This window comes from Balaenoptera acutorostrata, chromosome 6, assembly GCF_949987535.1.
Source record: "Balaenoptera acutorostrata chromosome 6, mBalAcu1.1, whole genome shotgun sequence".
Taxonomy (NCBI): domain Eukaryota; kingdom Metazoa; phylum Chordata; class Mammalia; order Artiodactyla; family Balaenopteridae; genus Balaenoptera; species Balaenoptera acutorostrata.
Window position 1 is genome coordinate 17,129,826 of NC_080069.1, and position 72,089 is coordinate 17,201,914.

At 42.7% G+C, this 72,089-nt stretch overlaps 1 long non-coding RNA gene across 1 annotated transcript; it reads left to right on the forward strand.

The window, feature by feature from the left end:
* The first annotated feature begins 25,699 nt into the window (after positions 1 to 25,699).
* On the forward strand, positions 25,700 to 53,112 carry LOC130708452 (uncharacterized). The gene is made up of 4 exons (XR_009008673.1): positions 25,700 to 25,787; positions 27,928 to 28,001; positions 31,124 to 31,370; positions 52,994 to 53,112. It is a non-coding gene; the product is annotated as an uncharacterized LOC130708452 (long non-coding RNA).
* The last annotated feature ends 18,977 nt before the right edge of the window (positions 53,113 to 72,089 follow it).

Genomic DNA, 72,089 nt, shown 5'->3' on the forward strand with positions numbered 1-72,089 from the left:
TTGGATGGAATGTCCTATAAATATCAATTAAGTCCATCTTGTTTAATGTATCATTTAAAGTTTGTGTTTCCTTATTTATTTTCATTTTGGATGATCTGTCCATTGGTGAAATTGGGGTGTTAAAGTCCCCTACTATGATTGTGTTACTGTTGATTTCCCCTTTTATGGCTGTTAGCATTTGCCTTATGTATTGAAGTGCTCCTATGTTGGGTGCATAAATATTTACAGTTGTTATATCTGCTTCGATTGATCCCTTGATCATTATGTAGTGTACTTCTTTGTCTCTTGTAATAGTCTTTATTTTAAAGTCTATTTTGTCTGATATAAGAATTGCTACACCAGCTTTCTTTTGATTTCCATTTGCCTGAAATATCTTTTTCCACACCCTCAATTTCTACCTGTATGTGTCCCTAGGTCTGAAGTGGGTCTCTTGTAGACAGCATATATATGGGTCTTGTTTTTGTATCCATTCAGCCAGTCTGTGTCTTTTGGTGGGAGCATTTAATCCATTTACATTTAAGGTAGTTATTGATATGTATGTTCCTACTACCATTTTCTTAATTGTTTTGTGTTTGTTATTGTAGATCTTTTCCTTCTCTTGTGTTTCCTGCCTAGAGAAGTTCCTCTAGCATTTGTTGTAAAGCTGTTTTGGTGTTGCTGAATTCTCTTAACTTTTGCTTGTCTGTAAAGGTTTTAATTTCTCCGTTGAATCTGAATGAGATTCTTGCTGGGTAGAGTAATCTTGGTTGTATTTTTTTCCCTTTCATCTCTTTAAATATGTCCTGTCACTCTCTTCTGGCTTGCAGAGTTTCTGCTGAAAGATCAGATATTAACCATATGTGGATTCCCTTGTATGTTATTTGTTGTTTTTCCCTTGCTGCTTTTAATATTTTTTCTTTGTATTTAATTTTTGATAGATTGATTATTATGCGTCTTGGTGTGTTTGTCATTGGATTTATCCTGTATGGGACTCTCTGTGCTTCCTGGACTTGATTGACTATCTCCTTTCCTGTATTAGGGAAGTTTTCAACTATAATCTCTGGTGGGTTTTTGCCTTGCTCCTTCATCTGCTGTGTGTTTCTCTGTCTTCTCATTTTGCTTAACTTACTGTGTTTGGGGTCTCCTTTTCACAGGCTGCAGGTTCATAGTTCCCGTTTTTTTTTGGTGACTGCCCCCAGTGGCTAAGATTGGTTCATTGGGTTGTGTAGGCTTCCTGGTGGAGGGGACTAGTGCCTGTGTTCTGGTAGATGAGGCTGGATCTTGTCTTTCTAGTGTGCAGGTCCGTATCTGGTCGTGTGTTTTGTGCTGTCTGTGACTGTATTATGATTTTAGGCACCCTCTCTGCTAATGGATGGGGTTGTGTTCCTATCTTGCTAGTTGTTTGGCATAGGGTGTCCAGAAGTGTAGCTTGCTGGTCGTTGAGTGCACCTGGGTCTTAGTGTTGAGATGGAGATCTCTCGGAGAGCTCTCGCCAGTTGATATTACATGGTGCTGTGAGGTCTCTGGTGGAGCAATGTCCTGAACTCGGCTCTCCGACCTCAGAGGCACAGGCCTGACACCTGGCCAGAGCACCAAGATCCTGTCCACCACATGGCTCAGAAGAAAAGTTAGAAAAATAGAAAGAAAGAAAGAAAAAAATAATAAAATTATTAAAATAAAAAATTAAAAAGTAATATAAAAGAAAGAAGGAAAGAAGAGAGCAACCAAACCAAAAAAGAAATCCACAAATGATAACAAGCACTAAAAATCTATACTAAAAAAAAAAATCAAATATAAAAATGGACAGACAGTACACTAGGCCAAATGGTAAAAGCAAAGCTACACAGACAAAATCACACAAAGAAGCATACATATACACACTCACAAAAAGAGAAAAAGAAAAAAAAATCTATATATAAAAAAAGAAAGAGGAAGAGAGCCACCAAATAAATAAACAAATCTACCAATGATAATAAACTGTAAATACTATACTAAGATAAACATAAAACCATAAATAAATTAGATGCAGAAAGCAAACCCCCAGTCTACAATTGCTCTCAAAATCCACCACCTCAATTTTGGGATGATTCGTTTTCTATTCAGGTATTCCACAGATGCAGGGTACATCTAGTTGACTGTGGAGATTTAATCTGCTGCTCCTGAGGCTGCTGGGAGAAATATCCCTTTCTCTTCTTTGTTCACACAGCTTCAGGGGTTCAGCTTTGGGTTTGGCCCTATCTCTGCATGTAGGTTGCCTGAGGGCGTCTGTTCTTTGCTCGGACAGGACGGGGTTAAAGGAGCAGCTGATTAGGAGGCTCTGGCTCACTCAGGCCGGGAGAATGGAGGAGTAAGGAACGCGGGGTGAGCCTGTGGTGGTAGAGGCTGGCGTTACATTGCAACAGCCTGAGGCGCGCCGTGTGTTCTCCTGGGGAAGTTGGCCCTGGATCATGGGACCCTGGCAGCAGTGTGCTGCACAGGCTCCCAGGAGGTGAGGTGTGGATAGTGCCCTGTGCTTGCACACAGGCTTCTTGGTGGCTGCAACAGCAACCTTAGGGTTTCATGCCTGTTACTGTTGTCCATGTTGATAGCTGCGGCTCGTGCCCATCTCTGGAGCTCGTTTAGGTGGTGCTCTGAATCTCCTCTCCTCACGCACCCCGAAACAATGGTCTCTTGCCTCTTAGGCAGTTCCAGACTTTTTCCTGGACACCCTCCCAGTTAGCTGTGGTGCACTAGCCCCCTTCAGGCTGTGTTCACTCAGCCAACCCCAGTCCTCTCCCTGGAATCTGACCTCTGAAGCTGGAGCCTCAGCTCCCAGCCCCCACCCGTCCTCGATGGTTGAGCAGACAGGCCTCTCAGGCTGGTGAGTGCTGGTCAGCACCAATCCTCTGTGCGGGAGTCTCTCCGCTTTGCCCTCTGCACCCCTATTGTTGTGCTCTCCTCCGTGGCTCCGAAAGTTCCCCCCTGCCGCCCCCATCTCCGCCAGTGAAGGGGCTTCCTAGTGTGTGGAAACTTTTCCTCCTTCACAGCTCCCTCCCAGAGGTGCAGGTCCTGTCTCTATTCTTTTGTCTCTGTTTTTTCTTTTTCTTTTGCCCTACCCAGGTACATGGGGAGTTTCTTGCCTTTTGGGAGGTCTGAGGTCTTCTGCCAGCATTCAGTAGGTGTTCTGTAGGAGTTGTTCCACATGTAGATGTATTTCTGATGTATTTGTGAGGAGGAAGGTGATCTCCACGTCTTACTCCTCCATCATCTTGAAGGTCTCTTCCCTCTAAGAGTATTATAGAGTCTGGCCTACATTTAGGTCTTTAATCCATTTTGAGTTTATTTTTGTGTATGGTGTTAGGTAGCATTCTAATTTCATTCTTTTACATGTAGCTGTCCAGTTTTCCCAGCACCACTTATTGAAGAGGCTCTCTCTGCTCCGTTGTATATTCTGGCCCCCTTTGTCATAGATTAGGTGACTATAGGTGTGTGGGTTTATCTCTGGGCTTTCTATTCTGTTCCATTGATCTATATTTCTGTTTTTGTGCCAGTACCATACAGTCTTGATTACTGTAGCTTTGTAGTATATTCTGAAGTCAGGAAGCTTGATTCCTCCAGCTCCATTTTTGTTTCTCAAGATTGCTTTTTCTATTCGGGTTCTTTTGTGTTTCCATACAAATTGTAAAAATTTTTTCTAGTTCTGTGAAAAATGCCATTGGTAATTTGATAGAGATTGCATTGAATCTGTAGATTACATTGGGTATTGCAGTCATTTTCAGAATATTGATTCCTCCAATCCAAGAACATGGTATATCTCTCCATCTGTTTGTGTCGTCTTTGATTTCTTCCATCAGTATCTTATAGTTTTCTGTGTACAGGTCTTTTGCCTCCTTAGGTAGGTTTATTCCTATGTATTTTATTCTTTTTGTTACGGTGGTAAATGGGATTGTTTCCTTAATTTCTCTTTCTGATCTTTTGGTGTTAGTGTATTGGAATGCAGGAGATTTCTGTGTAATAATTCTGTTTCCTGCAACTTTACTAAGTTCACTGATTAGCTCTAGTAGTTTTCTGGTTGAATCTTTAGGATTTTCTATGTATAGTATCATGTCATCTGCAAACAGTGACAGTTTTACTTCTTCCTTGCCAATTTGGATTCCTTTTATTTCTTTTTTCTTCTCTGATTGCCATGGCTAGGACCTGCACGACTACGTTAAATAATAATGGCAAAAGTGGGCACCCTTGTCTTCTTCCTGATTTTAGAGAAAATGCTTTCAGTTTTTCACCATTGAGAATAATGTTTGCTGTGGGTTTGTCGTATGTGGCCTTTATTATGTTGAGGTAGATTCCCTCTATGCCTACTTTCTGGAGAGTTTTTATCATAAATGGGTTTTGAATTTTGTCAAAAGCTTTTTCTCTATCTATTGAGATGATCATATGGTTTTTATTATTCAATTTGTTAATATGGTGTATCACATTGATTGATTTGCATATATTAAAGTATACTTGCATCACTGGAATAAATCCCACTTGATCATGGTGTATGATCTTTTTAATGTGTTGTTGTATTCTTTTTGCTAGTTTTTTGTTGTGGATTTTTGCGTCTATATTCATCAGTGATATTGGCCTGTAATTTTCTTTTTTTGTGATATCTTTGTCTGGTTTTGGTATCTGTGTAATGGTGACTTCATAGAATGAGTTTCGCAGTGTTTCTCCCTCTTTAATTTTTTGGAAGAGTTTGAGAAGTATAGGTGTTAACTCTTCTCTAAATGTTTGATAGATTTCACCTGTGAAGCCATCTGGTTCTGGACTTTTGTTTGTTGGAAGATTTTTAATCACAGTTTCATTTTCATTACTTGTGATTGGTCTGTTAATATTTTCTATTTCTTCCTTGTTCAGTCTTGGAAGCTTGTACTTTTCTAAGAATTTGTCCATTTCTTCCAGGTTGTCTGTTTTATTGGTGTATAGTTGCTTGTAGTAGTCTCTTATTATCCTTTGTATTTCTGTGGTTTCAGTTGTATCTTCTTTTTCATTTCTAATTTTATTGGTTCGAGTCCTATCCCTTTTTTTTTTGATGAGTATGGCTAAAAGGTTTATCAATTTTGTTTATCTTCTCAAAGAACCAGCTTCTAGTTTTATTGATCTTTGCTCTTGTTTTTCTTTTCGTTTTTATTTCATTTATTTCTGCTCTGATATATATGACTTCTTTCCTTCTACTAACTTTGGGGTTTGTTTGTTCTTCTTCCTCTAGTTGCTTTAGGTGTAAGGTTAGGTTGTTTATTTGAGATTTTTCTTATTTCTTGAGGTAGGATTGTATTGTTATAAACTTCCCTCTTAGAACCGCTTTTGCTGCGTCCCATAGGTTTTGGGTCATTGTGCTTTTGTTGTCATTTTTTTCTAGGTATTTTTTGATTTCTTCTTTGATTTCTTCAGTGATCTGTTGGTTATTTAGTGGCATATTGTTTACCCTCTGTGTGTTTGTATTTTTTGCAGTTTTTTTCCTGTAATTGATTTCTAATCTCATAGCGTTGTGGTCAGAAAAGATGCTTGATACAATTTCAATTTTCTTAAAATACCAAGGCTTGATTTGTGATCCAAGATGTGATCTATTCCGGAGAATATTCTGTGTGCACTTTGGAAGAAAGTGTATTCTGCTGCTTTTGGATGGAATGTCCTATAACTATCAATTAAATATATCTGCTCTAATGTGTTATTTAAGACTTGTTTTTCCTTATTAATTTTCTGTCTGTATGATCTATCCATTGGTGTAAGTGGAGTGTTACAGTCCCCCACTATTATTGTGTTACCGTTGATTTCCTCTTTAATGGCTGTTAGCATTTGCCTTATGTATTGAGGTACTCCTATGTTGTGTGCATAAATATTTACAATTGTTATATCTTCTTCTTGGATTGATCCCTTGATCATTATGTAGTGTCTTTCCTTGCCTCTTGTCACAGTCTTTATTTTAAAGTCTAGTTTGTCTGATATGAGTATTGTTATTCTAGCTTTCTTTTGATTTCCATTTGCATGGAATATCTTTTTCCATCCCCTATATATCTTCTTTTTATAATTATTTTTGACATTTCCTTTTGTTTTATAACTACATTGGGAGCAGATATTTTCATTTGATTCTTTGTCTTAATGATTTCAATATTTACCTCTAATTTAATAGCATGACTTCTTCATTGTTGAGTCCTTTATTTTTATTCATTTCTTTTTTTCAACTTTTTTGTCTTTGACTAGTTTTTATTTCCTTCAAGATTTTGTGAGTGTTATATTTTTTGTGTTCTTGTATATTTAAGAATATTTTCTGTTGCCATCACATGTAAGCAACAAGTTAATTAACACAGAATTTTCAGGTAGTAACTATTTTCTCTCTAAACTCTGTCACTATTGTTTCATTGTCTTTGTCGTTTAAATTTGGGAGGTATATTCTGAAGTTAGTTTGCTATCTTGTTTCAGGAGAGCTGTTTTATTTTCCCTGACTATATTTTTATGTGAGTCTTTGTTTTTTTCTTGTAATTAACCATTTTCTCTAAAGCATTTCTTTTCTTTTTTTTTTTAAACTTCATTGTAAGTGACTCCTTTTGGTCTGAAAAATCCAGTTGTTTTTCATATCAAGAAAGTTTTTTTTCAATTTTGTCTCTGCTTATTGCCTCTTTTTTTATTTTTTGTTTATTTGTTTTTTTCCTTCCAGAACTCCAATTATGTTTATTTCCATTCACTGTCTTCTGTATTCATAATGTGTCCTCTCTTCGTATTTGTTTCTTTGGGCTTTTCCATTTATTAGAAAAGGCTTCTGAAATGAATATTTCATAGCACTGTTTTTGTTTTAGCAGAGTCAGGACAGCTCTTTATTACTTTCTGTCTTTGTTTAATTCTGACACTGTATTTGAAAACTTCTTGCAATTTCTCTTGTTTTAAAATTTTGTGTAGCATATAAATTATAATGTATATATAACATATGTTCCGTAAGTTATGAATTATGACATTAAAATGAGAACTCACAACTGACTCTACCATCCAGTTTAAGAACTGCAATATTAACCATAGCATTAAAGGACTTCCTCTGCTTGCCTCACCCCCACAGGTAACCTCCATCATTAACTTATATTTGTCATTCTTTTATTTTTAAGAAACAGTTTATCACAAGTATGTATCTTAAAACAATATAGTGTTTAATGGCTTTATAAAATAGTATTGTGCAGTGTGACTTACTTTTTTTTCATTCAAATTGTTTGTTTTCTCATTATTGAATTTTAAGAGTTCTTTATATACAGTAGTTTCAATAACAGTCTTTTATCAGATGTGTCTTTTGCAAGTATTTTCTCCCAGTCTGTGGCTTGTCTGCTCATTCTCTTGTTATTGTTTTTTGCAAAGCAGTAGTTTTTCATTTTAATGAAGTTCAGCTTATTGATTCTTTCATGGATCATGCCTTTGGTATTGTATCTCAAAAGGCATTGCCATATCCAAGGTCATCTAGGTTTCCTCCTCTGTTATCTTCTAGGGGTTTTATAGTTTTGCACTTTACAGTTAAAGTAATGATCTACTTTGAATTAAGTTTTGTGAATGGAGTAAGGTCTGTGTCTAGATTCCTTTTTTTTGGCATGGATGTCCAGTTATTCTAGCAACATTTCTGTTGTTTCTCCATCATATTGCCTTTGCTCCTTTGCCAAAGGCCAGTTGACTGTATTTGTGGGTGTCTATTTCTGGACTCTATTTTGTTGCATTGATGTATTTGTCTGTTCTTTCACCAATACCACACTTTTTGGATTATTGTAGTTTTATATTAAGTCTTGAAGTCAATTAGTATCAGTCTCCTTAGAATTAGTTCACTGACATTTATAAAACTGAAATCTTGATTGGAATTGTATTGAATCTATAGATCAAGTTGGAAGGAATTGACATGTTGACAATATTGAGTCTTTCTATCCATGAATATGGAATATCTCTCCATTTAGTTAGTTCTTTTTTGATTTTTTTATCAGAGTTTTTTAGTTTTCCTCAAATATATTTTGTAATGTGCTGTATTTTATTTCTATTAATTCTTAATCATGCTAGCTTATTTCCTTGTGGGACTGGATAAATTTTTTGTGTGTGTGTCAGTTTATCTTTGGTTGACCTTAATGTGTGGGAATACTAAGAACTTCTAAAGGGGTTATTTTCACTCAGGGAGGATTTGTGTTTACTTCTACTAGGAAGCAAGCAGCATTATTACCCTAGGACTACTTCAGCCTCTTTGAAGGACCTCAGTTGAATAAAAGATCTTCATGTTCGTTTCTCCCAATTAGCATAAGGTCACAAGTTTAGTCTCTTGATCTTAATGCAGATATAAGAATTTAATTACATAACAATCCTGGCTTTATATGTCTCAGTGTTCCTTACCTCAAGCTATTCTCTCTTTCTCCCTCTCTCTCTCGTAGATTTCCTTTTCTTGAGAACTCAAAAATGCTTTAAAAGGTGATTATTATAATCCACCAGGTCTAGTCCATTAGAATGCTAGAAGATTTGTAATTATTTCTATAGTTTATTTATTTCCCCTTTCCATTCTGTTGTCTTTTAAATCTCAGCTTCTTTTCATTCTGTTCCATAAGAGGTAATCACTTGTTGCATTCTACTGAGGATACAAATTTCCAGAATTTTTTTCCTGAAGCCTGGAGGTGCTCATTTCTTCAGAGGTATGTTGTTCCTCTGAGTTTTAGATGACGTTCTATTTCTCTTGTTCAGCAATTTTCTTTCATTGAATTATTTTTCCTTTATTCATCTTCAAGCAAATTAAAATCTGTATATTCTTCTTTTGTTAGACGTTTGTGTGTAGAGGTTTCCCTGTTCTTTGTTCACTTGAGGCAAAATCTCTAACACTCACTTTCCCAAACCTAAAGTTGTTGGCTGGGTTTGTGCTTGTAACCTCTCTCTAGTCTAAGTGCCAAACTCTAGTAATAATTTACCTATAAGACATCTTCTCCTGCTGCCACTGCCTTGTTCTCTGATTAGCTGAATGGATGGCATACATCAAAAAGTACATTTCCTAGCAGCCCTCTACTTCTGACAAGTGATTTCTAAGGGTTCTTGCTGAAGACATGTAAAAAGATGCAGAGATTAAGATTGGAGGCCAGTAGGAGGGAGCAAAAGATTAAGCAACTGTTCTCCAGCCAAAACTCTGATCAGCACCAAGGGATGGTTCCTCAGATTTATGCTTGGCATAGACCTGGGTTTCTGAGTCTTGGAGTCAGAGGGCAGACAGTGGGGAAAGTATAAAATGTTATCCTAAATTTTTAAAAAAAGAGTCTTTGTTTCACATGACACAGAACTTTGATATTTCATAAGGTAAATCTTAGCTATGTTCCCCCCCCCCCCAATATACATCTGTTTACTTTCCCGTAAAGTTCTCTTAGTTTCCTTTGTTATACATTTTCATTTTTCAGCATCTTTGTGGGCATTTAAAAAGGGTATGGGAAGATCTTGGATTAGGTACCATGTTAGCAGTAAGTCCAATAATGGTTTTTAAATGGCACAACATCAAAAGTACTTGGTGCTTCAACTTGATCACTATGGTCTCTACCCTTGTTTCTACACTTAGTGCTCTTTGTAAAGAGCAGTTCCTGTGGGGTTTTCCAAGCCTGCTCTTCACAGTGGGGATGTGGAGGAAACTCAACACACAGGTTGGGTGGATAGAGAAAACAAGACCTTTAGGTTTTTATTCCTTTATCATATCTAAACTACCTTTTTCAGTGGAAATGTAGTAGAATCTCCATGTAAAATTGCTATTAACAATATTTTCCTCTCTTTCAAAATTGCCTGGAGATAGTCATAAACACATAACCAATGGATTCCTCATTCATTCATTCATCCACCCATCATTTGCTTGAGCTCTTGTCTAAGGGTTGACACTAATTCAAGGAGTGAGAGCTCCTCATGCCGCCCACGGTCAGTTGGGAGTGAAAGGTATTTGAGTACTCAGAAATAAGGGTACTTATTTACGATAAGCATTACAATAGAAATAGGCACAAGGCTAGACAACAGAATGATTGATTCAGCCTCACAGAGAAATGATTTTGTGTTGATTCTCGAAGTCTGAATCATTTGCCAACAGAGGGAACAACACGCATGATGGTAAAGAGTTATTTAAAGCATGGCTTGTTAGGGAAACTGAAGTTAGGCATGTGTTTATGGGAACTCGGGGGGAGAGGTGGTGAGCCTGAAAAGATAGACTGACGCCAGTTGACAAAGGGCCTTGTGTGTTAGGCTGGAGTGTGGTCTCTACCCCAAGCACATGGGTAGTCAGTGAAGGTGCCTTTGTCAGCTCCGGCTGCTGTAAAAAATGCCATGAACTGGTTGGCTTAAACAACAAACATTTATTTCTCACAGTGCTGAGGCTGAAGTCCAAGATCAGGGTGCCAGCACAGTTGGGTTTTTTTGTGAGAGCCCTCTCCCTGGTTCTGGCCTCACATGGCCTTTCTTTGGTGTGTGCACTGGGAGCTGAGAGAGAGAGAGAGATCTCAAGTCTCTTCCTTTTCCTATAAAGGCACTAATCTCATCAGGGAGACCCCACCCTTATGACCTCATTTAAACCTAATCACCCCCAACTACACCACCTCCAAATACTATCACATTGGGATTTAGAGCTTCAACATATGGATTCTGTAGGGGCACAAATGTTCAGTCTCTAGCAGAAGGATTTTAGGTACACTAGTGACAGAATCAGGTCTGCATTCTAATATACAACAATATCAGCTTAAAAGCACAAACAGAAAACCACTAACAAACAAAGCAAAAATGCATTTTTAGAGTGCTTTTTAAAATTCAAAATATCTTTCTCTACATTATCTTATTGGGTTTTTTCTTTGAAACCACCCTATGATGGATTATTGGCCCCATTTTAAAGATAAGGAAACAGATGCAGAAAGGTGACTCACTTTGCCAAAGTCGGCTTAGCTAGTAGGAGGAGTAGGAAAATAAACTTAAGAACTTGGAAGAACAATACAGCTGAAGCATTTTCTCAGCACTTGGCTCTGGGGAATACCTCGTGGTACTGATTTCTATCTCCAATGAGACCTGAAGGGCAGTTTAGGAAACTGCTAAGTTATTGGAAAAGTAGTAAGTGGTAGAGCCGGCAGCTGTAAATTCCAGGCCAGTGTGCCTTCATTCCACCAGGATGGCAAGCAGTGCATATGTGATCTGATGTGAGTGATGGGTTCCTTATGAAACTATATATAAATGAAATTAACCTGGAGAATCCCTGAGGAAGGCTCTGTGTTGGAAACATCAAGCCTTTTAAGAATTTCCTCCAGTGTTTGAACAGGACAGTGTGGATGAAGTATTTAGTTTTCATTTGGGAGTTTATTGTATGAAAATACTTGGTATTTCACCAGAATTCTACCGAGTGTTGTGAGATGCTCACACCAGGGGATGCAGGAGGGTGCTGAGAGCACATTGCCCCCCTCAGTGTGGGCATGTGCTAATTGACTGTAAAGATGGGTAGAATCACCCACACTTTAAAAATTCCTCTTTCTTTCTCTTTTCATTTGTACAGAGCCCGAGTGATTTCATTTGAGTGAATTAAATGTGCTTATGACTCTACTGTATGTATAGAAAGCAACTATGCATTAACCTCTGGACTCTTTCCCACTAAACCTGGACTTGGCCTTAGAACCCATCTCAGCTCAGAGCTTAACCCAGGCAGCTATAACCAGTCAATGGGAATTGGTATCCCTGAACTATATTAATGCTACCTATTTTCAAAAATATATTTGAAACATTAAAAAAATATCCATTGCTCGGAAAACATAAATAAGCACTCATTTCAAGAAGCAGAGTTAACCTAATCCCTGTACCCCTGAATATGGACCCCTGTGCCAGTAGTAAAGCTGGGGAAGAGCAGAGCATGTCTGCAGGGTAGTTCTTCAGGCCCACGTGGACTGAGAGGTTGACTCAGGTTGCCAGAAGGAAGAGGTTTTGATTTCCTTTCTCAAGGAGCAGGACATAGTGAAAGGGTTAGGCAGTGAGGGGTGCACGGGCTTTCAGCCAAAATTCCACCTCGGCCACGTGACAGCTACATCATGTCTGCATGTCTCAGTTTCTATAAAGTGTGGGTAACACTTCCTCTCTCCTTGTGTAGAATGAGTCATTGGCCCAAGATGGCCCTTGGGGGCCATGCCTCACCTGACCCAAGGGCCTGGAGCCAGGTGTGATTCCCATTAGCCACCTCATCCTCCCTACCTTCAGCCCCTGCATCGTTGCAGGGTCCTTCCTGCCAGCTGCTTCTCCACACAGATTAGCCAATTTAGAATATTTGCAAAGGTTGGCTCTCAAGACAACGGACACATGAAATAATCTGTTTCGGCACTGGGTGAATTTGTTCCAACCAAAGGGCCATCACCAGTGTCAAAGGCAGTTAGCGTCATGCTGCCTCTGTATCTATTTCTTGTTAGCTTTCCAACATTGAACAGTAAACACATTTCATTGTTTTGTAAACCTCTCCCAAACCGATGGTCTGACAGCAGTGTTAACCATTTTCCTCCCCTCCCATCAGCCCTTCCCATAGCTTTTTCTTGCTCTCTCTCATTCCAAAACTTTGCAAGTTCAAGACCCTGGGAACCCGCTGAGTTCAGGAGCAGGAGCTGGGAAATTTCAGACAGAAAATTTCCTCTCTTGATCTCCTTTCTCTTCACCATGGCTAAAAATACAAATTTCTCCACCCCGCCCTGTCAATTCCCCTGTAATTAGAAGGGCCTCCAGAGTCTCGCCTGACAAGTCTCTACCCCAGAGCAGAAGGTTAGGAATAGGTGGTGAAGGTGGGTGATGGGGGAGGGGAGAGCTGGAGGACTGGGGGAGCCTTTGTTTTGGAGCTAAGAGCCAATGGTCAGCGAAGCAGGGAGGCTCATGCAGGAGGGGTGGACTCCTGTTCCCGGAGGACGTGAGTTGGGGATCCCCTTCTTTTCTCCATCACAGTCAAGCATCCCGCAGGTGCTGGGGACCCTGGAGAAGTTCCTGCTTTGTGTTGGAGACAGACATACAAATGACCACAAAGCTACATGCACACAGTGGGGTTTATGTGTCAACATTGGTTATTTCTAGGTAGTGGTGGGATTTTGATAAACTTGTTGCATTCTTTATATTGTTCTTTTTCTTTTTCTAAAAAAATTTTATTGGAGATTAGTTGACTTACAATGTTGTGTTGGTTTCAGGTGTACAGCAAAGTGATTCAGTTATACATGTACCTGTATCCATTCTTTTTCAGATTTCTTTTCCCATATAGGTTATTACAGAATACTGAGTAGAGTTCCCTGTGTTATACAGTAGGTCCTTGTTAGTTTTCTATTGCTTGCTTTTTAAAATAATGAACATGTGTGCTTTATAAAGAGTGGTAACTTTATTACTTAATAAAAATAACAATGCAGCATAATGAGTTTTCTAGAAGTCCACTGCAATCTGGGAGCCCTGAGGTTTTAAAGCAAGAGGGGACTTCTGGTTGAAGAGAGTTTCTGAATCGGAGTATAATTAGTTAATTTTTTTTTTCTGCACAGGCCCTGTGCTGTATCTGAGGATACAGAGAGGGTAATGCTGGGACAGAATGTGAGGTGGGGAGAGGTAAGAGCTCGTTCTGGAAAGCCAGGCATGGGACAGGCTGAGACAGGTATATGTGCCAGGCCAGGGGGCTGGCATTTCTGCTCCTCAGTCAGGGGAAGGCATGTAGATAGTGGCTCAAGGCGGTAAAACAAAGGACAGCTAAAGCCCCAAGAGAAATGGATACAGGGCAATCTTCCTGAGACATTAATTTTACTTGAACATCCTCGGGGAAGAAGTCCCCTCGGCTGGAGTCCTGGCCGATCCCCTAAGCGGGAATGTGTTTGCTCTGCTCTGTGGTTGCGGGGATCTCTTGGAGGGTATGAGGAGGCCTGCAGTGGTGACAGGAAGTACGGGGATGAGTCACCATCCTGTCTGTTTCAGAAAGGTCAAGTGAGGGGCCCGCATGAAGAGGGAGGATGAGATTTGAGGCAGGGTGACCAGTTAGGAGGCCCTCATGATAGCTCTTTGGAGAAGCTGAGAGCCTGGCCATGGTAGTGGCCATGGGGAGTGGAAGGCAGAGGGATGTGGGGGTGGCATTGACGGGACCCGGGTATTGCTGGGGGGAGGGGAAGGACAGGTGGGAGTCAAGAATGACCCCCAGGCTTCCATCTTTGGTCCCTTGGGGGATGAGTACACTATCAACAACAACAAGGATACAGGAGGAGGATGAGGTTTTATTTTGTGCATATAGGTGGGGATGGACCCAAGACCACTCAGTGAGAGGGTTCTGAGGAGGAAGGAGTCAGAGACAAGGGAGAGACTATGGTGACGGCAACTTTAGGGAGTGGGTGGAGGAAGAGGTCCTAGTGATGAGCAGCCCCTGCTCTTATCCCCAGCTACCCCACACGACTTACGGGGGTCCAGGGGCCCAGGCCCCTGCAGGCCTCCAGCCTGCACTTCCTCAGCTCCTCTGCCAGGATGGCATGCCTCCCCTTGTCTTTCTGGCAAATGCTCTGTCATATTTCAGCTCCCTTCTGAAGAATTCCCTCCTAAATGTAATGACAATTCCCTTCTTTTGTGCCTCCTCTGACACCTAAACTTCCAGCACTGCCCTTGTAGCACTTTACAGAGTGCTCTGGTCTCCCCGACTGCCTTCCTCCACCGGACTGTAAGCTCTTGTGTCCAGACGTGCATGGTAGAGGTGCTCAGTAAACGTTTTCTGGGTGAGCGAATGAATTGTCAAAGAGGAAGGAGAAAGAAGTAGGGAAGGGTGTGGCCATAGAGAGAGAGAGAAAGGAAGGAATTCTCTGTCAAGAATTCCAAATGCACCAAAGAATAAAGTTATTTAAAAGCTAAGAAGCATCCATTTCACGTGGTAGTTGGGAGGTGTCCTTGGCAAGAATAACTTCCCTGGCATGAAGGGGGCAGAAAAATATTACAACGTATTTGCATTAGAGTGAACATGAGATCGGAAAGTGGGGGCACAGTGCAGACTTTCTTTTCCCCTAAGAAGCTCAGAATAGAATAGGAGAGAGATAAGGTAATAATTACAAGTGACATAGATTTTTTAAGGCTTGAGGTGAAGGGACAAGTGGAGAGGAGTAGCTCATGATGTGAATGAATGAGTGCCATTGATGGAGGTAGGAATAGGTGAGAACAAGTGCATGGGTGGAGAGATTGACTTTGAACCTGAAGGCAGATACCTCTTCCACTATGAAGTAGGAGGAGGGAAGAGGCTACAAGTTTAAAGAGATCAGGGAAGATTGTGAATGGGAAAGGATGCAGACACAGACAAATAAAAAAACTCCTGTGTGTGTTTTGAACCCACTTGAGACTAGAAAATATCAACAAACCTCCAACTCCCATGGTTTTATCATTTTTCTAGCCTTGTTCAGATGCCTAGATGCAGTTGTAGAGAAAGGAGTTTTTAGGGCAGCTGTGACAGAGGAATGTGAGTGTGAGAAAAAAATTAAGGAGTCTGATGTAGGGATACCTGAAGCTCTTGACCTGAATTCTAGAGTGTGTAGGAAAGGCAAGAGAAGATGCTTGGAGAAGACACTGTTCCAAAGAACCAGGTATCACTGAGGTTGAAAAGCGGGTATAATGGAGTTAAGAGAGCTGGAAAGCTGCTTTTAAAAATACTCCTTCATATATTTTTAAGTTGACAAGTAAATTTTCATCATTAGTTTACCAGTTGCAAAGGACATAATTATTTGCATATTGTAATCATACACAGGTAAACGCACACATATATATAGATATATCTTAAAAATAAACTGCCAACACTCCCAAACTCATTCTATGAGGCCACCATCACTCTGATACGAAAACCAGACAAAGATGTCACACAGAAAGAAAACTACAGGCCAATATCACTGATGAACATAGTTGCAAAATCCTCAACAAAATACTAGCAAACAGAATCCAACAGCACATTAAAAGGATCATACACCAAGATCAAGTGGGGTTTATCCCACGAATGCAAGGATTCTTCAATGTACGCAAATCAGTCTATGTGATACACCATGTTAACAAATTGAAGGAGAAAAACCATATGATCATCTCAACAGATCCAGAGAAAACTTTCGACAATATTCAACACCCATTTATGATAAAAGCCTTGCAGAAAGTAGGCATACTGGGAACTTTCTCAGCATAATAAAGGCCATATATGACAAACCCACAGCCAACATGCATCCTCAATGGTGAAAAACTGAAACCATTTCCACTAAGATCAGGAACAAGACAAGATTGCCCACTCTCACCACTATTATTCAACATAGCTTTGGAAGTTTTAGTCACAGCAATCAGAGAAGAAAAAGAAATAAAAAGAATCCAAATCAGAAAGAAAAAGTAAAGCTGTCACTGTTTGCAGATGACATGATACTATACATAGAGAATCCTAAAGATGCTACCAGAAAACTACTAGAGCTAATCAATGAATTTGGTGAAGTAGCAGGATACAAAATTAATGCACAGAAATCTCTCACATTCCTATACACTAATGATGAAAAATATGAAAGTGAAATTAAGAAAACACTCCCATTTACCATTGCAACAAAAAGAATAAAATATCTAGGAATAAACCTACCTAAGGAGACAAAAGACCTGTATGCAGAAAATTATAAGACACTGATGAAAGAAATTAAAGATGATACAAATAGACGGAGACGTACCATGTTCTTGGATGGGAAGAATCAACATTGTGAAAATGACTCTACTACCCAAAGCAATCTACAGATTCAATGCAATCCCTATCAAACTACCACTGGCATTTTTCACAGAACTAGAACAAAAAATTTCACAATTTTTATGGAAACACAAAAGACCCCAAATAGCCAAAGCAATCTTGAGAAAGAAAAAAGGAGCTGGAGGAATCAGGCTCCCTCACTTCAGACTATACTACAAAGCTACAGTAATCAAGACAGTTTGGTACTGGCACAGAAACAGAACTATAGATCAATGGAACAGAATAGAAAGCTCAGAGATAAGCCCACGCACATATGGTCACCTTATCTTTGATAAAGGAGGCAAGGATATACGGTGGAGAAAAGACAGCCTCTTAAGTAAGTGGTGCTGGGAAAACTGAACAGCTACATGTAAAAGAATGAAATTAGAACACTCCCTAATACCATACACAAAAATAAACTCAAAATGGATTAAAGACCTAAATGTAAGGCCAGACACCATCAAACTCTTAGAGGAAAACATAGGCAGAACACTCTATGACATAAATCACAGCAAGATTCTTTCTGACCCACCTCCTAGAGAAATGGAAATAAAAACAAAAATAAACAAATGGGACCTAATGAAACTTAAAAGCTTTTGCACAGCAAAGGAAACCATAAACAAGACGAAGAGCCAACCCTCAGAATGGGAGAAAATATTTGCAAATTAAGCAACTGACAAAGGATTAATCTCCAAAATTTACAAGCAGCTCATGCAGCTCAATATCAAAAAAACAAACAATCCAATACAAAAATGGGCAGAAGACCTAAATAGACATTTCTCCAAAGAAGATACACAGATATACAGATTGCCAACAGACACATGAAAGAATGCTCATTAATCGTTAGAGAAATGCAAATCAAAACTACAATGAGGTATCATCTCACACTGGTCAGAATGGCCATCATCAAAAAATCTACAAACAATAAATGCTGAAGAGGGTGTGGAGAAAAGGGAACCCTCTTGCACTGTTAGTGGGAATGTAAATTGATACAGCCACTATGGAGAACAGTACGGAGGTTCCTTAAAAAAGTAAGAATAGAACCACCATACGACCCAGCTCCCACTGCTGGGCATATACCCTGAGAAAACCGTAATTCAAAAAGAGTCATGTACCAAAATATTCATTGCAACATTGTTTACCATAGCCAGGACATGGAAGCAACCTAAGTGTCCATCAACAGATGAATGGATAAAGAAGATGTGGCACATATATACAATGGAATATTACTCAGCCAGAGAAAGAAACGAAATTGAGTTATTTGTAGTGAGGTGGATGGACCTAGAGTCTGTCATACAGGGTGAAGTAAGTAAGAAAGAGAAAAACAAATACCGTATGCTAACACATATATGGAATCTAAAAAAAAAAAAAAAAAAAGTGGTTCTAAAGAACCTAGGTGCAGGACAGGAATAAAGATGCAGACGTTGAGAATGGACTTGAACACACAGGGAGGGGGAAGGTTAAGCTGGGCTGAAGTGAGAGAGTGGTATGGACATATATACACTACCAAACATAAAATAGATAGCTAGTGGGAAACAGCCTCATAGCACAGGGAGATCAGCTCGGTGCTTTGTGACCACCTAGAGGGGTGGGATAGGGAGGGTGGGAGGGAGACACAAGAGGGAGGAGAAATGGGGATATACGTATATGTATAGCTGATTCACTTTGTTATACAGCAGAAACTAACACACCATTGTAAAACAGTTATATTCCAATAAAGATGTTAAAAAAACCCCAAAAAACAAAAACTGCCACATCATATTTAAAGCACATTGAATGGACTCTGATTACAATAGTAATGTTACAGCATCATTATACACTTCAAAAAGACATGAACAAGCTTAACTTTAACAATTGAACAAGTGTTAAGTGAACCATATAACTCATGGAATTACTTGACCCGATGGGAAGCTGTGGTCTCAGAGAGCAATGTTGGGGTTTCAGAGGTAAAGTTAAGTTGTGCCGTGCCCAAGAACTGTGAGCCTTGGTTGCTGGGTCTCTACCACGTTGCAAGCTCCTGTGTTGAGGGAATCAGAGCGTGGTGGACAAAATCCTTCACTGATATTCCATGGAACACCAGCCCCACAGGATTCCTGACCACAAAGGTTTTCTGTAGTTAGACGTATTTTTAGGGAAGATGCCTACTTTGCCCCTCTCTGGGCAGTTAGGAGTGCACATTCTTACTGTGCAAAATGACACTTTAGCTGTCTTTGCACCATTTCTGCCATCCTAACAATGCAGTTATATCACAAATTTTGTTTGAGCCAATATTCAGTATTTACATGGTTATAGTACATGAATCAGTGTACTGCTGAGCCAAGTAGCATACCATAATTGCATTTCCTTTCTTGTATGCTCACATCAGGTTTTACAACAGCTTGATTCTCTTTTAAATGCCATCCTTCCTTGGAGCCAGCAGCCTGACTGTTCCCTTCTGGATCAGCTGCTCTCTGGGACTGTTACAAAGGTGCAGTCTGGGACTCATTTTCTCTGTCTTCTTAGGATATACCTTCCCATTCTCCTGTCTGGAGCCCTGTTTCCTGGGATCCATGTTCTTCTCTTTTTTGGCTTTCTTCCTCATATCTTCTACTACCTATCTAGTTGCTTCCTGAAAAGCCTGAATGTGTCTTGTTGGTCTAAAAGTATCTTTATTCTATCCTCATACTTGAGTCATAGTTCAGTTGGGAATTTAATTCTAGGTTGAAAATAAATTTCCCTCAGAATTTTGCCTTCTAACATCCTACGTGGTTATTGAGAATTCAATTGTGATTCATGTTTCATGTCTTTGGATGTGACATTTTTCCTGTCTGGAAGCATTTAAGAAGTTATCTTTACCCGTGTTGTTCTAAAATTTCATGATGAGGAGTCTAGATGTGAGGTCTTTATTCATTAACTTTGTTGGGCAGTCAGAGAGTCATTTCAGTCAGGGGAGTCATATATTTCAGTTCATGGGAAACGTTTTTGTAGCACATATTGGATGGTTTTCTTCTTTTTTTTTTCTGGAATGTCTATTACATAATTATTGAACTTGGATTATCTTCTAAATTTATTTCTTATTTTTCATCTTTGTTTTTTATTTTCTTCATTTTGGGCCTGGGGATCCTTCCCTTCCCCTTTTGTTGGTCTCCACTTCTTGAACTACATCTCAGCTGGGGTTTGTCATTCAGGTGTTTGGTATCAGTGTCCATTATTTTGGCTCTGAGACCTAATATGCTGTTAACCCCACTCCCACTGTGAGGCACTGGAGACCAGACTCAGGAAAAGGTTAGCCAGCTTCTTGGTTGAGGGCTGGGAGACAGCCCAGCCCTTTTGAGTCTCCTACAGTAATGAGAATGAAAAGCACATTGATATCTTAGTACATTATTTGGCTATCACTTGCAGTTGGAAAGCCTGGTTCCATTTAACTGGACTTTTCCAACCTTATTTGGCCATAGAACTCCTTTCCCCTCTTAACATTTATTAACATTGTATCAGTCTGGGCCCAGAGGAAACAGCTGGCACAGTCAGATGGGAATAATGTAAAGAGGGTTAATTTAGAAAAGGACTAGGAACAAAGGCATGGGCAGGGTGTAACGGACGGTGCATGAACTTGAGACCAGGAGCAATAGCATTGTTTCCACCCCATCCTGAAGAGCCAGGAAGGTGCAGGGGAATTTGGGGGGTCAAATTTGTCAGCCTTGTCGGTATCTGTTCAAAGTTCCCCATTCTGTATTTCAGAGAGCTGCTACTTCTCCACCAGCGCCCTTACCTTACGTCCAAGGTCTGGCAGGTTTGAGAATTAATTGGTGCTGGGACTCTACAGCCCCGACTGTCAGACTCTGGGCTTGGTCCTCACCATACCTGCCTTGTGATACCTGCAGGAGGTGAGAAACTGTAATGCTGCCACAGAGCCTCCAGTTCTCCAAGTTAGTTCTTAATGACACCTCCATACACTCCAGGGATGGTAGACTGAGGAGTGAGAGGGGTCTGTTGTCTCATGCCCACTCCCAGACAAGGAGCATCCCAGGACAGGGCTCAGCCTAAGGCACAATGTCTGTCCAGAAGCCTGGCCAGGGCACTGGAGGGGGAGTCACTTCTCTAGAAGCTCTGGTCCCTGGAGCCAAGGGTGATGCCTAGGAAGCAGCGTGCTTATCAGCAGATACGTTGTCAACCTGGAGGATGAGGCAGTGAGGGTGGCCCTGGGTTTAGGCAATGGGAGAGAGCCTGGAGAGAACTGGGACAGCCACGCCAGAAGTGTGGAGCTGGAGCAATTCTCTGGATTGGAGATCCTGGTTGCAGTGACTTTTGATGGATTCTCTGACCAACACGTGGTCAGGAGGAGAGGGACTCAGGCTGCTGGGATGGAGGGGTGCTGATGCTCATTTTCACCAGCTGTACCACTTTTTCTGCCAGCACCTCCCTCTCTCTCCTTACGTCTTCCCGGTCCTCTCTCTGCCCTTCTCCTTTCTGTTCATTTCCCCTTTCTCCTGCGTTGCTCCTTTTATTTTCCCACGTCTGTCTTCTCCCCCATCTTTTCATGTCTCTTTTCTTCTGTGTTTTAGTCTCTTCTCCCTTTTGTGATACACTATTTGTATTAGGCTGTGCTATCTATATATTTTAAATCCCAGAGGTGTATCTGCTAATTGTCCTTTTAGGGAAATAATTATGGAAGTTAAGATGATTAGATAATGAAAGCATTCTCTGGGGCTGGCCTCTTTACAAAATGATGATGGGGTGGTGATGAGAACAGGCATCGTTTCTACTTAAACTAACAGGGTGGTACAGCTCTTACCAGAATGCTTTGAATACCTGGAATGTAATTATATCCCTCCCAGAGCCTGGACAGAGGGCAAACTCTGGGAGTAGCATCCTGGGAACAAGATGGGATATTCTGTGGCCCTCTGTGAAGGCAATGATCAGGGAACTCCGTGATATGGCTTGGAGCTCAGGACCCCATGGAATTCCTAGATCCAAATGAAGATTCTTGGAGTTTCTGAAATGTGTATAATTGTGCGTGCGTGTGCGTGCGCACAAACACACGCACATGCAGGGCAAGATTATGGCTTCCCTCAGGCAGAGGGTTTTGTAGACAGTAAATTGCTGAAACACATCATCTCTGGAATTGCTTCATTGCACACTAATGGTTGCTGTAAGCTTCCTGCTCACTCACTCTTGTCATATAAAAAGTGTTCACGAGGGACTTCCCTGGTGGCGCAGTGGTTAAGAATCCGCCTGCCAATGCAGGGGACACGGGTTCAAGCCCTGGTCCGGGAAGATCCCACATGCCATGGAGCAACTAAGCCCATGTGCCACAACTACTGCGCCTGCGCTCTAGAGCCCGCGAGCCACAACTACTGAGCCTGCGTGCCGCAACTACTGAAGCCCGCACACCTAGAGCCTGTGCTCCGCAACAAGAGAAGCCACCGCAATGAGAAGCCCACGCACCGCAATGAGAAGCCCACGCACCGCAACGAAGAGTAGCCCCTGCTCGCCGAAACTAGAGAAAGCCTATGCACAGCAACGAAGACCCAATGCAGCCAAAAATAAATAAATAAAATAAATTAAAAAAAAAAAAAAAAAAAAGTGTTCACGAGACAATCCTTTCGTCGTCTGGGTTCTGCTCTTGATCCAGCACTGACTGCATTGTAACACCCTCCTGGCACTCCTGGGCCATTGCAAGTGCCTGCCACTCCCTCGCATCCAGCAAAGAGCTGACCTCCGCAGGCAGGAAGAGACGGAATGCTCTCAGCCAAAGGCCAGTGGACACAAGGAGAGGAGGTGGCAGTAGAGGAGGGCATGAGTGGGGAAGGGACAGAGAGAAAGGGTTCAGAGAGTATTGGGTGGTGGGACAGCAGGAAAGTGGGACTGGGTAAATGTGCTTCCTGTTGCGGAAGGGAGGGTCTGGAAGGACTAATGACCGGCAAGAATGAAAAGGGAGGGGAGACTAATTCTGACTGAGAGCCTGCTGTTTTACAAAGAGAGAATGTGATGCCCAAAGAGGTTAAATTACCTGCCCAAGTCATGGTTAGCACATGAGGGACAGAGATGCAAATCCAAGGCTCATGGTCCTCATCCTGGCACACCCTGCCCAGAAAATAGGATTGCAATGGATGTCAGAGTTAAATTACTCCCCTCCACAACCTCAAGAAAGAGGACCCTTTAAAGACCCTTCAGGCAAGAAGTGTCCGCTGAAATACGTGCTATCACTAGGAATTTGTGATTCATCCAGGTTTAGCCATAAGAAAGGAAGGAAATTCCTCTCCAGATTTAACTAGAAGTTCTCTCAGTAAACCCTAAGCCCTTTTGCATTGTCCATCTCCCCATAATCCACGCCACCCTTCCCCCCTTCATCATTCCTCATGGCCAGCAAAGGAAGTGGTTTTCATATTGTAGTGTGACAGCAAAGAAATGTAGCCTAAGGACACAGTAGAAGGTGGCTCAGATAAAAGATTCCCACTCTTCCGACTTATTTTGTTCCTCTGACTTATTTATTATTGTTAGGCACAAGCACAGAACAGCCTCAATTGGGGGTGCTCCTGATTTCAGAATTTCCTCCCCTTCAGCCTCCATTAAGGAAACCATGGAGCTGAGTTCTTCCATGAAGTCCTGTCTCTGGATCCTGATGGCTCACCCATCCTTGCAGGCTTCCTGGGGGTCCCAGAGCCTCTCACCACATTCACTGCTGACAGCGTTGCCAGGTTTAGCAAATAAAAATACACAATGCTCTGTTAAATATCAATTTCAGATAAAACCCAAATGCATGTTTTGTTTAAGTGTAACCCATGCAATATTTGGGACACACTTATGCAACGGAAGTGTTTGCTGTTTATCTGAAAAGATTTTATTTGGAAGCTCCACAGCTGGGGATGCCGTCAGCATGATTTTACTGGAGTGAGTACAGTTAGATCTGTTAGAAGAAGTCAAGTGCCCCGAGTCCCAGGGCAGGAATTACAACACCACACTGTTTCCTTCAGGAGCTGTCTCAGCTTCCCCTGTTCCTCCTTCAGTCTAGACTGAACTTCTATGTCTGCAATACCCTGTTCATGACCAAACAGTGCACAGATGACTTTTCAGAGCCATTTGCCTAGCCTTCTCGCAATATCAGTGAGTATCCATTTTTCTGACTTGTAAAATAATACACGTTCATTGATAAAAATTGGAAAGTACAGCTAAATACGGGGGATCCTTGATGGGTAGAGTAATCTTGGTTGTAGGTTTTTCCCTTTCATCACTTTAAATATGTCCTGCCACTACCCTCTGGCTTGCAGAGTTTCTGCTGAAAGGTCAGCTGTTAACCTTATGGGGATTCCCTTGTATGTTATTTGCTGTTTTTCCCTTGTTGCATTTAATATTTTTTGTGTGTGTTTAATTTTTGATAGTTTGATTAATATATGTCTTGGCATGTTTCTCGTTGGATTTATCCTGTATGGGACTCTCTGCTCTTCCCAGATTTGATTAACTATTTCCTTTCCCATATTAGGGAAGTTTTCAACTATAATCTCTTCAAATGTTTTCTCAGTCCCTTTCTTTTTCTCTTCCTCTTCTGGGACCCCTATAATTCGAATGTTGGTGCATTTAATGTTGTCCCAGAGTTCTCTGAGAGTGTCCTCAATTCTTTTCATTCTTTTTTCTTTATTCTGCTCTGTGGTAGTTATTTCCACTATTTTATCTTCCAGGTCACTTATCCATTCTCCTGCCTCAGTTGTTCTGCTATTGACTCCTTCTAGAGAATTTTAAATTTCATTTATTGTGTTGTTCATCAGTTTGTTTTCTGTTTAGTTCTTCTAGGTCCTCGTTAAACGTTTCTTGTATATTCTCCATTCTATTTCCAAGATTTTGGATCATCTCTACTATCATTACTCTGAATTCTTTTTCAAGTAGACTGCCTGTTTCCTCTTCATTTGTTTGGTCTGGTGGGTTTTTACCTTGCCCCTTCATCTGCTGTATATTTCTCTGTCTTCTCATTTTGCTTCACTTACTGTGTTTGGGGTCTCCTTTTCGCAGGATGCAGGTTCGTAGTTCTCATTGTTTTTGGTGTCTGCCCTCAGTGGCTTAGGTTTGTTCAGTGGGTTATGTAGGCTTCCTGGTGGAGGGGACTAGTGCCTGTGTTCTGGTGGATGAGGCTGAATCTTGTCTTTCTGGTGGGCACGTCCATGTCTGGTGGTGTGTTTTGGGGTGTCTGTGACTTTATTATGATTTTAGGCAGCCTCTCTGCTAATGGGTGGGGGTGTGTTCCTGTCTTGCTAGTTGTTTGGCATAGGATGTCCAGCACTGTAGCTTGCTGGTCGTTGAGTGGATCTGGGTCTTAGCATTGAGATGAACATCTCTGGGAGAGCTTTCGCCATTTGATATTACATGGAGTTGGGAGGTCTCTGGTGGACCAGTGTCCTGAACTCGGCTCTCCCACCTCAGAGGCACAGGACTGACACCTGGCCAGAGCACCAGGACCCTGTCAGCCACACGGCTCAGAAGAAAAGATAGAAAAATAGAAAGAAAGAAAGAAAAAAGAAAATAAATTAAAAGTTATTAAAACAAAAAATAAAAAGTTATTAAAAATAAAGAAAAATTAAAAAGTAATATTAAAAAAGAAAGAAAGAAGAGAGCAACCAAACCAAAAAACAAATCCACCAATGATAACAAGTGTTAAAAAACTATACTAAAACCAAACAAACAAAGAACAAAACAACGGACAGACAGAACCCTAGGACAAATGGTAAAAGCAAAGCTATATGGCCAAAATCACACTGAGTCCACCTCCTCAATTTTGGGATGATTCGTTGTCTATTCAGGTATTCCACAGACGCAGGGTACATCAAGTTGATTGTGGAGCTTTAATCCGCTGCTCCTGAGGCTGCTGGGAGAGATTTCCCTTTCTCTTCTTTGTTCGCACAACTCCTGGGATTCAGCTTTGGATTTGGACCCGCCTCTGCGTGTAGGCCGCCTGAGGGCGTCTGTTCCCGCCCAGGCAGAACGGGGTTAAAGGAGCAGCTGCTTCCGGGGCTCTGGCTCACTCAGGCCGGGGGCAGGGAGGGGTACGGAGGAGGCGGGGCGAGCCTGCAGCGTCAGAGGCGTCGTGACGTTGCAGCAGCCCGAAGCGCGCCGTGCGTTCTCCCGGGTAAGTTGTCCCCGGATCACGGGAGCCTGGCCGTGGCGGGCTGCACCGGCTCCCGGGAGGGGCAGTGTGGAGAGTGACCTGTGCTTGCACACAGGCTTCTTGGTGGCAGCAGCAGCAGCCTTAGCATCTCATGCCCGTCTCTGGGGTCTGCGCTGAGAGCCGCGGCTCGGGCCCGTCTCTGGAGCTCGTTTAGGCGGCGCTCTAAATCCTCTCTCCTCGCGCACCAGGAAACAAAGAGGCAAGAAACAGTCTCTTGCCTCTTCGGCAGCTGCAGATTTTTTCCCGGACTCCCTCCCGGCTAGCTGTGCTGCGCTAACCCCTCAGGCTGTGTTCACCCAGCCAACCCCAGTCCTCTCCCTGCGATCCGACCGAAGCCCGAGCCTCAGCTCCCAGCCCCGCCCGCCCCTGCGGGGGAGCAGACAAGCCTCTCGGGCTGGTGAGTGCTGCTCGGCGCCGAGCCTCCGTGCGGGAATCTCTCCGTTTTGCCCTCCGGTCCCCTGTGGCTGCGCTCTCCTCCGTGGCTCCGAAGCTCCCCCCTCCGCCACCCGCAGTCTCCGCCGGCAAAGGGGCTTCCTAGTGTGTGGAAACCTTTCTTCCTTCACAGCTCCCTCCCATGGGTGCAGGTCCCGTCCCTATTCTTTTGTCTCTGTTGTTTCTATTTTCTTTTGCCCTACCCAGTTACGTGGGGAGTTTCCTGCCTTTTGGGAAGTCTGAGGTCTTCTGCCAGCATTCAGTAGGTGTTCTGTAGGAGTTGTTTCACATGTGGATGTATTTCTGATGTATCTGTGGGGAGGAAGGTGATCTCCACGTCTTACTCCTCCGCCATCTTGAAGGTTTACCCCCTGAATTTTAAATATGAACCAACGTGGCTTCTATCCTCAGTTTCACTATTACTTTCAGAGAAAGGGGACAAGTTCTTTTCTTTTTTTTTCTTAAAAAGTTTTGTTTTAATTAAAAAAATGTAAAGGATTAAAAAAAATATTTTATTTTTGGCTTTGCCCTGAGGCTTGTGGGATCTTAGTTCCCTGACCAGGGATTGAACCTGGCCCTCAGCAGTGAAAGCGTGGAGTCTTAAGTACTGGACTGCCAGGGAATTCCCTAATTTTAAAAAATATTAAAAAATAATTTATTGGAGTATAGTTGATTTACAATGTTGTGTTAGTTTCAGTTGTACTGTAAAGTGAATCAGTTATACATATACATATACCTACTCTTTTTAAGATTCTTTTCCCATATAGTCATTACAGAGTACTGAGCAGAGTTCCCTGTGCTATACAGTAGGTCCTTATTAGTTATCGAGTATATATATAGTAGTGTGTATATGTCAATCCCAATCTCCCAGTTTATCTATCTCCCCCCCTGGTAACCATAAGTTTCTCTTCTACATCTGTGACTCTATTTCTGTTTTGTAAATAAGTTCATTTGTACTATTTTTAAAAATATTCCACATATAAACAATATTATATGATATTTGTCTTTCTCTGACTTACTTCACTCAGTATAACAATCTCTATGTCTATCCATGTTGCTGCAAATGGCATTATTTTTTTCTTTTTTATGGCTGAGTAATGTTCCATTGTACATATGTACCACATATTCTTTATCCATTCCTTTGTTGATGGACTTTTAGGTTGTTTCCATGTCTTGGCTATTGTAAATAGTGCTGCAGTGAACATTGTGGTGCATGTATCTTTTTGAATTATGGTTTTCTCCAGATATATTCCCAGGAGTGGGATTGCTGGATCACATGGTAGTTCTATATTTAGTTTTTTAAGGAACCTCCATACTGTTCTCCATAGTGGCTGTACCCATTTACATTCCCACCAACAGTGCAAGAGGGTTCCCTTTTCTCCACACCCTTTCCAGCATTTATTGTTTGTAGATTTTCTGATGATGCCCATTCTGACTGGTGTGAGGTGATACCTCATTGTAGTTTTGATTTGCATTTCTCTAATAATTAGTCATGTTGAGGAAAAGGGACATTTTCAAGTAAGCTGTCCTGTCTAAGAAAACATATTCCTCTCCCTTTGGACAAGTTAACCCCCAGCTGGGCTGGTGGTTAATGAACCCTAGGTCATTCATGCTTGAAGGCAACTTAGAGATCATCTAATAGTCGCTCATCTGCCCGTTTGCTTTACAGGTGAGAACCAGGAGATGAAGTGACTCACCTAAGGCCACCTGGGTGCTAAATGACAGAGCCTGGTTGCATCACAGGTATCCTGACTCCAAGCTCCGTGCTCTCTTTATTATATTGTGCTACTTGTTTATAAGGATGTTTAAGGGCAGGGTAGAATTGGGAGTTTCCAAAGGCCTGATGAGAGTGATGAAAGAATCTGGGGTCCTGAAGTCATCTGGGCTCTTTCACAGCTATGTCCAGTCAGTGTTTCTTGGGGAGGACACAGCTTCTTTAAAAAGTGCCTTTTCATGCTCTGTCTGGTGAGGAAAATGTGAAATGTGGTGTATCAAAGTCAAGTCTGGAGAGAGGGCTTCAGTGAGGAACTGGATGTGCTGAAGTCAGGAAGAGTGACAGGCTTCAGGACACCCTGTTGTCTTGAGATTGAGAGAGTCTGGCAAGGGTGGGGCCTGTCGTGAGTATGTGAGGGTCAGTGGGAGGGCTGCTTCTTGGGCCTCATGCACACTACCATCCCAACTGAGTGGTTCAAATTCAAAGAATGGCAGTGTTTGGATGATGTAGGAGGCAATTATCCTCATCCCAGGAGGAAGGAAGCATCAGAGAGAGGTGTTCAATGAGGAGAGAGCATCAAGATGTTTGTTATGGGTTGGACTGTGTCCCACACAATTCATATATTGATGTCCTAACTCTAATGCCTCAGAATATGACCTTATTTGGAAATAAGACTGCTGCAGATGTAGTTAGTTAAGATGAGGTCATACTGGAGTAGGATGGGCCTCTAATCCAAAATGACTGGTGTCCCTATGAAAAGGGGAAATTTGGACACAGACACACACATAGGAGGAATGCCATGTGAAGATAAAGACAGAGATTGTGGTGATGATTCTACAAGGCAATGAATGGCAAAGATTGCCAGCAAACCACTAGAAGCTAAGGAAGAGGCATGGGGCAGATTCTCCCTCACAGCCTACAGAAGGAACCAACCCTACCCACACCTTGTTCTTGGACCTCTAGCCTCCATAACTGTAAGACAGTAAGTTTCTGTTGTTTAAGCCAGCTCGTTTATGGTACTTTGCTATGGCAGCCCCAGCAAACTAATAGAATGTTATATAAGTCAATGCATAGAGTCTTGAGATAAATAAATAAGGTGAAAGGGGCCAGAGACTTGGCTGGAGGAGGGAAGGGTAGGTGGGGTGATCTTGGTTTATGGTAAACTCTAATGGGAGAATCCCAATGCAGGCCCCTGGGATCCTGGAGCAAAGTCATGCTGTCTGCAGTGGAGAATTATGCACCCTTTGAGAAATAGCTCTTGGCACATTACTGTAACCTGACAGAAACAGAGTACTTGGCCATAATCATCAAGTGACAATGCATCTGGAACTGCCCATTATGAGCTGGGTTCTGTCAGACCTCCAAGCCATAAAGCCAGGCAGGCCCAGCAGGCATCCATCGTGGTGTGGAAATCTAAGGTTGAGCCCTAGTAGGACCAGAGGGCATGACTAACCTGCAAGTTTAGGTAGCCCAGACCTGCTTGTCACCCACTACAGTTGGATCAATGCCTTTCTCTGACTTGTGCTTATGGCCATAGAGGAGAATCACTTATGACCAGATGGAAGAGGAGGAAAAAGCCTGAGCTTGGTTTACAGATGGATTAACTCAGTACATGTGTGCAAGTCAAAATTGACAGCAGCTGCATTTCTCCCACATTTAGGGTTGGCCCTAAAAGACAGTAGAGAGGGGAAAGTCTTCCCAGTGGAACTACAAGCAGTGTACCTGATCATCTTCTTTGTAGGAAAGGAAAAGTGGCCCAAAGCGGATGGCTAATGGCCTGGTCTGGGGTCAGAAAAGAAAAGGAATAGAGGAACACAGGCAAGGAGGTCTGGGGTGGAGGCAAGTGGTGGACATGTAGGAGTGGGCATGACGTGTGAAGATTTTTGTATTGCACTTGCACTCACAAGTAAGTGTCCGCCATCAACTGTATAACCAAGTAGATCAAATGACTTGTTCTGTGAACCTTAGCCAGCCTTCATCATCAGCCACTGATGGCTGGTATGATGGGCTCATAAGTGGAGTGGCCACAGTATCAGAGAGGAAGATATGTGTGGACCCAACTGCATGGACTTCCACCTACCAAGGCTGATCTAGCTACTGTTGCTTCTGAATGTCCCAACTGTTAACAAAAGAATCCAATTCATCCTGGCACTATTCCTCAAGGAAACCAATTGACCATTTAACGGCAAGTTGACTACACTGGCCTGCTTCCACCTTGAAAAGGTCAGTGATTCCTTCTCACAGGGATAAATATCTTTGCTGGTATGAGTTTGCCTTACCTACCAGCAAAACCTCAGCCAGCATCACTGTCTAGGTGTTTATAGAATGCCTGATCCATAGGTATGGAACCCCACACAGTGCAACATACAATCAGAAGATATACTTCACATTGAAGAAAGTGTGAGACTGGGACCACGACTAGCGGATATATTTGTTTTATTACATACCACATACTCAGAGGCAGCCATCCTCATGGAACACTAGAATAGCCTTCTATCAGTACAATGGAAGCCCTAGCTTAGAGGAAACATTCTGAAGCGATTGGATGCCATCATTCAGAATGAAGAGTATTTATTAAATCAGTGACTCTTATGTGTTGTTCCGTCTACAATAAGAATTCAAGGGTCCAGGAACCAAGGAGTAGCAGCAGGGGTGGCCACATTTACCATCATACCAGTGACCCATGGGGGGATGTTATATGCCCTGTCCCTGCAACTTTGGGTTCTGCAGGGTTGGAGGATTGCTCAAGAGGTGAACACTTGTCATGGGTTACAGCAAGTGTACCATTGAACTACAACTTGCAGATGCTGTCAGGGCACATTAGACTCCTTGTGCCCAGGGACAACGGGCAAGGAAAGGAGTTGTTACACTTAAAGGGGCAAGTGACTTTGACCAGTAGGAAGATGCAGCTCTGCTTTTACACAATAGTGGCAGGAAAGAATACTCATGGAATCCAGATGTTAGTAACTAAACCTGTCCCTCCAAAATCCATATATTGAAGCTCTAGCCTCCAGTGTGGCTGTCTCTGGAAATGGGGGTCTCTAAAGAAGTAATTGCTGTTAAATGAGGTCTTAAAGATGGGGTCCTGATCTGACTGGACTCTTATCCTTACAAGAAGAGACACCAGAAGGCTCTCTCTCTTCATGTGCAGGCACCGAGGAAAAGCCATGGGAGTAAACAGCAAGAAGGCGGCTGTCTACAACCAAAGGGAGAGCTCTCATCAGACACTAACCCTACTGGCACCTTGATCTTGGACTTCCACTCTTCAGATCTGTGAGAAGATAAAAATTTATATTATTTAAGCCCCCCAGTCTGTGGTATTTTGTTAAAAGCAGCCTGAGCTGACTAACACACCGGGTGATCCACTTGACTCTCTCCTTGTGCTCCTTTGCCACATTGTAAGTATGAATGGACACATGCAATCACCCTGGCCTGAGATGAGTGATTATCATGCGTTCATAACCCTCAGAAACAAAGGTTTGGGTCACACCACCAGGGAAGCCACCAAGACCTGCCAAAATCTTGATGAGTCATAGCTGAGGTTGAGGAAAATTTTAAAAAGGGTAGTGGAGCAGGGAGAGGGTGGTATTTGTTCTGACCCCACATTGCAAAGATGGGAGCAGTAGTTCACCCTGCTAACCTCCCTCTTCTGATTCCCCTTTAGGAAAAAAGTCCTCCTGGAACCATGGGGGAGCTGCTGCCCAAATCTTGTAGAGAAATAGATTTGTTTGGTGGAAGGGATAGACTGTGGTGACCATGAGAATAAGCCTTGCGGACCTCCAACTACACAGAGCACTAATGACTAAGGGTGCTAGCTGTAAAGTCTGCCACCACATTTGCACTGAGGCTCCACTTCCCATGGGCTGCTCCCAGTCAATGAATGAGTGTCGCAGCTATAGTAAGGAAGGTCCGTTCTTGGGAGACACAAAATCCTCTGATGACCGACATTGGCTGGAGGACTCCTAAAATTTCCTCAGATTGTATCATCCTTTAGGATACTTCTACCCAACATTCTATTCCTCTGGCCTTCCTTTAGGATCAAACTTGCATCATGGTCTGACTGTTCTTCCAGCTTTATCTGGACCCCTACCCATTTTTTCCCCTCATAGATATTTCCCCTAAAAAATCCTTGCAAGTTTAATCTTGTCTTGGCATCTTCTTCACAGAGGACCCAGAATAACACAGTTCCTTTAACCCTTGCTCACACCTCTGTAAATAGATCTTCTATAAAACATCTCTTTAAACATCCCAGCTGACTATGACATCTGTTTCCTGCTGGGACCTTGACTAATATAGATTGCTGTGGACCATAAATGCTGTAGCATTCCGAAGGAGAAAAACCAATGTTAGTGTGGTAAGAATAAATAGCAAGGAATAAATGTGTTCTGAAATATGGGGTTGATCTGGGGTTAGAGTTTGGTATTTCAGATAGGGGTGTGTGTGTGTGTGTGTGTGTGTGTGTGTGTGTGTACAGCATATACAAAGGTACTGGGGTAGAAACAAGCAGTTATGGCAGGGTCTGTTCAAGAGCCCACACTCTTTTTCCAAGGAGCTCCACCTGTCCTATGGGAGGAAAGCACTCAGAATGCTCATTTCTCCACATTCATTGCTTGGAACCTGTGAGGAAACCTCTACCTTTCCCCCTTTCATCACTTCATTTTGTATATCTTTCTATGTGCACACATGAGCTTTTGTTAGAGAAGAGCTGAGTCAGTGGCCATGGGACTCCCTGGAAAGCACATGGAAAAGGGAAAAGGAAGACAGGGAAGAATGAGTATCTTGAAATTCTGGGGTCAGGACATTGGGAGAATTGGGACTGAATAGCCCCATTTCTTAGGATCCCAAGAGGGTCAGCAGTTTCCTTTAGAATTCAGAGGCTGAGGGAAGGTTGATTTCACAAGAGGCACAGAAAACAGAATTCACAGAGAGCCAGGGAATTTACAGATATTCAGACAGAGGCTTCTAGAATTTAGACATCTTTAAGCTAAACTTTCTTACTGAGCCGGTGAAAACTATTTTGTTTATGTATTCATTCATTCAACACACATTTACAGAGCACCTACCACATGCCAGGAACTGTTCTAGGCATTGGGGATGCACTGGTAAGACAAGATGAAAATCCCTATCCTCATGGAGCTTCCATCCTTGTGGGGGAGAGGCAGACAACAAATAAATAAACAACTAAACAAAGCAGTAAAACAAATAGCATGTCAGAGGGTGGTAAGTGCTGTGGAGCAAAGCAAACCAGAAAGAGGAATAGATTGTGCATGGGTCTGTCTGGGGCAGCCAGGGAAGACCCTACAGACAAGGCAACATAGAACAGAGACTTAAAGGAAGGGAAGGTTCAAGCCCCAGTGGGTTCCATGGGGAGTGGTTCATGCAGTGGAAAGAGCAAGCGCAAAGGCCTGGAAGCAGGGGTGTGCTTGGTCTCATTAACATCTGTCTACTCCATGCCTCTCCATGCTTGTCTACCTGCCCATAGATAAGCTGTTAATTCCAGTCTTCAAGTTCTAGGGGTTTGAATTTCTAGACTATGTTGAAGTTATCTAACTGTAGGATCTAAGAGGCACCAGTGGTATAACAAAAAATTATTTCTCATTATGGCATCAGACATGAAGTCTATTATCTCATGATCTGCATCAGGTTCAGAAGCAGAAAAGGCTCCTCAAGTGTGTCTCCACAGCTACCCTTTCTCTTGGTCCAGGACTTCGAACTACTAAAGACAAGAAGCACCCTGGCTTTTAGAACTGGAAAAATGGAGTCCTGGTTCACTTACAGGCTGCATGGCCCTGAATAGTTACTTAACTTCTCTGAACTTGTTTCTTTATCTATAGATAGAGATAATAACACCTATGACACAAATCAGGGAGGAAGTCAAATAAGACCGTGTATTATAAAGTGTTTATTTATGAATAGTTGGCTTTTATGTAGCACAGATACACTAACTAAACTATTAGTCTATTTCTTGATATTTTAGTTTTTATTATCTAGTTATTATTTGTACATAAACCATGTCAAAAATATTGGCTTAAAACAACAATCAGGGCTTCCCTGGTGGTGCAGTGGTTGAGAATCTGCCTGCCAAAACAAGGGACGCGGGTTCGAGCCCTGGTCTGTGAGGATCCCACATGCCGCGGAGCAACTGGGTGCGTGAGCCACAATTACTGAGCCTGTGCGTCTGGAGCCTGTGCTCCGCAACAAGAGAGGCCGCGATAGTGAGAGGCCCGCGCACCGCGATGAATAGTGGCCCCCACTTGCCGCAATTCGAGAAAGCCCTCGCACAGAAACGAAGACCCAACACAGCCAAATATAAATAAATAAATAAATACAAATTTAAAAAAAAAACAAAAAAAAAACAATCATTTATTTGCTCGTGGCTCTGAAACACGGACTGGGCTTAGCTGGGGGTTACTTTTGTGGTTGCAGCCATCCAGCAGCTCGATGGAGGCTGCATGTCCCAAGAAAGATTCACTCACATGCCTGGTCTCATTCACATGCCCCCAGCTAGGGCTTTTGGCTGGGGTTTCTGGTTCTCCTTTACATGGTTTCTCTCTTCCTGGCAGGATGATCAGTTTTTCTTTTACATGGTGACAGTCACTTTTCAAGAGGACGAGGATAGCAGCTGTTAGGCCTTTTGAGGCCAGGGCTCAGAAGTCACTTAATATCACTTTTGCCACATTTGATTGACCAAAGCAAATTACAGAACCAGCTGAGATTCAAGGGGTGGAGAAATAGGTTTCACATTGCAATGGAAAGAGCTGCAGAGTCACATTGCATGGGTGGAAGAAGTGGGCCATCTTTAGAAACAGTATACGACAGTCTATCCCCTGGCCTCAGCAAATCACTCCCTGGCATGTGCAAAATACACTCACGCTTCCCAGGGCCCCCCAAGGTTTTATCTCATTATGACATCAAGCTGGAAGTCCATTATCTGATGATCTGCACCAGGTTATCACGTAGATAAGACTTCTCAAGTATGGCTTTTCAGATGCAGCTTCTCTCTTTTTAAAAATTATTTATTTATTTATTTTTAGCTTTTCTTTTTTTAACATCTTTATTGGAGTATAATTGCTTTACAATGGTGTGTTAGCTTTCTGCTGTATAACAAAGTGAATCAGCTGTACATAAACATATATCCCCATATCTCCTCCCTCTTGCATCTCCCTCCCACCCTCCCTATCCCACCCCTCTAGGTGGATACAAAGCACCAAGCTTCTCTTGATACAGAGACCTTCAACTTAAAAGACAAGTATTCTATCCACTCACCCCTAAAACACAGTAATGAAAAAGGAATTGGATAGACCCTACAGCCACTCTTACTTAAAATGGATAGGATGGGAACCACAAAGCAGTCACTAGTTTACAGAAATTATGAAGACCAGCTGGTCACATGTTGGTTTCCCCTCTAAGGGTCAGAAAATGTTCCTTGATCAGGGCCCGATTCTGCTCCCTGAGAGGGATACCTAGCCAATTGTTCTCTGTGTCTTTTAGGTCTTCCCTCTGGGCTCTTAACTCCACCCTCTGAGATGTATTTTCTTTCACATAGGAAATTATGCATGTCTGTAGCTAAGTAGCCTTCTCAGTCTGATTCCTGCTTGCAGAGAGTGGAGGTCCAGTGGCCTCTTTTCATTTTGAATGATCTCTTTCACTTTTAGTTGAACCTTGTAATGCTTTCATTGATAAAACTCTCTTAAAACTTTTGTGCATTTACTAGGAATCTTATCGGGATTAACTTTATGCCCTCAAAACTTTATCCATAATTTTTTTTTAGACAGACCCCTCTCTTTGAACATATCAAGCTGCTGTGGGACCATGCCCTCAAGATTCCCAGAAGTCCTTTTCTCTAGTCGAGAGGGTCTCCTAGGCACTTCCTTTCAGAGGTCTTACAAGCATACCCCTGATCTGATCTTTATGCTGAGGTCACTTTTTATCTGAGAATCTTTGCCTGGCTGGAGATACTAGGGATGAAAAACAGTTTAATCTTTTCTAAACCAGGAATTTCTGGGCTCTCTACATTTCTCCTAAAATATGCTTGAATACTGAACAGTTTCTCTTTTGGCTTATCTCTCTTTGGTGGTATCTTACCACATACAACTGGAAGCATCCAGTTGATGCCTTCAACATTGTGTCAAGAAATTTCCTTAGCAAAATCCATAAGTTCATTAGGTACTTTATATCTTTTAAGTTACTGCAGGCAACATTTTTGCCAATGATTCTGCTACTACCTAACATAGATTGTCCTTTTCCCAACTCCTAGTAACAATTTCCTCACTATATTTTTAGCATACACTAAAAGATTGCTCACCATTTCTCCAGCCTCTGCTGACAATCTATTCACTGCTTTCCCAGCTCCTATCCTCTGGCTTGTCACAAAGCCAATACCACATGTTTTAGATTTTTGTTATGGCAGTACTCCCCTTCTAGATAAGAATTGCATTAGCTGTTATCTAATGCTGTACAACAAATCACTCCACGTTTTTGTGGTTTCAAACAAGAACCATTTATTTGCTCACTCTTCTGTGGTTCAGTAATTTGGGCAGGCTTAGCTTGGATGGTTTATCTCTGTCCCACACGGTGTTGGCTGGGTTCAGTCATATGCTTATTATATTCAGTTGTCAGTTCATCTGGGAGCTGGCTGATGGAGATGGCCTCGTGCACATCTTCCAGTTGGCTGGGGCTATCAACGGAGGCACCTCTATTCTTTTCTGTGTGGCCTTTCCAGCAGAAAGTCTGGACTTTCTACAGGGTAGTGGCGGCATTTCAAGAGAGCAAGCCTCAGTGTGCAAACACTTATAAATCCCTGGCTTGCATTACATTTGCTGATGTCCCATTGGCCAAAGAAAGTAACTTGGCCAAGTTCATAGTCAATGTGAGGGTGAACTAAGAAAAGGAATAGATTCTGGAAGGCCTGATCCACTGAGGGGCCACTAATGTAATGATATACCACACTTGATGTGTTCATTGATCAGCTCTTGCTGACATCCAGATGTGGTAGAGAATTCGAATGCTTACCCTTATCTTGACCTTGTATTCCTCTTCTTCCAGGCACGTAGGAGGATGACAGTTTTTTCCCTGTCCTTCCTTATAGTGAGGTCATGAGACCAGTGGGCCATGTGGGCTGTGGGTGGACTTATGTTATTTCCAGGTAGGGAATTTAATTTCTGGGGTGAACACCTCTGGCCTTGTCATTCCTCCTGTACTGTATGAACCCTGAAGTGTCTGCTGAGAGTAGGGTGGTTTCTGTTGGCCTAGGTAAGCAACTGACTACATGAAGCAGAGCCCCCTACCTTTACCTCTACACTTTGTACCTGTACAGTGAGGTAGCAATGAACTTTCACCATTTTAAACCATTGAGATTTGGGGTTTGCTGGTTACTATGACATAGTCTAGCCTATCCTGATGGATGCAGAAGCCTCAGTCCCTCTGTGCTCTGTGGTCAATTCTAGCTCCCTCCCTAGGTATTTTTTTTTTTTTTTTGGCTGTGTTGGGTCTTCGTTGCTGCACACGGGCTTTCTCTAGTTGCAGCAAGCGGGGGCTACTCTTCGTTGCGGTGCGCGGGCTTCTCATTGCAGTGGCTTCTCTCATTGCGGAGCACGGGCTCTAGGTGCGCAGGCTTCAGTAGTTGTGGCACGTGGGCTCAGTAGTTGTGGCTCACGGGCTCTAGAGCACAGGCTCAGTAGTTGTGGCACACGAGCTTAGTTGCTCCGCGGCATGTGGAATCTTCCCGGACCAGGGATCGAACCCATGCCCCCTGCATTGGCAGGTGGATTCTCAACCACTGCGCCACTGGGGAAGCCCCCTAGGTATTTTTTGTTGTGACTTATGCAGCAAGAAAAGGAGGATATGGATTAAAAAAAATAAGCATCTAATGGAGAAGATGGAAAAAGGGGGAAGGAAAAAAAATCACTGGGCCAATGAAGAGCCCATTGTTTATTCACCAAGCATTTATGAAGTACCTCCTCTGTACTGGGTTCTGTACGCTGCCTGGGCTATGTAATGATGGATGAGACACATGACCTTGAGGAGGACACGGGCTACCAGGGGAGGCTGACACACAAACAATGAACCACACTTGAGAGCCATTAGTGCCACCCAGTGGTGGGACTGATTTTCTGTTTTCCTCTGTAATTGGCTAATTGTCCCTGAAGGCAATTTCCATAGAGAAATTCCAGTCTTGGTGCCTGGAGTGGCAGCCTCATTGCTGTAAGTGTGTGGCCAGCCTCCGGGGGTGACATCACTGAAGGCCAGCACTCATCTGGATTCATAAGATCTGTGATTTGTTTAAAAGTCAGTCTCATTACTTTATAACCACATATCAGATTCAGTCCTTACAGATGACAAATAATACATGGACAGAACAAAGCTGTTCCGAGGGCTGCAGCTTGCAATTTTGTAGCAAGAACGGTGGCTGAAATAGGGGGGTACTTTTGAGCATTCAGTGCCTGCTCAGAGCTGAGAGCCTTGGGAAGTTGGTAGACAGCATTCACGACAAAGCTTTGAAACTCTGACATTGCAAAGCCACGTTATAGTAAGGGAAACCCATGAAATATTAACTTCTAACTAGCGTTGGTTCATGCATATTAAAGGCGGATCTGCCTTGGAATGTCTGGGACCGGCCAAGCTGGGTTGTACAGGGCTGCTTGGGAGGGCAGCACAAGGATGAATTTTACTCTACTTACAAGGTGAGATATAAAGAAAGTTTTCTTCCCTCTAACTCTGATTTATTCTGAGCCCACATACTGCCAGGCCAATGGAAAATCCAATCTTAGCCACAACTGGGGCTCCTTTCCCCCGGCTCTATGCCTTCTTTGAGGTGTGAGTCATAGAATCTTAAAAAGTGCAGACTATTTGCCGGGCACCTTCTGGTCTTTAGTTCAGATGACATTGTCCAATTTTCAAGCCCACACAGTCCCTTGAAGCTTGGCTGCCTCTGTGCAAGCTGCCACATACAGCCTTTGCTGAGGCCCATGCTTAGTTCTAGTCACCTAGATGCAGCCTACAGAGGCATTGCTCTCTGAGGTCCTGACACCTCGTACGAGCATGCAAGGGAGCAGGATATAGACCCTTCCTACTCCCAGAACTCCCATAATTCTCTGTGTCTTGTAATCTTTCCAACCTTCTCTAAGGTCTGCCTGTGTCATGTTACTGTCTCTCTCCTGTCCCAATCCCAAGCCCAGGTACTAGTCTCTTTTCAGACAACTCTTTTTTTGGCCTTTTGGTCTCCGAGATCACATGATTTTTAACAATAAAGATCTTTTAACCCTATTTTGTGGGCAAAAGAAGCACAGTTTCTAGGACTCAAAGCCTTACCTACCCTCTTGAGAGGAAGAAGAGGAGGTGGGTAGTACCTCTCATTCTTTCTGATTTTTCTACAGTAATAAGACCAAAGTGCTATCTATCTATCTATCTATCTATCTATCTATCTATCTATCTATCATCTATCTATCATCTATCTATCTATCTATCTATCTATCTATCTATCTATCTATCTATCTATCTATCTTTCTCCATCCGTATAGGCATTGAACCTAGAATGGTGGTAAAGTGGGGAGTCAGAGAAGAAGGAAGGGTTGTAAACAAGGTGGTCAGAAATTTAACAGGGTATAGGGTGGTCACCATGGAAGATGAAGAACTATAATACTTCCAAGAACATGGGGTATCCAACAGGGCACTCCATTTATGGGCAGCTTGATGGTGATCTCTGACCAGCTGGGACAGGCTTATATAGAATCCAGTTGGAGCCAGACTTGCAGAGTGAGGGTCTAGGAGGAAACTTCTACTACTGACAAGATGCATAAAGGCATGTCATTCTATTCAATGGCCTTTGACAAATACTTACCTAGAGCCTACCCTATGCCAGGCAATGTACATGGCACAGGGGTAAGCGGAAGGAACCTGCAATGTGGTGATGTCAAAGAAAATAGGGCACCAACAGCACAATATCTATGGCAGTGGGCAGCTCTTGCAGTGAGCTCATGTCTGGCTGGCTACAGGGGAATCTGCCAGGAGGAAACAAAGGCAGCAAAACAGGCCTCTCTGGTCAGTTTCTCAAAGAGCCTAAAAGAGTGTTTCTCTACAGACCCTTCAAATAATGATCATCATTGTCTCAAAGATAACTTTTCTTATCCATGTTTCTTCACCTTTTAATTTGTTGTGATAAAAAAATTTCCACTCCCCTCCCCTTCCACAAGGGAAATGTCTTGTAGCCATGAGGTTGGGCTCTTCTCTCCTGGTTCTGTTGAAACTGGAGAATGGAGAGTGAGGCGAGTTTGTGTCACCCCCAGACCCCTCAACACCCTTGTCACATTCAGACCCAGATGGAGGGGTCTGGGGTGGGGGGATACCCTGTACCCACAGCACACCCCCAGGAAGGCCCACTCTGCATTGTGGCCTCTTGGGCCCTCCCTCGGTCACTCAGCCAGGCCACTCCTGGCTCCTCATTTCGTAGATCCTGGCTTTTTAGGTCCAGGTGTGGGTTTGGTCTTTTTCATAAGGCTTTTGTCTTTAGACTCTATCTCACTGCTTTTTCTTTTTCTACCTGCTTTTGAGGTACCAGCCTCTTGAGTATTTAACAAGGATCCCTTCCACCAGGAACAGTTTTTCTTCTTTTTCTTCTTCTCATCTTCCTCTTCCTCCTCCATCTCTTCCTCTTCCTCCTGTTCTTCTTCATCCTTTTCCTCTTCCTCCTTCTCCTATTCATCGTCCTTTTCCAGGGAAGGTCTCCAGTTTAATAACATTCTTGACCACTGAGGATCTCAGGTCCAGAACCAGCCCAGAGTGGAGAAGTAGGGATTTATCAATACAATAGATTGCTATGAAAGGCTATATTTAACCCCACTTCATATTACTATGATTAACTGGTTTACATGACTTTAGAAAGGGTATAAAGTAGAGTCATGCATGGATAATCAGATTTTATACCATTGACACTCTGAAAATCGTATTCAGGCTTCATGCATTTGACTCCGAGTTCCTTTATTTTTTTTTTTTGAGTTTGAAGAACTGATTCATGATCCCATTTGGATAAACTTCTGCTTGTTAATTTCTCTCAGTGCCTGACTACTCCAAGGCATTTGGGCAGTTATTGAGCAAATCTCCATTTTTGAGTCTGAATTCCAAATAAGGGACCACTACGGTTTTGACCGGCGACAGTAAATGGCAGTGAGAGCAAGAGACTCCCTGCTTTGTTGTAGGATAGATAGAGATATCTCCTCTTCTAGCCCAGAGCCTTGGTCTGTGTGAGGATACCTTATGACAACAGTGGATTAGAGCCCCCTTAATCAACATGATCAATGTCCATAAGCAGGGACAGAGCCTTTGGCTTTTTTTCTTGGGGAAAGAAGATCTCAGGCTACTTTCCAGGATAATTTCCAGTTTCCAGGATAGTTTCTAGACTCTACTTCTCAGGTCCCTAGAAAAAGGTAGCCAGAGGTGGGACCTGTGCCATTGGAATCCAGATTCTAGGCACAGAGTTAGGTCATACCCCTGCCTTCTCTTCTTCTTCCAGGGAAATTCTGTATTCTCATTTGATAGAGGTTTGCAAATGGCTGTGTTTCAGGGGAAGCCTTGCAATTATCTGCCTCATTCAATGTTCTATTTATGTGTCATTTTTTGGGGTTAATTTATTTGAGAGAAATAAAACCCAAGCTTTCTGGTGCCAACCTCAGAGCTGGTTCCCAATCATGGGGGTGGCCAGGATGAAGCAGGAAAGAGGCCTCCCTGGTTCCAGCTAAGATTGCAGAGATGGAAGATCAGAAACACTCATCCTAGGGCAGATCTAAAAATAAAGTGGGATCTCTTCTGAAGCCTTCAAAATTTCAGAGACCACTCAGTGAGGAGCAGCTAAAAGGTGAGACTCTATTTGGGGAATGGTAGGTCTGGTGAACACACAGATCATTGAGCTACATCCAGTCTTCCTCTGGGCATTTTTCTTTTGTCACTTCTATATTCATACCAGTGCCAAGAAATCATAATTGGTTCAGATCTGTCTTTGTCCAACTCAATCTCATGTGCTGGAGTTGGTTGGTTACACTGTCATGGAAACATGGGATTGTACCTAATTCTAATGTATTTGACTGAGTGTAGAGGTAGACACCTCGAGCTTCTCTATCAGAGGTCAAGGGAGTAGACGTATGGTTCTAGTGCTGGTCTGACCTCTGGCTTGTTGCTTATTTCTCCATGGTATTCACTGTATAAGCCTCCCCTTATTTTTTCCTTGTTGGATGACTTTCACTCCGTTGTAAGCTCTTATGCTAAACGCTAGAAGGTGCATGCCCGCTCTTACCTTGCAGTAATCAATACTTTTCTTTACCTGGCACATAGTATGTGTTTAATAATGTTCATGGCTCTGGAAACATCTATTCTATAACAAAGCAGCAAGTTTCTAGCTATCTCTGTTATTCCCACTTTCCTTGGGGATCTAGGTGCAAAAATGGCGATTGGCCCAATAACTCACCAAATAGAAATAAAAAATTTAAAAGTGTTTGACAAACTCTTTAGATTACTGTCTCTTTTCAGATTGTCTGACAGACAAGGATATCCCATGTCCCTTCCAACAGGGGTGACACTGATCCAGAAAAACAGTGAGTGTGGTAAGGCAGAATCTGACCAGATCCATCGCATTGATTTGAGCACTTATTTCTGGTTAAAAAACTGTCTTGAAATTCACTTCCTTGGATCACTCCACTCCCTCCTTAAGATACCTGTTTTCCTTTGTTCTCCTGGATTGCTGTTTCCATGCCATATTAGTGCAGATATCTGATCACAACAACTCTCCTCAGCTCAAACCTTGGGAGTTCAGCCTCTCGGGAAACTAGGTTCTCCCCGTGGGGAGCTCCAGCAGGAGAAGTGATGGAAGAAGCAGCCTGAGACTCTTGACTCAAAAAAGGTGATTACTTATGAATTTCATCCAACTGCTCTATCCCGGTCTCTCACTGTCACCAATAATTAAGAGCTGACAATACAGCTATTTTCAATGAGAATTTTCACCAGGGAAATTCAAAGTTCTTTAGAAATACCATTTGAAGATCTATCTTAACACCCTGGTAGGGAAGGTTCATAAATCCACCGGATGCTTGAATGTAAAATCACTTGAAAAAGTATTAGAAAGGGACAGAGTTGTTACAGTGGAAAATGCATAGGGTTTAGAGGCAGAATTTTGCCTCCTGGTCCTCCCAAACATTAGCTGTATCATGCTGAACAAGTCACTTAAACTCTTGGATTCTTCATTTCCTCTGCTGTAAGAATGGAGATAATAAGATACCCACTATTTAGTGAGCACCTACTGTTAATTATCTGTAAAATGGAGATAATTAATAGCTACAACTTAGTGAACCCCCCTCCCGCCATGATATGTTACATTTTGTTATCTGTATCTCACTTTAACCTGCAAAATATTTGAACAAATTCTGTCTTGAACACAAATTCAAGAGAATAACATAAAAGTCAGGGTAAAGATAGGAAAATATTAGAGGCAGAGGTAAGACTGCACTCAGGATACATTTGGAAGCATCAGTTGATCAGCCTCTCATCCTGTAATCCCTCTGTCACCTCCCTCCAGGCTGCCCCTTCTCACTGTCCTCTCCCCTTGGTCTGGCCACCATCCTTATAAGCAGAAATGCAGAAACGGTCAATGCATAGGTCAGTTTGGGCGTTACAACCAGACCTTTGAAATATGTAACTGAGATAATCATTTGAGAGAAAAGAGTTGCTTGGGGTTGAAAATCAAAGTCCTGCAGGATGCAGAGCACAGGGTTTCTGGAAGGAACACATGGAGAGCCCCACTGTTCCAGCCTCCAAGACGGAGCCTCCATAGGCCAAGCAGCTGACGCAGCCATGGAGGTGAGACCCCGGGAGCATTTCCGCTGAGGCCACTGGCCGAACAGAGCTCTGAGAGGGTGTGAGTGATGGTGAAAAAGCAGCAAGGATGAAGGTGCACCAGGAGATGCCATCCAGACAGCTGGTGACCAGGGCTGGGGGCAACCCTGACCCTCCCCACCTGTCATGGACTGGTTGTATGTCCCCCCAAAATGCATCTGTTGAAGGCCTAACCCCCAATTCGATGGCATTTGGATCTGGGGTCTGTGGGGGGTAATTAGGTTTGTTTGCTTATTTATTTTTATAAATTTATTTATTTATTTAATTTTTGGCTGCATTGGGTCTTTGTTGCTGCGCGTGGGCTTTCTCTAGTTGCGGCGAGCGGGGGCTGCTCTTCTTTGTGGTGCTAGGGCTTCTCATTGCGGTGGCTTCTCTTGTTACGGAACACAGGCTCTAGGTATGCGGGCTTCAGTAGTTGCGGCTTGCAGGCTCTAGAGCGTAGGCTCAGTAGTTGTGGTGCAGGGGCTTAGTTGCTCCATGGCATGTGGGATCTTCCCAGACCAGGGGTCGAACCCATATACCCTGAATTGGCAGGCAGATTCCTAACCACTGGGCCACCAGGGAGGGTCCCAGGGTAACAAGGTTTAAATTAGATCATGAAGGTGGAGCTCCCATGATGGGAGTAGTGTCTTTTTTTTCTTTTTTTCTTTTTTTGGCTGTGCCATGTGTCTTGTGGGATCTTAGTTCTCCGACCAGGGATCGAACCCGGGCCCACATCACTGAAAGCACCGAGTCCTAACCACTGGACCGCCAGGGAGTTCCTGGGAGTAGTGTCTTTATGAGAAGAAGAGAGACCAAAGCTCTCTCTCTCCCTGTTCTCACAAAGAAGAGGTCACATGAGGATGCTGCAAGATGGTTCTATCTAGAAACCAGGAAGAGGGCTCTCGCCAGGAACTGAATCTGCTGGCACCTTGATCTTGGACTTCCCAGACTCTAGAACTGTGAGAAATACATGTCTGTTGTTTCAGGCCCCCAGCCTGTGATATTTTGCTATAGCTGCCTGAGCTGACCAAGACAATGTCCCCAGCACCCCAGAACATCGGCACACCAGTGAAACAAGCAGAGGAGGGAAAATACATCCAGTGGGCTGGAAAACGCTGAATTGACTAGAAGCAAATTTTCACTAGTCGGCACGACAGAGACTTGGGTTTGAAAATGAGTCAAGTTATGGAAATTTAAGAACGTTTCATATTTGTATACCTGCTTTTGTGGCCTGAGCAAGTCATCCTTGCTTTTCGTGAGGTGTTGCCACCTGGTTTCTGATGGCGATCTGTGCTAGAATCAGCTAAGGCATCTGTTTTCTGAGCCTCTTTGGGGCTCCTGCCCTCCGTCAACTACGTTTAAGAATGGAGAACAGGAATATTTGGGACTTGATCCTCCATCCCTCTCGGCTGCAGGACCTCAGGGGGCTGTCCCAGGCCCTTTCTGCTGTGGGGCTGCCCCGGCATGCTGGCAGGAGAGGTGGGGACCCTGCCTGAATAGCTCCTCCTAAGTTGCACCCAGGTCTCTGCTTCTTTTGGATCTGTTGTCCTGTTGGCTAGGGGCTGGGGGAGGGGGAGGGAGGGCAGGCTGCAGACTCAGAGTCTGGATGTTCACCAGATCGACCGTCTCTTCCCACCATGCACTCCCATCCTCCAGCCTGTGGAAGAATCAGCTGGTCAGAACAGGGTAGTCTGGCACTTTATCAGTAATTTCCAAATTTATTATTTGTAGCATAAACTTTATGCCATGATCCTTTTAGGGCTGTGGCATTTGATACGGACACGCTAGTTGAGACTTAAAAATGATCCTCTCCTCTGTTCTCTGTGCTGTGAGACTCAGTAGTCGACTCTGAAGCTCAGAAGCTGAGCCCCTGGCACTTTTTGTTCCTTTCTGGTTTTTTTTTCTGCTGGAACAATGCTTCCCAGAAATAGCAAAGGAATGCTTGTCATATGATTTGAATGGAGAATAGCTGAAGTCATGCAGAATAGTGTTTGGACACAGATGCATATCATAAGTTATCAGTGATTTTTAAAGATAAGACACAAAGTTGTGTTTAAGATTCTCATGGCCAATGTGAGGAGGAAAATCATCTCAGGATTAATAATGTTCAAAGATTTAAAAAACATTGCTTAGGAGTAGCACAACTTTTTCTGATTTGAGAGCCATAAAATTTACAAAACAGAAATAGACTCACAGACATAGAAAACAAACTCATGGTTACCAAGGGGGAAAGAGGGGTGAGGGATAAATTAGGAGTCTGTGATGAACCGACATACACTACTATGTATATAAAACAGATAAACAACAAGGTCCTACTGTATAGCACAGGGAACTATATTCAATATCTTATAATAACATATAATGGTAAAAAATCTAAAAAAGAATATACATACATAACTGAAAATCACTTTGATGTACACCCGAAACTAACACAACATTGTAAATCAACTATACTTCAATAAAAAAAATTCTACCAGGGATGTCCATAAAAACACACAATGATGAAACTGACAGCATTCATGGAATCCTGACAATGGGGACAGCATCACATTTTTTTTTTTTAAATAATTTTGCTTGTGGCCTTTTTTCAAGTTTATTTATTTAGTTTTGGCTTGTTGGATCTTCGTTTCTGTGAGAGAGCTTTCTCTAGTTGTGGCAAGCGGGGGCCACTCTTCATCGCGGTGCGCAGGCCTCTCACTATCGCGGTCTCTCTTGTTGTGGAGCACAGGCTCCAGATGTGCAGGCTCAGTAATTGTGGCTCACGGGCCCAGTTGCTCCGCGGCATGTGGGATCTTCCCAGACCAGGGTTCGAACCCGTGTCCCCTGCATTGGCAAGCAGATTCTCAACCACTGCGCCACCAGGGAAGCCCCAGTATCAAATTTTAAACAGCCACTACTCATGACATCTTCCCAGTGTGCCAATGAAGGAGTGAAGTGTAAACCCTGAAATAATTAGATAATAAGTTAAAGCAACAGTATTCAAGGGCTTGACTCTGGTGATCTTAGTTGACCCCAGAATAAATTTAAGAATACTCAGAGCACTTTTTTCTCAAAATGCAGTCCATGAACCATCTGTACCTGTATCTTATGTTATGTTATAAAAATGTAGATTTCTGGGTCACCCTCTCACCAATAGAATCAGATCCTCTGGGGATAAGACCCAGGGCTCTCTATTTCCAATAAGTCTCCTAGGTGATCCTTATGTACACTTAGATGACCTAGAACAGAGGTGCCTCGCCAATTTTGTGCCATAGGCCCCTTGGCTCTCAGGTGAAGCCTGTAACCAGAATGATGTTTTTAAATGCAGGGAATCAAATATACATGATTACAAATGAAACTGATTATATTGAAAAACAATCATCAAAATACTAAGCAAAAATAATTTTGTGATAAATAATGACTGAGTTTTATCATTCATGCATTAAATAACAAGATCTAGCACCAGATCTAATAACCACAATAATTTTCAAGACATGATGAGTATAAATGATATTTGGAGATACTTGCGGCCCCTGTAATGTGATATGATATGACTGTCTGTGATTTCTTTCTTTTTCTTTTTTTTAACATCTTTATTGGAGTATAATTGCTTTACAATGGTGTGTTAGTTTCTGCTGTATAACAAAGTGAATCAGCTATACATATATCCCTATATCTCCTCCCTCTTGCGTTTCCTTCCCACACTCCCTATCCCACCCCTCTAGGTGGACACAAAGCACAGAACTGATCTCCCTATGCTATGCGGCTGCTTCCCACTAGCTATCTGTTTTACATTTGGTAGTGTATATGTGTCCATGCCACTCTCTCACTTCATCCCAGCTTACCATTCCCACTCCCTGTGCCCTCAAGTCCATTTTCAACATCTGCGTCTTTATTCCTGTCCTGCACCTAGGTTCTTCAAAACCATTTTTTTTTCCAATTCCATATATATGTGTTAGCATACGGTATTTGTTTTTCTCTTTCTGACTTACTTCACTCTGCATGACAGTCTCTAGGTCCATCCACCTCACTACAAATAACTCAATTTCGTTTCTTTTTATGGCTGAGTAATATTCCATTGTATAAATGTGCCACGTCTTCTTTATCCATTCATCTGTCGATGGACACTTAGGTTGCTTCCACGTCCTGGCTCTTGTAAATAGAGCTGCAATGAACATTGTGGTACATGACTCTTTGAATTATGGTTTTCTCAGGGTATATGCCCAGTAGTGGGATTGCTGGGTCGTATGGTAGTTCTATTTTAAGTTTTTTAAGGAACCTCCATGCTGTTCACCATAGTGGCTGTATCAATTTACATTCCCACCAACAGTGCAAGAGGGTTCCCTTTTCTCCATACCCTCTTCAGCATATTGTTTGTAGATTTTTTGCTGATGGCCATTCTGACCGGTGTGAGATGATATCTCATTGTAGTTTTGATTTGCATTTCTCTAATGATTAATGATGTTGAGCATTCTTTCATGTGTCTGTTGGCAATCTGTATATCTTCTTTGGAGAAATGTCTACTTAGGTCTGCCCATTTTTGGATTGGGTTGTTTGTTGGGTTGATTTTGATATTGAGCTGCATGAGCTGCCTGCATATTTTGGAGGTTAATCCTTTGTCAGTTGCTTCGTGTGCAAATATTTTGTCCCATTCTGAGGGTTCTCTTTTCATCTTGTTTATGGTTTCCTCTGCTGTGCAAAAGCTTTTAAATTTCATTAGGTCCCATTTGTTTATTTGTGTTTTTATTTCCATTTCTCTAGGAGGTGGGTCAAAAAGGAACTTGCTGTGATGTATGTCATAGAGTGTTCTGCCTATGTTTTCCTCTAAAAGTTTTATAGTGTCTGGCCTTACATTTAGGTCTTTAATCCATTTAGAGTTTATTTTTGTGTATGGTGTTAGGGAGTGTTCTAATTTCATTCTTTTACATGTAGCTGTCCAGTTTTCCCAGCACCACTTATTGAAGAGGTTGTCTTTTCTCCATTGTATATTCTTGCCTCCTTTATCAAAGATAAGGTGACCATATGTGTGTGGGTTTATCTCTGGGCTTCTATCCTGTTCCATTGATCTATATTTCTGTTTTTGTGCCAGTACCATACTATCTTGATTACTGTAGCTTTGTAGTATTGTCTGAAGTCAGGGAGCCTGATTACTCCAGCTCCATTTTTCTTTCTCAAGATTGCTTTGGCTATTCGGGGTCTTTTGTGTTTTCATACAAATTGTGAAATTTTTTGTTCTAGTTCTGTGAAAAATGCCATTGGTAGTTTGATAGGGATTGCATTGAATCTGTAGATTGCTTTGGGTAGTAGAGTCATTTTCACAATATTGATTCTTCCAGTCCAAGAACATGGTATATCTCTCCTCTGTGTGTATCATCTCTAATTTCTTTCATCAGTGTCTTATAGTTTTCTGCATACAGGTCTTTTGTCTCCTGAGGTAGGTTTATTCCTAGGTATTTTACTCTTTTTTTTTACAGTGGTAAATGGGAGTGTTTCCTTAATTTCTCTTTCAGATTTTTCGTCATTAGTGTATAGGAATGCAAGAGATTTCTGTGCATTAATTTTGTACCCTGCTACTTTACCAAATTCATTGATTAGCTCTAGTAGTTTTCTGTTAGCATCTTTGGGATTCTCTATGTATAGTATCATGTCGTCTGCAAACAGTGACAGCTCTACTTCTTCTTTTCCAATTTGGATTCTTTTTATTTCTTTTTCCTCTCTGATCGCTGCAGCTAAAAATCTCTAAACTAGGTTGAATAATAGTGGTGAGAGTGGACATCCTTGTCTTGTTGCTGATCTTAGGGTAAATGGTTTCAGTTTTTCACCATTGAGAACGATGTTGGCTGTGGGTTTCTCATATATGGCCTTTATTATGTTGAGGTAAGTTCTCTCTACATCTACTTTCTGGAGAATTTTTATCATAAATGGGTGTTGAATTTTGTCAAAAGCTTTCTCTGTATCTATTGAGATGATCATATGGTTTTTCTCCTTCAATTTGTTAATATGGTGTATCACATTGATTGATTTGCATGTACTGACGAATCCTTGCAATCCTGGGATAAACCCCACTTGATTATGGTGTATGACCCTTTTAATGTGCTGTTGGATTCTGTTTGCTAGTATTTTGTTGAGGATTTTTGCATCTGTGTTCATCAGTAACATTGGTCTGTAGTTTTCTTTTTTTGTGACATCTTTGACTGGTTTTGGTATCAGGGTGATGGTAGCCTCATAGAATGAGTTTGGGAGTGTTCCTCCCTCTGCTATATTTTGGAAGAGTTTGAGAAGGATAGGTGTTAGTTCTTCTCTAAATGTTTGATAGAATTCGCCTGTGAAACCATCTGGTCCTGGGCTTTTGTTTGTTGGAAGATTTTTAATCACAGTTTCAATTTCAGTGCTTGTGATTGGTCTGTTTATATTTTCTATTTCTTCCTGGTTCAGTCTCGGGAGGTTGTCTTTTCTAAGAATTTGTCCATTTCTTCCAGGTTGTCCATTTTATTGGCATATAGTTGCTTGTAGTAATCTCTCATGATCCTTTGTAGTTCTGCAGTGTCAGTTGTTACTTCTTTTTCATTCTAATTCTATTGATTTGAGACTTCTCTCTTTTTTCTAATGATTTTTTTTAATGTGGACCATTTTTTAGAAGTCTTTATTGAATTTGTTACAATGTTGCTCTTGTATTATGTATTGGTTTTTTGACCCCAAGGCATGTGGGATCTTAGCTCCCTGACCAGGGTTCGAACCTGCACCCCCTTCATTGGAAGGCGAAGTCTTAACCACTGGACAACCAGGGAAGTCCCCTCCCTTTTTTTGTTGATGAGTCTGGCTAGTGGTTTATCAATTTTGTTTATATTCTCAAAGAACCACCTTTTAGTTTTATTGATCTTAGCTATTGTTTCCTTCATTTCTTTTTCATTTATTTCTAATTTGATCTTTATGATTTCTTCTGCTAACTTCAGGGTTCTTTTGTTCCTCTTTCTCTAATTGCTTTAGGTGTAAGGTTAGGTTGTTTATTTGAGGTGTTTCTTGTTTATTGAGGTAGGATTTTATTGCTGTAAACTTCCCTCTTAGAACTGCTTTTGCTCATCCCATAGGTTTTGGGTCGTCGTGTTTTCATTGTCATTTGTTTCTAGGTATTTTTTGATTTCCTCTTTGATTTCTTCAGTGATCTCTTGGTTAGTTAGTAGTGTATTGTTTAGCCTCCATGTGTTTGTATTTTTCACAGATATTTTCCTGTAATTGATATCTCGTTTCATAGCATTGTGTTAGGAAAAGATACTTGATAAGATTTCAATTTTCTTAAATTTACCAAGGCTTGATTTGTGACCAAAGATATGATGTATCCTGGAGAATGTTGCATGAGCACTTGAGAAGAAAGTGTATTCTGTTGTTTTTGGATGGAATGTCCTATAAATAAAAATTAAGTCCATCTTCTTTAATGTATCATTTAAACCTTGTGTTTCCTTATTTATTTTCATTTTGTATGATCTGTCCAATGGTGAAAGTGGGGCGTTAAAGTCCCCTACTATGATTGTGTTACTGTCGATTTCCCCTTTTATGGCTGTTAGCATTTGCCTTATGTATTGTGGTGCTCCTATGTTGGGTGCATAAATATTTACAATTGTTATATCTTCTTCTTGGATTGATCCCTTGATCACTATGTAGTGTCCTTCTTTGTCTCTTGTAATAGTCTGTATTTTAAAGTCTCTTTTGGCTGATATGAGAATTGCTACTCCAGCTTCCTTTTGATTTCCACTTGCATGGAATATCTTTTTCCATCCCCTCACTTTCAGTCTGTATGTGTCCCTAGGTCTGAAGTGGGTCACTTGTAGACAGCATGTGTACGGGTCTTTTTTTTTATCCATTCAGCCAGTCTGTGTCTTTTGGTTGGAGCCTTTAATCCATTTACATTTAAGGTAGTTATAGATATGTGTCTTCCTATTACTATTTTCTTAATTGTTTTGGGTTTGTAATTGTAGGTGTTTTCCCTCTTGTGTTTCCTGCCTGGAGAAGTTCCTTTAGCACTTGTTGTAAAGCTGGTTTGGTGGTGCTAAATTCTCTTAGGTTTTGCCAGTCTGTAAAGGTTTTAATTTCTCTGTCAAATCTGAATGAGATCATTGCTGGGCAGAGTAATCTTGGTTGTAGGTGTTTCTCTTTCATCACTTTAAATATGTCCTGACACTCTCTTCTGGCTTGCAGAGTTTCTGCTGAAAGATCAGCTGTTAACCTTATGAGGATTCCCTTGTATGTTATTTGTTGTTTTTCCCTTGCTGCTTTTAATATTTTTTCTTTGTATTTAATTTTTGATAGTTTGATTAATATATGTCTTGGTCTGTTTCTCCTTGGTTTATCCTGTATGGGACTCTCTGTTTCCTGGACTTGATTATTTCCTCACATATTTGGGAAGTTTTCAACTATAATCTCTTCAAATATTTTCTCAGTCCCTTTTTTTCTCTTCTTCTCGGGGAACCCTATAATTCGAATGATGGTGTGTTTAATGTTGGCCCAGAGGTCTCTGAGACTTTCCTCAGTCCTTTTCATTCCCTTTTCTTTATTCTGCTCTGTGGTAGTTATTTCCACTATTTTATCTTCCAGGTCACTTATCCGTTCTTCTGCCTCAGTTATTCTGCTATTGATCCCTTCTAGAGAATTTTAAATTTCATTTATTGTGTTGTTCATCACTGTTTGTTTGCTCTTTAGTTCTTCTAGGTCCTTGTTAAATGTTTCTTGTATTGTCTCCATTCTATTTCCAAGATTTTGGATCATCTCTACTATCATTACTCTGAATTCTTTTTCAGATAGACTGCCTATTTCCTCTTCATTTGTTTGGTCTCATGGGTTTTTACCTTGCTCCTTCATCTGCTGTGTATTTCTCTGTCTTCTCTTTTTGCTTAACCTACTGTGTTTGGGGTCTCCTTTTTGCCGGCTGCAGGTTCATGGTTCCTGTTGTTTTTGTTGTCTGCCCCCAATGGGTAAGGTTGGTTCAGTGGGTTGTGTAGGCTTCCTGGTGGAGGTGACAGGTGCCTATGTTCTGGTGGATGAGGCTGGATGTTGTCTTTCTGGTGGGCAGGACCATGTCTGGTGGTGTGTTTTGGGGTGTCTGTGACCTTATTATGATCTTACGCAGCCTCTCTGCTAAGGAGTGGGGTTGTGTTCCTGTCTTGATATTTGTTTGGTGTTGTGTATCCAGTTCTGTAGCTTGCCGGTCATTGAGTGGAGCTGTTTCTTCACGTTGAGATGGTGATCTCTGGGAGCGATTCGTCATTTGATATTACGTGGGGCTGAGAGGTCTCTGGTGGACCAATGTCCTGAAGTTTGCTCTCCAACCTCAGAGTCTCAGGCCTGACACCTGGCCAGAGCACCAAGACACTGTCAGTCACACACCTCAAAAGAAAATGGAGAAAAAGAAAGAAAGAAAGAAAGAAAGAAAGAAAGAAGAAAGAAAGAAAGAAAGAAAGGGAGAAAGAAAGAAAGAAAGAAAAATAAAATAAAATAAAGTTATTAAAATAAAAAATGAAATATATATTATTAAAAATAAAAAAATAAAAAAATGGGGGAGCTTCAAGATGGTGGAAGAGTAAGACGTGGAGATCACCTTCCTGCCCACAAATACGTCAGAAATACATCTACATGTGGAACAACTCCTACAGAACACCTACTGAACACTGGCAGAAGACCTCAGACCTCCCAAAAGGCAAGAAACTCCCCACATACCTGGGTAGGGCAAAAGGAAAAGAAAAAAACAGAGACAAAAGAATAGGGATGGGACCTGCACCAGTGGGAGGGAGCTGTGAAGGAGGAAAAGTTTCCACACACTAGGAAGCCCCTTCGCGGGCGGAGACTGCTTGTGGTGGAGGGGGGAAGCTTCGGAGCCACGGAGGAGAGCGCAGCCACAGGGGTGCGGAGGGCAAAGCGGAGAGATTCCCGCACAGAGGAGCGGTGCCGAGCAGCATTCACCAGCCCAAGAGGCTTGTCTGCTCACCCGCCGGGGCGGGCGGGGCTGGGAGCTGAGGCTCGGGCTTCGGTCGGATTGCAGGGAGAGGACTGGGGTTGGCGGCATGAACACAGCCTGAAGGGGCTAGTGCACCACAGCTAGCCGGGAGGGAGTCCGGGAAAAAGTCTGCAGCTGCCGAAGAAGCAAGAGACTTTTTCTTGCCTCTCTGTTTCCTGGTGCGTGAGGAGAGGGGATTCAGAGCGCCGCCTAAATGAGCTCCAGAGACGGGCGCGTGCCACGGCTATTGGCGTGGACCCCAGAGATGGGCATGAGACGTTAAGGCTTCTGCTGCCGCCACCAAGAAGCCTGTGTGCGAGCACAGGTCACTATCCACACCGCCCCTCCCGGGAGCCTGTGCAGCCCACCACTGTCAGGGTCCTGTGATCCAGGGACAACTTCCCCGGGAGAACACACGGCACGCCTCAGGCTGGTGCAATGTCACGCCGGCCTCTGCCACCGCAAGCTTGCCCCACATCCGTACCCCTCCCTCCCCCCGGCCTGAGTGAGCCAGAGCCCCCTAATCAGCTGCTCCTTTAACCCCGTCCTGACTGAGTGAAGATCAGACACCCTCAGGCGACCTACATGCAAAGGCGGGTCCAAATCCAAAGCTGAACCCCGGGAGCTGTGCGAACAAAGAAGAGAAAGGGAAATCTCTCCCAGCAGCCTCAGGAGCAGAGGATTAAATCTCCACAATCAACTTGATGTACCCTTCATCTGTGGAATACCTGAATAGACAACGAGTCATCCCAAATTGAGGAGGTGGACTTTGGGAGCAACGAGATATATATATATATATATATATATATATATATATATATATATATATATTTTTTTTTTTTTTTTTTTTTTTTTTTTTCTCTTTTTCTCTTTTCCCTTTTTCTCTTTCTCTAGAACCTAGGGGCAAGATGGGAATAAAGACGCAGACCTACTTGAGAATGGACTTGAGGATGTGGGGAGGAGGAAGGGTAAGCTGGGACAATGTGAGAGAGTGGCATGGACATATATACTCTACCAAACGTAAAACAGATAGCTAGTGGGAAGCAGCCGCATAGCACAGGGAGATCAGCTCTGTGCTTTGTGACCACCTAGAGGGGTGGGATAGGGAGGGTGGGAGGGAGGGTGATGCCAGAGGGAAGAGATATGGGGACATATGTTTATGTATAATTGATTCACTTTGTTATAAAGCAGAAACAAACACACCATTGTAAAGCAATTATACTCCAATAAAGATGTTAAAAAAAAGTGTAAAAATCTTGATATTTTAATATTGATTATGTGTAAACATTTTGCATATATTGACCTAGATAAAATGTTATGAAAACTAATTCCACTAGGAAAAATAAAAAATAAAAAAGCAATAAAAAAAGAGAAAGAAAGAAAGAAGAGAGCAACCAAACCAAAAAAGAAATCCATCAATAACAAACGCTAAAAAGTATACTAAGAAAAAAAACAAAAGAACCAAGAAAAAAAAGCGGACAGACAGAACCCTAGGATAAATGGTTAAAGCAAAGCTCTGCAGACAAAATCACACAAAGAAGCATACACATACACAGTCACAAAAGGAGAAAAAGGAAAAATATGTATATATTAAAAAAAATAAATATAGAGCAACCAAATCAACAAACAAATCTACCAATGATAATAAGCTCTAAATACTAAATTAAGATAAACATAAAAGCAGAAACAAATTAGATGCAGAAAGCAAACCCCAAGTCTACAGTTGCTCCCAAAGTCCACCACCTCAATTTTGGTATGATTTGTTGTCTATTCAGGTATTCCACAGATGCAGGGTACATCAGTTTGACTGTGGAGATTTAATCTTCTGCTCCTGAGGCTGCTGGAAGAGATTTCCCTTTCTCTTCTTTGTTACCACAGCTCCTGTGGCTAAGCTTTGGATTTGGCCCTGCCTCTGAGTGTAGGTTACCTGAGGGCGTCTGTTCCCTGCCCCGACAGGTCAGGGTTAAAGTAGCAGCTGATTAGGGGGCTCTGGCTCACTCAGGCCGGGGGGAGGGAGGGGTATGGAATGCAGGGTGAGCCTGCAGTGGCAGATGCCGTCGTGAAATTGCAGCAGCCTGAGGTGCTCCGTGTGTTCTCCCAGGGAAGTTGTCCCTGGATCACAGGACCCTGGCAGTGGTGGGCTGCACAGTCTCCCGGGAGGGGAGGTGTGAATAGTGACCTGTGCTCGCACACAGGCTTCTTGGTGGCGGCAGCAGCAGGCTTAGAGTTTCATGCCCACCTGTGGGGTCTGTGCTGATAGCCGTGGCTCACGCCCGTCTGTGGAGCTCCTTTAAGTGGTGCTCTGAATCCCCTCTCCTTGTGCAACCCAAAACAATGGTCTCTTGCCTGTTAGGCAGTTCCAGACTTTTTCCCGGACTCCCTCCTGGCTAGCTGTGATGCACTAGCCCCCTTCAGGCTGTGTTCACGTGGCCAACCCAAGTCCTCTCCCTGGGATCCGACCTCCAAAGCCCGAGCCTCAGCTCCCAGCCCCCGCCCGCCCCGGCGGGTGAGCAGACAAGCCTCTCGGGCTGGTGAGTGCTGGTCGGCACGGATCCTCTGTGTGGGAATCTCTCCGCTTTGCCCTCTGCACCTCTGTTGCTGCACTCTCCTCCGTGGCTCTGAAGCTTCCTCCCCGCCCACCCACTGTCTCTGCCAGTGAAGGGGCTTCGTAGTGTGTGGAAACTTTTCCTCCTTCACAGCTCCATCCCAGAGGGAGGGCAGGTCCCGTCCCTATTCTTTTGTCTCTGTTTTTTTCTTTTTTCTTTTGCCCTACCCAGGTACATGGGGAGTTTTTTGCCTTTTGGGAAGTCTGAGGTCTTCTGCCAGCGTCCAGTAGGTGTTCTGTAGGAGTTGTTCCACATGTAGATGTATTTCTGATGTATCTGTGGGGAGGAAAGTGATCTCTGCATCTTACTCCTCCACCCTCTTGAAGCTATCTCAGTGTCTGTGATTTCTATTGATGATAAAGTAAAGTACTGCTATTCCACATTTGTGGTTTGTTGCTTACATTCATAACTAAAGGAAGTTAGTGAAAAACTAAATATACATTTGTTTTCTTTTTACATTCATGGGACCCTCTCCAACCGCAGGTTAAGAATATCTGTTTAAGGCACTTGAAAAGATGCTCAACATCACTAATTATTAGAGAAATTCTAATTGAAACTACAATGAAGTATCAACTCACACAGGTCAGAATGGCTTTTATCAAAAAGTCTACAAATAATAAATGCTGGAGAGGGTGTGGAGAAAAGAGAACCCTCCTACACTGTTGGTGAGAATGGTAATTGGTGCAGCTACTATGGAGAACAGTATGGAGGTTCCTTAAAAAACTAAAATTAGAGCTACCATATGATCCACCAATTCCATTTCTAGGTACATATCCAGGAAAAAACAGAAACTCTAATTCGAAAAGATACATGCTCCCCAATGTTCATAACAGCACTATTTACAACAGCCATGACATGGAAACAACCTAAATGTCCATTGACAGATGAACAGATAAAAAAGATGTGGTATATATGTACAATGGAGTACTAGCCATAAAAAAGAATGAAATAATGCCATTTGCAGCAACATGAATGGACCTAGAGGTTATCATACTAAGTGAAGTAAGTCAGAGAAAGACAAATATCATATGATATCACTTACATGTGGAATCTAAAAAAATGACACAAATGAACTTATTTACAAAACGGAAACAGACTCACAGACATAGAAAACAAACTTATGGTTACCAAAGGGGAAAGGGGGGAGGGATAAATTAGGAGTTTGGGATTAACGGATACACACTACTATATATAAAACAAGTAAACAATAAGGGCTTACTGTATAGCACAGAGAACAATATTCAGTATCTTGTAATAACTTATAATGGAAAAGAATCTGAAAAAGATTTTATATATATATACATATATATTTGTGTGTATCTATATATCTATATCTATATCTGTGTCTAACAATCACTCTGCTGTACACCTGAAACTAACACAACATTGTAAATGAACTACACTTCAATTAAGAAAAGAATACCTGTTTAGTGAGATAATGGAATGCATGAGCTTTGGGACACCTTGCATGAAAAAATGTGGGTGTGTGTACACAAACACAGACACACAGACACACACACGATATTTTTGCTACTATGTCTGACATGGACTGAACACAGGCTATTTAAAATCATAGTGTTGATGAGAATGAGTACAGCTAGCTAGTGTTAGCATTTAAAGATAGAGCCATATGCTTTGGCAATCAGCTAGACAGAGGATAGTTTTAAGGTTTACTAATGAAAATATAAGAGTCTGTTTAAGAAATGTGGCTGGCTAAATGGACCCAGTACTTTCACACTTTCTCTGTGAGAGGATCTCATCTATTCCAGAGCATGAACACGTAGGTGAAAGAAGGCCAAGTTCTGTAATATAGAGCATCACAGCAATAATTCTGGCCTGGAAAGGTTTCAAAGCAGGTGTTACCATTCACCCACCGAGACCATAAAAAACCCAATAAAAGATATCAGTGTTTTCAAATCTGCTACATGTGTGTTCTGAAGAAGATGTTCAATTAAAAAAAATGTTTCTGTGGTCAGATAAGCTTGAGAAATTCTGCATTCTAAATATCTTCTGTTAGTAATTCACAGCATATTAGCCTTGGCTGAGAAATTCATAGGTAAGGAAACATTTTCAGTTTTGTTTTATGCATCAGAATCTCTTGGGAGCCTTAAAGAAATAGTTGAAAAATACCCACCACTCAGAGATTATGATTTAACTGGTTTATGGTGGGATATTTAACAAAAATTTCCTCAGGTTGAAAGGCACTGGTGAACCCATCATTTTGAAAAGCTTATGTCACCGTAGACCTTGCACTGGTTTCCTGAGGTGGCTGCAACTTAGTACCATAAACTGGGTGGCTTAAAACAACAGTTCTCCCACAGTTCTGGAGGCCAGAAGTCCTCCAAAACTCAAGGTGTCAGCAGGACCATGGGCTCTTCAAGGCTCTCAGAGAGAATCTGTTCTATGCCTTTCTCTTAGCATCTGGTGGGCCTGCAACCCCTGTGATTCCTTGGCTTGCGGCCCCATCACACTAAGCTCTGCCTCCATCATCACGTGGTGCTCTCCCTGTGTGTCTCTCTCCTCTTCTTATAAGGACACCAGTCATATTGGATTAGGGCCCACCCTACTCCATCCAGTATGACCTCATTTTAACTGGGTTACATCTGCAAAGACCCTGTTTCCCAATAAGGTCACATTCAGAGGTACCAGGGTTAACAGTTCAACATTTCATTTAATGCGGACACAAGTCAACCCCTTTCAGATCTCTTTTGGGGAGAATCCTTGGAACACACTTTGAGAAATGCTGCCGACTAGAATTTTAAATTTTGTGCAATGTAGCTTCCTGGTAAAACTGCCAAGATGCATTATTGACACAGTCTATTCCCTGGTAACTGAACAATTTGAACTGTGTACAGAATTGTTGAGGGAATCCGGTGCTGCAGGATGTTCTCCTGTGAAGATGATTTTGGTTTTAGAGTGGTTGATCTAAAGCCATTCTTTCTGACCTGAATGAGCTTGCCAGACAGATCATCTGTTGTGACTACACCCACTCTGGACAATAAACAGCCATCATCAGTGGAGAGAAGGGTACTTACCTGGGCATCCTCAACAGTAGGCAGGCCTGCTGCCAGGTGCATATTTAAAAGAACAAAGCCCCCAATACACCTTCCTGTCACAGCCCTAGAAACTGTCACCTAGGCAGAGGAGGGCCGAGCATCTGATTCTCCTGATGTTCCAGGTAGCATTGAAGTGGAGGTTTTTTATCATCTGAAGGGCAGAGTGGTCCAGTGGAAAGACAGAACTAAGATTGAAACTCAGGCTCTGCCTCTAAGGCCTGGGCTCTTTCCAGAGTTGCACTGAATTTCTCTGAAAACAATGACGACACTTGCTTTACAGGATTGCTGTGGGGATTAAATGAGATACTGTGGGCGAAAGTGCTTGTAAATGATAAATTTAGAAAAGAACAGAATCATTATGGAGGAAGATAGAACCAACTTAAATGTTGGTATTATTATCAAGGAGTGTAAAACGGATCATCAACACTGGCTTTGGACAACATTATGAAGTCAAGTTCATGGTTGAATGCCTCCCTGCTCCCCATTCTAAGTCATTTCTCTTCTTAAATCTTACCTGCCTTTGCTAAATGCAGCTCTGTTGTTGACCTGCTGATCTTAGTTTGTGTGGTTCTGGCTGTATAAATGGAATGGCTGCTTTCAACAACCCTGTTATTAGGGTCAAAGGAGGGCTCTGGTTGGGAAAGAGGAGGAAGCAACTCCTTCCTGTAATCAGAAGACTGAGATGTTTGGCAGGGGCTGCAGAGAGGGGGGAGGCACCTAGTGGATGTCCTGCTTGCCCTTGGAGAGAGCTTTTTTGACAGCCCAGCCCCTGAGGATCCTTCTGGGTTTTGATAGGGTAGGTCTTAGGGAATAAAAAATGCTAGGTCTGGTCACTGCGGGGAGCAGCGCCTTCTCTCACGGGTGTGTGCTTGGAGGTCAGAGTGACAGATACCCAGTGGACAGTGATATAAAAAGAGGGTAAAGTGTTATCTTAAAAAAAACAAAAACAAAAAAACTTGAAGAAATCAAAAAGCAATTCTTGTCCTAAATGTGTCATCAACTGGTCTACTCTGGAGTCTGAATTTCCATCCCTGGGAGTCCTTTCTTTTGGGTTGAGACTCCTTGGTGCCAGGATTTCTTTCCTAAAATGAAAATATCCCTGGGGGTGTGTGGATGGTTAGGTTATGTCTTAACATCTCTCAGTCCATAATATTTGGCGAGACATTTATTTATTTATTTATTTATTTATTTATTTCCAGGGAAAGAAGAGTTGATTTATTTAGTTATTTTTTTAGAGTCCACATATAAGTGACATCATGCACTGTTTGTCTTTGTCTTATTTCAGTTAGCATAGCGTCCTCCAGTGGCGATACATTTATTTATTAGCTGAAGAGCCTTGGGAACCTTGCAACCAAGTTCTAAGCCCCACAGTGTCTACCCCAGTGCAGTCCCTATAACAGATCTTTGGTAAATTTCTCCAGAATTACCTTTGGATTAAAAGAGATATAGACTCACGATTCTATGAAGGAGACAAAAGGGGAGAGATGATATCAGTGTATGGAGTGCTACTTGGGGGCTTTATACTTTGGAGGAAAGAGATTCAAGAAACTGCAAAGAGAAAGCAGTGGAGTGTCAAGGATCTGAAGACTGGAAAGATTTGTGTTTGTGTTCTAATTCTGCCACTTACTCTGTGATCACATGCAGGTCATGTTAATCTATCTGGCCTTGGTTTTGTCAACAGTAAATTGGGAGCACTGATACCTTAATACCTCATAGAACTGTTGTGAGAATATAAAGATACATTGGCAGTACAGTTTCCTTATAAATGGTGAAAGGACAGACACTCGTTACTATTATTATTATTATTATTAAAGGCAGAACATACTCAGGGCTACTATAAGTAACTTCATGTTTATTTTCAAGTGACACATGGTGAAGCTGACTAGCTCTTGTGTCTGGGGAGGTATGTAAATCTGTTACATGGAAGTGTTAGCATACTGTAGAGTGGGGAATCTATGTTCGCTTGGAGTCCAAGGACTGAGTTCCTTCCAAATCAGGTTGAAACTGTCTCCACAGTGCTGATCCTGAAAAGAAACACAGACAGAGATCTGTTGAAGAGATGAGACCTACTTCATCATAAAGCTGTGCCCATCGAAGTGAAGCAGGCAGCCGGCCCTTTGCAGAGAATAGTGAAGACAGCAAACATGGGGAGGGCATCAGATGGTGGAGACGTAGCACTTCTAAGGAGAGTGCTTTGGCCAAACACCAACCTGGCTGTGTCACAGCATCAGTGGCCTGAAGAAAGGGGGTCCCCGACTCAGAGGGCAGCCTGGCATGGGGCAGAAGAGAATCTGAACACACAGAGCACTTCTTCAACCACCATGGATCTGGGTCTCTCCCAGCTCCTCAGGGTGGAGAAACCGGAGGCTGATAACAGAGCTGCCGTATGGCCTTATCATTCCTTCTAGACAGGTACGTGTTGTCCTTGAGTATAGCTTGCCCTCAGAGTTTGCATGAGTTCATTTTGGACCAATCCATTTGTTGTTTTCATAAAATCCTAAGTGAAAGAAATGTATGTATGTGGTTCTCTGTGACCCGGTTGGATGCTACAATCAGACTCAAGATTCCAGAGCCTCCAGAGATGGCTAAGCCAGGTCAGGAGTTTCCTTTCAAGAATGCCGTCATGGACTGAACACTTATCACATGCTAATGGGTGTACAAAGGGCTAAAAACACAAGGAGAAAGGAAATATTTGCTCCAGTGGAGGAACTAAGGAAGACTTCACGGAGGTTGTGGCACTTGAGAAGGGTCTTAAAAAGAGAGTGGGATTTTTGACATACAGGGATGGGCTCAGGTGCAGAGAATGGGGTGAGGTCCAGGGAAGATGGGGTGGAGGTGGTTCTGGATCGGAGATCCTGAGCAGCAGAGAGGCAGAGACTCATGTGGCATGGGGGTGGGAGTGGAGTGGTGACCAAACAGTGGGAAGAAGAAACGGGAGGGCCTGGGAGACCTGCCTTGTTGATGATTTTGTCCGCTAGGGGAAGAACAGAGGTGGTAGTCTTGCCTCAGAGGGATGAGACCCATTGTCACATGCAGGGCGCAGTGATGGAGCCAGCTCTCCAAGGACAGGCATCCAGAGACTTCCTGCCTTGATCAGTGGTCTTGTGTATGACATGGACATGTCCCTTACCTTATCCGTATCCTCGGGGGCTCCTCCTCACATGATTTACCTGCTCCCTGCTCTGCTAGTAAAATAGGGTTTGGCATTTTTCTGGATTTGCCAGAAGGAGCGCCTTATACTTTTCAAATGCTGAGTATTATCATATCTGCTAAGTAGATGGAGGAGAGCTTAAAGAATCTAGAGCAGCAAGAGAGGAAGAGCTCTGTGCTGGTGGTCTCGGGGACCCAGAGCTCTCATCCTTCATCTGCCACTTACTTACTACCTGTGTGACTCTTTCCCCTCGCTGTGTCCTCACCTGTCAGGAGAGAAGACTGGAAAGGATGGTCAGTAAGAGGGCTTCCAGTTCTGGAAGTCAAAGTTTCTATGTCCTGTCTACCTGGTGGGGTGGCAAACTTGACCGCCCCAAAGCATGGCAAAGGCTGATGCTTGCCCCATGCACACTCAGACAGGGTGGGCTTCTAGAGCCAGACCATTCTGAAAAACAAACCAGCAAGAAGCTTGCTGGGAACAACCCAGATTTCTTGGTTAAACCTGGCACTGTGTCTGCAGGTAAAGTTTTAGGAAGGAACACCTCTCCAAACCCCAGACAGAGGAAGGAGCTAGTGCAAAGATGGAGACTGCTAAGTGGGGAGAGAAGGAAGAGAAGGTTTCGGTGGCTACCTTTGGACTTTGAGAATTAGAGGTCATCCAGCCATGTCAGTCTGACCTCTGGATCCACACATTCCAGGGCGAGCTGTCTCAATAGTGTGAGTCACTCTCTCTCCTTTGCATTTTCCCAATGAAAATTTCCCTCCAAGACATTCGAGTAGCGGAAATGATTGCATAATTGCACCCCTGTCTGCTGTTGCCATGCTCTCCAGCTGCTCTCACCATTTACTCCCCCTCAATACCTGTTCCCTTTCCAGGGGGAAAGGGTGTGCAAGAAAAATGTTGCTGAAGAAAGGTCATGTCCAGAGGGTGAGAGCAATGCAGTCTGCATTGAGACTGCCCCGGGACGTCCCTACCCCTGCAGGATGTTGGCTGGCCCAGAAACCAACCCCACTAATTAAATCATCCCTTGGCCCCTGGGGCGGGCTAGCCTTGACCTTTGTTCCTTGCTCTTCCCCCCTTCTCCCCACAGGCCAGGGTTGCAAACGTGGTCACGCAAAACGTTGGCCACGCCAAACGTCTATGAGAAAGTCCCCTCCCTGGCATTCCCCAGCAGCTGTGTGACATACCAAGGTTACCTTGAAAGGAATGCAGAGGGGGGGAGAATCTATCCATCTATCAAGGTGTGAGTCACCAGCGTGATGTCATCTGAATCTCAACCTGATTCCATTAGTTTTGACTGTGTAAGCACATAATATACCAGAAGCAAATGGAACACGTCCAGCTGCAGAGACATACTCACTCAGACACAGACACCCACATGGACACACACATGCACTGACACACATACACACACACACACACACATGCACGCATGCATTCACTGGTCTAATATGCCCTGGTACAGCTCCTATGAGTGCAACACCTGGCGGTGGAGGGGGGTGGCTTTTTTGGGCAGTGTTAGTGAGGGTGACCTTCGGATGGGGATCTGTAGGCTGCATGGAATGGAAGGCAACACAAGACCTTGGCACCCCTCTCTCCTGAAAGCATGGCAGCGCTTACACAATTAGGCTTAATTATGTCCTGCTCTGCCTTCACTGAACGTGTTCCATGCGGTCTGGCTTTCTCTCCCCGTGCCTTTCACGGGCTCTTTTCCTAATGCTCTAAACTTGACTGGCTTCCTGCTATGGTTTTTGGAAGCCAGCCATGGAGGCCGCCATATGGCCAAAGGCCCACTTCCCTGGCATTATCTGGGTCCTCCCTATTCCTAGAGAAGGTTAGTCTCTGCCCACTGCCCCGTGGGTCTTTAGGGGGAATCTTTATGACTTTAAGTTCAGCTCTGTTGACAGAGGCCACTGGGGCAACCAGTGTTGTGGCTGTAACACTGAGCTGGAGCCAGGAGATGTGGGCTTGAGACCCAATGCTTCTCCTGGCCTCAGTTTCTTCCTCTAAAAATGGGAATAAGAAAATCTGCCCAGCCTATAGAGCTGCCCAATAGATGGTTGCACAGTAGAAGACTCTAAGGCATGTGACCATGGTGTCAACAGAGGCCCTGGAGTGAAATGAGTCAGACAGAGAAACAAATACTGTCAGATCTCACTTATATGTGGAATCTAAAAAAATAACAACAAAAAAAGCAAGCCAAACTCTTAGAAAAAGAGATCAGATTCTTGTGGTTATCAGAGGCAGAGGGTGCAGGGGGCAGGGGGAGGGGCGTGGCGGGGATGGAGGAAGGTGGTCAAAAGGTACAAATTTTCAGTTGTAAGATAAATAAGTCCTGGGGATGTAATGTATATGATGACTATAGCTAATGCTGCCGTACGATACGGAGGAGAGCTGTCAGGGGAGTGGATCCTGGGAGTTCTCATAACAAGGAGGACATTTCTTCCTTTTTCCTTTCCTTCTTTCTTTTCTCTTTATTATATATGTATGAGAGATGGATGTTGGGCCGAACCTATTGTGGTAATCATTTCACAGTATATGTAAATCAAACCATGATGCTGTGTGTGCCCTAAACTTATACAGTGATATATTCCAACTGTTTCTCAATAAAACTGGAAAAAAAGCCTCATGATGTCCAGTGCAACTTATCCAATAAAGAACAGAAGTAGGGGTAAGATATTTTCAAAGATTTTCCTCTTCTGAAGCAAACATGCATTTAAAAAAAAAACATGTATTTTAGTTATATCATTCAGCATCCACTTAAAGAGCAAACTGGGTAATTAGGTTTCTATTGTAAATATATTTATTTATTGAAATTAAATTTTATTTTTAATATTATAAGTTTAAATAGCACAATGGAATATTATAGTATTTTAGATAGCAAAAGGTCATACATAAAATTTTTGATGCACGTGTCAAATGATTTTAAAATAAAACTGTTAGATGTAGAATTTTTTTATAGCTTTAGCATGAGATGTTAGCAATTGATTCTATAGCTTTTTATTGGGATTAGCAATCCATTTGTGCAAATGAAAATTGATATACATGACATAAAGACAAATAAATGTGGGCAGAGGGCAAGGATCAACATAGATCCTTGGGAGGATCTTATAGTGGGAGTTTAAGAGGTTATGCTGTGTCTCCTTTACTAATTCTCTTTTTCCCCCAGTTGTATTGAGACTCAACACTCATTTTAACCATTAGTGTTTACCTCACCTCTCGATCATCCTCAAGGCTTCTCCCACTCCATCCTTCTCCAGCTATCAACACAGTGGTGAACAGCTGGACTGGCATTGGCTTGTGGGAAGAATGCAGCTACAGTACCACACTTTGGCCAGGCAGAGTTAAGTGGGTGATCCTCCACCACTGTGAACCCCTAGGGGACCCTGGGTGTTTAGGGAGTGGAAACTGAGGCATCCTAGGAATGGAAGAGGATTCTGGGGACATTCAGCTTTGGGGAAAAGTCTCTGCATATAGGAGAAAGCAATGCTTCCCCACCTGGCTGTGCAAGAGAATTTCCCCAGGGTTTTTTTTTTTTTTTCTAAGTTGAAGTATTGTTCATTTACAATGTGTGTTAGTTGTGTTAGTACAGCAGAGTAATTCAGCCGTATATATATTCTTTTTCAGATTCTTTTCCATTATAGGTTATTACAAGGTATTGAGTGTAGTTCCCATCCCCAGGGCTTTTGAAAAATATGGATTCCCGGGCCCCATTTGCAGAAACTCTAATTCCACAAATCTGGAGTGGGGCCTTGAACCTCTATTTAAAAAAAATAAACATTTAATTTTGGGATAATTTTAGATTCACAGAAAAGTTGTGAAGATAGTTTATATTTTAATCATTTTTAATTGTGAAATATAACACACATATAGATAAGTGCCCCAAACAAAAAAAATACCTTTATGATTTATCACAAAGTGAATGCCAGTGTCATTACTGCATGGCTAAGTAATAGGACATGGCTTCCAGAAGCTTCCCCTCTGGCCCTACTTTTTTCTTCCCAACCAAAGTTTTACCACTTAAGTATGCACCCCTAAACTTGTGGTTTAATTTTTCATCACTAAACACTTAGTATAATTTTACCTATTTTGAACTTTTCATAAATGTAATCATACTGTATGCATTCTTTTTGGTCTGTATGCATTTTTTTTTTTTTTTTTAGTTTAGCACCATTTATTCAGAAAATGCTTTTGGAAAGCTGTGCTCTACAATATTCAATTTTCTGAATGCATCCAAATTTTCCCATTCTACTGTTGATGAACTTTTTTAGTTTTTGCAGTTTTTGGCTATTGTGAATAATGCTGAGAATATTTTGGTTTCTGGAGCACATGTGCAAATATTTATGTTGGGTGTACACCCAAGAGTAGAATTGTAAGGCCATAGGTGTGCATATGTTCAGCTTTAGTAGGTAATATCACACTGTTTTCTTAATATCAATATTTATAATATTTATGATTTCTTAAAACTGATACTCCTACCAGAATCGCTTTGAATCTAATGGCTCAAATTGTGTAGCAGTAGAATGGACTCTCAGGAGAAATACCTCATCAGGTAGAGAGTGCCCTGTCTTTAGAGGTATTCAAGTTGATGCTGAACAGCTCTTTGATTTAGCAGCTCTGAAAAGAACTCCTGGACTTAGTAGGAAGCCTTCCTAAGTGATGTAGAAGGTCCTTTCCAACTGTAAGAGTCTCTGATTTCGTGCCTTTTCATAGCCATGTTTGGTTAGATACATGCTGAACAGTTAAATTCTTCATAGTTAGGCAGAAGGAGAGAGAAAGTGCTGGTGCCAGAGGCTCAGATCAAACACAAATTGGATCGTTAGCCCCTGAGTAATTGAGTTAGTTGTCTTGATGATCAATGAAACACCTCGTGCTCACTTAAACCCACTGTTCCTACCTCAGCTCTTGGGATAATGGGAATGTGGCTACTCAGTGTCACCCTCTGCAGACATTTATATGTCCTCCTTATTTCTACTTTAATGGCTTTATTGGCTATGTGCCTATTATTGTAACTGTCTCAAATCATTTTGGGAAGCAGGTGTGTCATAAGTTATAACACAGTAAAAATGCCCTCACTCTAACATTGCCTAGTAGTCTGCTTTCATCCGTCTTCATGCTATCTCTCTCCACCTATTCTTCCTGCTCGCCCTGGAATTCCCTTATATCCTTGAGGGGTTTGGAAATGAAGGGATTTATTCTAGGTCATGAGAGGATAATCCTCCTGCCCTGCCCTTTGTGATAGAATGACTTCCTAGTAACTCTCTTGAAGACTGATTGTTTCTTGTAAGAGTGCTGTTAGGGGATTTGGGGAAAAGGTTTTAAATCTCCCTCGGTATATGTGAGTGGTGAGGTTTCAAAGGGAAAATGAGAAGTGAGCAGATCTGATAACCTGGGCCTCTGCTGGGCCCGTGAGTGGCAACCACTTCTGTTCCACTAATTAGCTGAGAGCCATGTTCTGCTCTGGATCTCCACCCAGATCACAGGTCACCCTATTGCTAATTTCCTGGTAAAACCCACCCAGTTGGGATCCCAAACAACCTGTGGGTGTAGCTACAACTGGGCCAGCATAGAGGTAGGAACATGGTGCTACTGGGTGGTGGCAGCCATCACTCTAGCTCCTTAAGTTTTGAACCAAGGGATGAATCAGACTTTGTCCACCTAAGTTTTTGGATGGAAGGGACCAATCGAGTCAAGAGAGGAAAACCTAGAGAAATAGCCTTAGAGCCTCTGGGGAAGCTTGGAGCTCCTTATTATTGCCAACGGTTAAAAATTGTTTTTTTTCCATAGGAGGCTACAAAAGAGAAGCTGTGATAAGATGGACAAGGTCAGATAGAGAACACCTGTTGTTTACTCCCTATGGCTTTTAGCCTGCTCCGAGCTTTCTGGGCCCTTGGATGCCCTGAAACTTCAGGAACAAAGACAATCAAAGAGGTAGGTCTAAAGAAGGCCCTTGTCCCAGGAGACATACTAGCCTTAATTAGCTGGTACCCACAGGATGTTCTGAAAATGAGAAATGCCTGGGATTATTATCTACTGAATGTCACATACAAATATGCTCAAGTTCCCATTATGAATGTGTGTGTTGCAAACTTGCTCAACCAAGTGTGACCCATTTGGTGGCTTTAATTACAAATATCAATAAAGTTGATTGATATTTGTGGGCGCAGACTCTTCAGATCAGGGGGAAGGAAGCTAATTTTGTAAGACAGCGCCGTGATTGAACTCCGAGGGAGGCATGGGCCCCTGCTAGCTGGGTGCGATACTGAGACAGCTCCAGTCTCCCTGTGTTAATTAAATGTGATGAAATGAATATTAACTTGTAAAAAGAGTCAGAGACATGGGCTGGGTTTGCTTGGTAGGTGGGGCTGAGGCTGGGGTTGTGGTTGTGGTGGATGGACTCAAGGGCTATACCATCTTTGAGAGAAGTAACTTTTGCTCAGTGGTTGTCAACCCTGGCCGCAAATCAAATTGCCTGAGGGGCTTCTAAAATCTACCAAGGCCTGGACTGCACTGCCAGAGATTGCCTGGGGTGGGGTCTCCGGGTTATTCTAATGACCAGCCAGGACTGAAAACCACCGATGCAGTGAAAAAAGTTCATGCTGACAAATGAGACTTTGAACCAGCTGTGTGTCCTTGAGTCTCTTGCTCTCTGAGCCTCACTTTTGTTTTCTTTTGTTGTCTGTAAAAATGGGATTAATCAAAGCTACACTGTACATCTGCAATGACAAAATGAGATTAAAGGAGTGAAAGGACTTGGTACCTAGTGGGGCCTCAGGAAAAGTTAGTTTGTTTGTTATGGACTTTCAGTGCTCTGTCTACTACCGGAAATAGAGTCATTAGTGTCTTTAATGAGATAAGAGGGCCGATTCTAGAAACCCCAGAACCAATTCAGAAAACTCATCCTTCAAATTCTGTCTGTCTGGAGCCAATCCTGATACTAAAATCTGCATTAGGATTCTCCAAGAAACAGAACTGATAGGATACCTCTGTCTCCATCTCCATCACAATTTCCATCTCCATCTCCACATCCACATCCACATCCACATCTCCATCTTCATCTCCATCTCTATCTATCTGTGTGTGTATGTGCATACACACACACACACACACACACACACACACACACACACATGTATCTAGAGAGAGGTTTATTATAAGGAACTGGCTCATGTGATTATGGAGGCTGAGAATTTCCACAATCTACTGTCTACAGACTAGAGACCCAGGAAGCCCAGTGGGTTAGTTCAAAGGCCTGAGCACTGAAGGCAAGTGGAGATCAATGTTCTAGCTCATGCAGTTAGGCCAGGGGTGGGGGGAAGGGGGGGGGAGAGAGAGAGAGAGAGAGAATCCTTCCTTCCTCCACCTTTTTGTTTGATTCAGTCTACACATTCAAATGCTAATCTCTTCTGGATTAGCAACCTCACAGACACACTCAGAAAGGATGTCTAATCAGAGATCTGGGTATCCCCTGATCCATTCAAGTTGACAAATAAAATTAACTATCACACCATTCCTCCCTAAGCTTCAAGTGTACGTGGGCCAGGATGAATTCAGAAGACTTCAGTGGGGCTGGCGGTTTAAGCCAATGGGAATTGTTCACTAAGTACTGATGGAGTTGCCCATGAGAAGAACTCATCTCTTCAACTTCTTCATTCTCCTTAGGAACAAAGGGACAGGTCCAAGGGGGTGGGGCTGGGGGTGGCTGAACCAGGCGCAGAAGCCCTGTCTGCTGTCTTCTAGCTTCTGGCTCCTCCCACCCCACCCTGGAAACTTGCCTTTTCTGTCAACTGTGAGAAGAGTTGTCATGTTTGTTTGCTATTTAGGTGGCCTATGATGTGGTCCCTTGAGAAGCAGGGAAAGATGGTGTGATAGGCAGCTTTTAACTGGCTTTCTCATTCCTTCCCCCAGCAATCAAGGTGCTCCTGACTTCACCCAACCTTCTTTATATGTCATATCTTCTCTTCTTGAAACCCACACAGTGCAGCCAAACTGGGGTCCTCCAAACCCCCCAACAGGCTCCATTCTTTCCTCTCTGTACATTTGCTCACACTCTCTTTCACCCAGAATGTACCTCTCTGCAACATCTGCAACTCAACACTTCTAAAAGCCCAGAAAAAAATGTTGCTCCTTTCATGAAACCATTCTTGAAATGTCGTCCTTTGGAGAAACTATGGTGACAGTGTGTCTATCTTGTATAGTCACGGGTCTCATTCCTATCACTAGACAGGATGCCAATGAGGGCCGGATGGAGCAGTGGGAGGAGTCGGACTCAAGCATCAGGTCCATGTGGGTCTGAATTTCGTCCCTGTCACTATTAGCTTTGTGATCCCAGGAGAATCATTTAGATTCTCTAAGCCTCTGTGTACTCATTAATTAAAATGCGAAAATAATTCCTACTTCTCAGGACTGAAGTGAAGATTAGTTTGATACATATTTATGAAAGAGTCTGGCAAAGAAAGGTTTTCATAGTTGCCTGTGGAATGATTAAATAAACTATCTGGCATGGATGTTAACAGTCTTTTACTTACCCTGTAGTTAAAAATTGCATTTTGGAGAGGTGGTGGTGAGGAATATACAGATTCTTTTGAGATGTTCACATCCCAAGGCATGGGTCTTAAGGCTCATGGAAAGAAGTTAATTTGGGGGAGGCTATGATGAACCCAGAATCATCATTAAATCATCAGTATAACCTCATGAGGTGGGAATAATTTTCTCAGAAGGTCAGGGTTGTAATATTGGCTCTTCCATTTATCATGGGACCATGGGAAATTGTTTGCCTGCTCTGAACCTTAGTCTTCCAATGTATAAAATTGGGTAGCACTCCTCTCACATGTGACTTACATCCATATGATGGTGTCTGGTGTGTGGTGGGCATGCTACAAAGGGCTGCTCTAGGTGTTGTTATGATGGTATTTGTATTAGGCACAGCAAGTTAACAAGACCCTGGTTCCATGGTATTCCATAGTGATAGCAGAGTTGGTATTTCAGCCCAGGGTGTCTGTACCAAGTCCAACCCATTTCCTGCTGTATCACCTGGCCCTGGGCAGCCTGTCTTAACCCCAGATCACAGCATCGCCGAGCAGGGCTTTGCCATGGGCATCCATGTTGCACTTTTTCAGAGCTCTTTGAATTTGCCACCATGAAAGCCCCCTCCACTCCTGTGTTTCTCAGAATCGAGTCTGGCTCCTTTCTGGCAAATCCCCACCCTACTCCATTTCCCTTATCAACCTGCAGATCACCCCTCATTTGTCATCTTTATTAGCTTTTAATCTCCCATCAGTTTAGTGCTGGGGTTTAAGAGTAGGATTAGTGGGGGGGGGTAGTTTAATTGGATGATCCTCCATGGCCCCTTGAACATCAGATTCAATAAAAGTTTATGAAAAGATAAAATCACAAAGGGTTTTATAGCTCCAGACAGAGCAAGAGACTGGGGCGAGAACAAGGTGACTGTTTTTCAACCTCATATAATCCGTGTTTCGATT